At 46.4% G+C, this 72,089-nt stretch overlaps 1 protein-coding gene and 1 long non-coding RNA gene across 2 annotated transcripts; both read left to right on the top strand.

The window, feature by feature from the left end:
* The first annotated feature begins 24,435 nt into the window (after positions 1-24,435).
* On the top strand, positions 24,436-32,068 carry LOC144094630 (uncharacterized). Its single transcript, XR_013306530.1, has 3 exons — positions 24,436-24,605; positions 26,789-26,924; positions 31,955-32,068. It is a non-coding gene; the product is annotated as an uncharacterized LOC144094630 (long non-coding RNA).
* Positions 32,069-32,432: 364 nt separating this feature from the next.
* Positions 32,433-41,121, top strand: LOC144095184 (lactosylceramide 4-alpha-galactosyltransferase-like). The gene is made up of 5 exons (XM_077628971.1): positions 32,433-32,439; positions 33,636-33,871; positions 36,303-36,506; positions 38,079-38,294; positions 40,774-41,121. The coding sequence occupies exons 1-5, from the start codon at positions 32,433-32,435 to the stop codon at positions 41,005-41,007; spliced, it is 897 nt and encodes a 298-aa protein (XP_077485097.1). The 3' UTR covers positions 41,008-41,121.
* The last annotated feature ends 30,968 nt before the right edge of the window (positions 41,122-72,089 follow it).

Below are 72,089 nucleotides of genomic sequence, written 5' to 3'. Positions count from 1 at the left end.
CACCGATGGGTACCCGGCTGCACTGGGTATCATCAATGTAGAACAATTAACACCGTTATCCATTACTACTGGTTATTGCTGCTGGTCCCATTTTAAGAACAGGTAAATTGCGTTTAAAACAGGTCGCCAAAGAGCTTTGAGTTTCTCGACTGACACCTCTTTTGGGATCTTCCTTGAAAAGCTGATGCAGACATCCAGAGGCCGTTTATACGTAACTGCGACTTAGAGACTGTCCAATTTTCACTGGTTGCAGGTACTTTGACAATAATCAGGGAAACCAACTAGCCTAGAGAAGTTCTATTTTGAATACAATATCATATTGAGCAATTTTTGCAGTTTCTTTAAAACCATACCACAAGTGAACGGCAAGTGAGACAGAAAAAGAAATCCTATTTCAGAAAATCAGCAGAAGAAAAAATTATTCTCAGGCCGTCGAGCTCACGATTTCAACACGCGAACAGAGTAGCTAGCAGGATGGTAAAATGCGACGGACGGTAAAATAAAAGAAGCATCAGTTGTTTCCTTGAGATCACGTTTTGCGGACGTGCCCGCAGGTTTCCATCATTTAGCGTCGTGCGGACCCGCATTCGTTATTGCGTATCTGTTATTGCTTTTCAAAGCTGCGTCCTGAGCTTATTTTCATTCTTAATGTACGTTTATGGGATGTGCCTATACTTGCTTGCAATGTACCAATGTACCAAGCAATGTACCAAAATAAACCGGCACATTACACAGTAGATCCCAGGTAAAGGTGCGTTTTGGACACCAAATAATCAGTTGAACCCCTGCCGTGGTTGCTCCTTTTCGAGGAAGGACAAATGTGAACGCCCGTGTGCTATGCGATGTCATTCCACTTTAAGGAGCCACACAAGAACAAGGTTCCGGTCTAGTTGGCACTGCATACTGAAAGAAAACAGAGCATGCATCAAGGACACAGGCAGAAACAGCCATACACAAGCGCTGAGCGTCAGCGCTCATGTACGTCTATTTCTTGTTCCACGCGCAGTTTTCTTTCGGTAGAAATGACAGGAGGTCGAAATTAATCCGGAGCTGTCCACTACAGTGAGTGCTTCTCTACCTCCCATTTAATGTAACAGCATATTTAGGAGGGCCATGACAGCAAAAACTTTCCGGAGCAGACATCGGTTTCGATGTCGGTGTCGGCGCTGAAGCCTGCACCTTCCAAACATGGCAGGTGACAGAGGCGTTTAGGGGGAGCTCTCGCTCTCTACCTCACACCGCTCCTCCTGCAAACTGCTACAACACCGGCTTGAGCAAAATACCGGGGATAAAGAAACGCCGGCTATAACAAAACACCGTCTATAATGAAACACTGGCAATAATGAAGCGCTGGCTATAATGCGACACCTACGATAGTAACTAGGTAAGGACATTTCAGTGAAAGGTGATAGGGATACGGTTTTAAGGACAATAGAGACCAAGTGAAGTTACAAGTGCGGTAGTGATCGTAGTGATCGAGTTCGTGCTCACGGCTGCAAAACGATAGCACAAAGCAAGAAGATGCAAATAAGAATGCTCTCAATTCTTCCGATCAATCCGATTGATATCCCCCCAGTTTATTTTTTTCATTCCTTCCATCGCAGCGCTGTTGAAGTGTCCACAGCGAGTAAGCGAATGAGGCACTTCCTGGCTTCCTGAGCGTTTCCGCTTCTCATTACTTCTGCCCTCTTTCAATGCTCTGCGGTGGCAGGGCAGCGACGGACGGATAGCCCTAATTATTTGCTGATTGACAGTCCGGGTAGTTAAGCCCGCCTAAGTCCAACTCATTAGCACCAGACTGAACCTTTCTGGCTATTCTTTTGCTTTTATCTTCTTTTTAATCATTCCCTTCTCTTTTTCTCCTAAGAATTACACAAAAAATGTGGTGCTGCCACAGACCATCATGGTTAAGCACTACGAGTAACACAAGGAGAATTGTTTGTGGCATTTTAATGCGTAATCAAAACTACCGATACGCCCGCAGCATCTGAACTTGAGTGCATGCGTTCCTGGTCGACTTGGGTTTTCATGCTTTATCTGTGGAATAGGAATACGAGGCATACCTTTTAAATGGCACCGTTGCCGGCCAAAGCCAGGCGTTTGTGTTAATAATGCAAAACACATTTTTAACGGCCGTTTTGGTGCGAATGAAATCCTCTTTTTCATCGTTAATCAATAAGGTCTTTCTTTCAGACTTATCAGCTTTATTGATAATGCAAAGGCTCTCACGATTCCGCACAGTGGTTCAAAGCTTGACGAAGTCGCCATAGGAATTTATGGTGTCGAGCTGGACAACACGATTAACAGCTGGCTTCTCACAGCCAATGCAAAGCAAGAAAACTATGCTAAGGGCAGTCAGAAGCATTTGGGTGACTTCGATGTAACTTTAGTAAAGAAAAAAAATACGGTAGTTTTACGCTCGACTTTGTTTACAGCCTTCTAACTTTGCTACCTACGGCTACTGTTATTCAGCCCAGACTGCTGAGTGCCGTGGAAAAAAATAATTAACTTTTGATTTTTTCTAACCTCTTTTCCTAATTGAAGCTTCAGTCCTTGTCTTCGCACTAAACTTATTCATTCGTTCACTCCTTTTTTCTCTTTGGCCCCCATCAGTTCGAGGCGAGGAAATGTAAAACGCGTGGCTTTCAACACACGCCGTGGTGGAAGTCCGCAAATACATTTCGCTCACATAAAGCAACCCATGGTGCGTGGGCACGCAGAATAAACCGCTGGATATCACTGCGGACGCACAAAGGGTTGACACGCAAGAAGGCAGCGCTTCCGCTAATTGCTTTTGTTGACACTGCTTTCAGCCCATGAACTTGGTTTTGTACACGACCGCTGAAATTAAATGAGTGTGCCCGCGAAGGACAACTCGGGCGTGGGCGATTAGAAGCCCGCAGTCCCACTGTAGAGTGCAGTAGCAAGCGCACGGGTTCAATGGCTTGAACTGAAAGTAAAGAAAGCAACAAGGAAAACAAATTGGACGATGGCAAGTGGATCTTGTTAGAGAGAGAACAAAAGAAACTTTATTTCGTCACCGTGATCCGCATTGCTGTTTCGAGTCGGCTAAAGCCGCATATCAAATAGAAACACAGCTCGAAGGCGTTGAATCCTCGTGGATTCGTTAGTTCATTATGCTTTAAATGAATCTCATTATGGTACTAGAAGGCAGTGAAGGTACAGTCAGGCCGGAATGAAACACGAACAGTGCCTCTGAACAAACCAAAATATTTACCCGTGTACTTTCAACTGCAGTACGGAGCTAGCCTGATTCATATTTCTGAGTGAAGGGTCCACCAGAGTAATTTTTTATAAACGGTTTGTAAAGAAATATCTCGCTGCAAAGTACAAAAGTACGAAATATGCGTGCTCGAGTTTCATTCCGGCCTGACTGTCCATGGCACATTGAGTGCTGGTTTTACTGCTGGTATTAGGGCTACACTGCAAATGTACACTACCTGATGGGAAAGGCAGGTGTAGTGAAGTAAGAAACGCTTTTATAAGTTTATACTGCGCTGTAGTACGCTCGGAGAAGAGATTTTTTTAAGTGGTACAGTGTTGTGGGTTTTAGCTTAGAAGGCGTGCCATCAGTTGACCTCAGAATCAGTGCTGGGCTTTAAGCGCACAGATGCCGACGAAAATTCTCAAACAATTTGATTTTCTTCTAGAAGGTTCTGATGCATCGCAGGGCTTTGGTGACTGATTTTTATTCCTCTGTCAAGCCTATTTACATAATACATGTCATTCTTCTGAGATTACACTTCTTGTGTGCAGTTCATCAATGTGCGTAGCGTGGAGATTACTCTTCTTTAACGTTAAGGTTAGCTGCACTTAATGTGTGGATATGTTGTCCTTTGGCTACTATGTTTTTGAGCCTCAGTGAAGCCTTATTTACTAGTATGTGTCCGACTGATCTGTCAGATCTGACACAGTTGCAAACATAGCGCATACACAAAACGAAATGAAATGGCGATTACACAACTGTTAATGCGGAAACTCAGCGCTAGATGGCATGCGAAAATGATTAAACACAGAAATATGCATCCCGTGGGCGAACGTTAAATGCATTCTTAGGTCAAAAGGGCACTGATAGCAGTTGTGTGATTGAAAGCAGCCAGACAATTCCAGAGATTCTGCACTATTTAATCCCACGTCAGTGGAGTAGTACAGCTGTAATAATGTACTGCAACTGAGAGCATACAAACAGCATGAGCAGCTCAGAGCCAGTGGGTTATAGCAAAATCATAGCAGAAAAAATTAAACAAAAATTCTAAATGGCTGAAAGCAGAAATTTGTGTGGATTTGCTCCTGAACATGCAGTAAGAGTTATGGGGAGCTTGACATGCCAAAAAGTTCAACGCCAGCATATTGCACAACCACCGTACGACGACCAACAAAATCAATGCGACCCTTGATTTTAAGTGCAGTCCAGCCCATGTGACGGGCCATGGTGTGAATGTTTCCGTATTTTGAACGAAATACAGATTATTCTATGTGACGGAAATCTTCTTGCGCACCAGTATGTGCAATATGCGCACCGGTCGGCAATATACAAACGATATGCTAAAATGCAGACTGTTACAAATATACGTATACTGCCTGATGTCTGAGTTGGTCGTCTGCTTAAGCGACTAAAGGAACGGATGGAGGAGGTGACGCTGTCAGCATGATGGTTTCATCGTTCTCAGAAGCAAGAGTACGCTTCGAAATCTCACATCACCGAAATAAGTGAGTCGCGTAACACCAACGACGCAGCCTTAGCTTGCGCTCGCCTTGGCTACACATAGCCCATTCTTTTTTTTTTTACAATACTGTAAGCCCTTCACGGGCTGTTACAGGGTGGGAGGGAAACAAAACACAAAAAACGAGCATGGCTACAAGAAGCAGAACTGCAACTTTTTCCGAAAAATATGAGCTGAATTTGTGTCCTGAAATACGCGCTGATCCAGTTCGTTAAATGCTACTATGGTTTTTGGAAGGAATGAGTACTTAAATATGTCAACTCTAGTTGTGTATGGCATAATGGCGAATAGGCGGTTAGTACAGGAAGATAATCTGCCTGGGGGTTGAATGTACAGAATGTCTAAATTAAACATATTTTCACGAAGCATACAAAGAAACTTGAGACGAGCATTCTACGTGTGGTGAGTTTTGGAAGTTGAGCTTGGAGGCGTAATACAGTCACTGACTGTGTTTTGCAGTACGCAAAGATTATAAATCTTAAAGGTAACGTTTGCATTTTTGCAAGTTTATTCATCTGATACTGGCAATGTGGGTCCCATATTATGCTTGCATGTTCTAACTTTGGCTCTTATATGCTTGAAGCTTACCACCTGGTGTTGCATGTCTCAGTTTTCGTTTTAGGAAGCCAGGAACGTTAAATTCCTGACTGCATTCATTTATAGATTTTATAGCTTAACATGTGTGGGCTTCCGAAATCTCGGGGCCGCATACTTTTCGGGCGTGAGTTCAGAGGTACGTGGTTAGCTTAAATGCCACAGCAGTGATGGAAACGCTCGTAGCACCATCGTATACAGCACACAGTCAATATCCCCGGCCTCCACAGTAACAATATGCCTTCTGCGATTCGCTCAAGTGAAGCAAGTCACGGGAAAGTTCGTGATGCACGCTGCGCACACTTCAGCCAGACAGCATAGAAAACATACCAAATTTTGTGCTGCGCACTTCACCTAAGCTTCCTTCCGGTTCTTGTTGCAACCATATCAGCTGTTTGTTTATTTTATTCGACCGAGCACGGCGAGGCTTTTGGCAACGAAGAAACCGAAAAACGAACTGCCCTCAAGAGATAACAGGAGCTGGCACATTCGTAAGCGAACGGAGACAATTGGGTTATAGCAAGGGCAAGCACGACAACAAAAAAAAAGTTCTCTTGCGTTTCCCTTGCGTCTAATTGCGGAAGACATTCTCTAGAAGAGAAAGAAATACGAAAGACAAAGAAATGCAGCCGGGTCGCGTTCGACTTCGCGTTGTTTCTCGGTTGTGCTTAATTATGAAAGCGACAGGCCAGAAGTCTGGCCTGAAAAAGGCTTGCCAGAGTTGCGCAAGGGACCGCCAGTGCATAAACAGAAACAGCGCGTACCGACCTCCTTTTGATCTCAGTCGGCACCGTGCGGGCTCAGGGCCGACAAAACTGCAAGCAAGCGAACAGACAACAAACCTAAATAGTAGCTGAAAGCTTTCCCTTTACGCTTCTCCAGATGTATTACACTAACGTAGCAGTGGTCGCCATGCTAGACACCATGAGGACGGCAAAACGTGCGGTGATGGGTCAACCCATAAATATTTTTGATGTTCGGCGTAGCTTCGCTAGAACACAGTAATATTCACCAGGCCGCAAACAATAAAGAAGGCGAACAAGGATATGAAGCTAAAGAAGGAGAAGAACGTCGTCATAATTATTTAGGCAGGCCTTCTACAAGCAAACAAAAAGGAACGGTTGGGGAGGTCACTTAGTAGCCGGAGACGTGTCCGCCAACGGTATCGGTACAGCCACGATGTCTCAAAGCTCATTAAATGACATTGATTAATCGTAAGCTATTCGAGGACTGACGTGCTTCGTCACGTGCAAGCCACGTGTAGGACATAAACATCTCTGTTCGGATTATGAATCCTTCATAGAACTTTTCCCATGTTCTTTGAAGGAAAACGGTCCGTGGGGCGAGTTGGTGCATGATGAAATGAACGGTGCTGGAACGACAACGGCAGAAGAAAAGGACAACACATGCACACACTACTAACTGATTATTAGACAGAAAGGGTACGTATTTATAATCCTCAGCTCAAGCACGTGACACAGCCTATTATGGCTCCGAACCCAGCCAGTGACAGAAAATGAGCATGAAAGCAAGCCAGCGCACATGTCATCGTGGAACCCTTCTTATCCCCTGAGCATAAAGTAATGGCTTCTGATAAATGGTGTTCAATGACAAAGTAGAGAATTTTCTTAGCAAAACCAGTGTCTAGCATTCGTAGCAAAACTAGTCTTATACATTCGAAGAAAAAGCAGCGACGAAACTAAAAAAAAATAAAACAAAAACCCACCACAACAAACAACCAAACAAAACACACGCAATGCTGGACATGAAAGAAGAAAGCTCGAGTGGTACATGCCTTCATAAAAAAAATTGAAGATCAGAAATTTCATTTTTGTCGAAAGGCTGCAGAGGTGTCGCTAACACAATGGCTTCCCTGGGGTGCCTCCAAATGCTTGACTGGTAGCCTAGTGTAGCTCCCGCTACAAAAAAAAATAGTGTGGATTAGCCCAGCTAATCGAGGATATACAAAGCGAAAGCGAGATTGAGGTCTCCACTGACCCACGGAGCCGGTTGTGCGCCTTTCCTTTCGTGAAAATGCACGGCTTTTGCAAAGTTGCCAACGCCAATCAACTCTATGAACGCCGTCGGCTCACTTGTTTTGTTTGGTTTTTGAGGAAAGGAAATGGCACAGTATCTGTCTCATATATCGTTGGACACCTGAACCGCGCCGTAAGGGAAGGGATAAGGGAGAGAGTGAAAGAGGAAAGGAAGAAGAAGGTGCCGTAGTGGAGGGCTCCGGAATAATTTCGACCACCTGAGGATCTTTAACGTGCACTGACATCGCACAGCACACGGGCGCCTTAGATGAATAATAATAATTAATAATTGGTTTTGGGGGGAAAGGAAATGGCGCAGTATCTGTCTCATATATCGTTGGACACCTGAACCGCGTAGTAAGGGAAGGGATAAAGGAGGGAGTGAAAGAAGATAGGAAGAAGAGGTGCCGTAGTGGAGGGCTCCGGAATAATTTCGACCACCTGGGGATCTTTAACGTGCACTGACATCGCACACCACACGGGCGCCTTAGAGTTTTTCCTCCATAAAAACGCAGCCGCCGCGGTCGGGTTCGAACCCGGGAACTCCGGATCAGTAGTCGAGCGCCCTAACCACTGAGCCACCGCGGCGGGGCCCTTAGAGGAAAGCGAAAACTGAAAATTGGAAGTTGCATTTTGAGGAAAGGTGTGGCACTGCGCAGCGGCGGAACACCAGTGGCTCGGTGCTACTAGTGGCGAATGCGCAGTAGTGACTAGAGAACGAGAGAGAGAGAGAGAACGTGCGTGACGTCACTCGTGCTCCGACATACGCCGGCTCGCGCGAAGCGTGGTGTTGACTAGCGTAGTGAAGCTTTTCGCTTCAAAACTAGCTTTGTATACTACTACCCGAAGTGCGGTGTTACTTCGAAAGTCGCGCTTAGCGGTTCGATGTGAAGGCGGAAGGCGACTGGCAGCGGCTATTTATTTTGTCCTCTTTGCTCGTATAGATGCTCTGCACGTAATACGGGTGACTGGCATCTGAAAACGACCCGTGAGTTCAACTTAGGACCACACTCAAAAGGTATACCGCGTCTAAGGCTGTCATATCGAGAACGCTACATAGCGCGAGCGAATTGCTGGCGCTGATGCCGGCGCTGTTTGCCGCACGATCGATGAGCAAATATGCATAAAAAGCGGCGTGATCATATTTTAGTGCAGAAATGCAGGGCTTCCTAATTTGTTAGGCACCGAAAAAGTTATGCGGACACCGACCTTTCCGGCAACATCCTTCATTCTGTAACTGCTGACTTTCATGAAGTACGCAATCACCGGTGTTGACAAGGGCCTACCGGTACAGCAATTATTACGGGGCTTTTGGAGCTGCTCTCAGCAATTTGTCGGCTAAGCTTGACAGGCGTGACAGGGCGAGCCTCTGTCAACCACTCCCCAAGAGCGGCCCGGAAGCTGCTTGGAACACAATGGGCACACAATCCTTGAAGAGCCTTCCTTAGAGCGAATATGGCGATGCTCCGATTCAGCATCGCCACATCCGCGCTATAGAACACACTCTAAAAATAGTGTGCTCATTGTGTTCCAACCAGCTGCCGTTGCTCGCTGCCCCAGCCGAGGCGGCGCAGAGAATTTCACGTGACACGTGCGCCGCGAAGTAACGTGGGCGACGCCGCGTGCCCCGAAGTCGTGCGATTTTCGAGTCGCGCGTGAAATGGTGTTTTGTGTTTGTGGTTTAACGTTCCGAAGTGACACGTGAGTTATGAGTGACGCAATAGGGGAAGGCTTCGCATAAATTTCGATTACCTACGGTTCTATAACGTGCGCTGACATCGTACCGTGCACGGATGTTTTCGCATTTCGTCGGCTTCTAAATGCGGCCACCGCGGCGGGGATCGAACCCGCGACCTTGGTATCAACAGAAGAACGCCAAAGTCACTGAGCCATTGCGGCGGGTACACGTAAAGTGGTGAAATTTAGTAAAGTCTCAGCACTGACGGTAATGGCGTTTTCAAAATTCTAAAAACAGATATGGCTGCTGCTAATGGCCAGCTACAAATCTGTAATTGCAATCAGGCTCCTATCTATAATACGTAAGAAGTTAACCAATAGAATCTAAACAGCTTGCTAGTTAACATGATGCAATTATTTTTTTTACTACTTTACATCACCATGGGGGTTCCCCTAAGCATTGGACTAACGCCATTGCCATTTCGAGTTGCTGATCAATTCACTATAGCCTTAGTATTTGGTCCTCTAGACATTCTGATTAGCTCAAATGGTAGATTGCCCGGGGCCGCTTTGTGGTGGTGCCTGTTACGAAGCCTTGACCAGGAAGAATTTTTCTTTGACTACAAAGTTTCCGTGTAAGCTGTGCAGCTTATTTTTGCAGTCGTATGACGGTGGTTGGCCCCACCATACCTCTTTTACCTAAAAAAGCCTTTTTTTTAAATTAGCTTCCCGCTTCATTGAATCACCTGGCACTTCAGACACCGGGGCTTTCTCTGGGTGCGGCCTCGAACTCCAGCTGCTGCAATGCATACCACATACATTCTCCCCACAAACACCGCACTTTATTCATTGCGACATGGTTCCGTCATCGGCGGATCTGGTGTATATATTTCTGAAAACACAGGTGTGTGCGCGGGCTTGCAACAACGTGTACCTGCGGCCTCTCATTGGCTCGCATACTTCGTCGCGTATGTGACTCTAGTTGCATGATTTACCGCAGACAGTGTACGCAGCGTAAAGGCTGTGTCGTGCCGTGGATGTTCTCCTGCTCCGGAACTCTGTGTCGGCCGTTTTTCACGGGGCGATGTGGAGAGCAGCTGCTCGTCAGGTGAAAGTCCTTTCCTTCTCTAGCTGGCTTTGGGGCGGTCAAGCGACGAGCGCTGCTTAACACGTTCAGTGAATCGTCGGTCGCCGGTGGGTCACGTGGTGTGTTCATGCAGTACGGACACGGATGCTGAGTCACGCGAGGAAGCCGTTGGACAGCTCAGATTTTTCGAAGGGCCCTGCGAGAAAAACTCTCATGCCTGGACACTATTGCCACCTGCCGGTGGTTCCAAGAAGTTGGCTTCGCCTGCGGTCCACTGGTGGGTCACGCTGCTCCCAAGAAAATTGAAGGGCGGCCCACGGGGATTAGGCCTCCGAAACTCGCTGCCGCAGTGAACTTGTTAAGCTGCGATGGTCTTGAAAGCCACTTTTCTTCCTCTTGTATCGAATCCCGCCCCTGATGAGTCTTCGCTAATAATGTGTCTAACTAGTCTGATTTTGGAAGTTCACTACACAAGCGCGCATAAACACAATGTAGTTGGCCTGTTCAGACAGTAGGGAGTAGTTGCGTATTAATAAAAATTGTACATCAGGTAACGTGTGGTTATTTTCTATCGAAGACGTATACTGTACGCATAATTTACAAAGGTGTCAGGACAGTTTTCATGACACTTGTGTGCAGTGAATATTCCTTTCGAGGGCACAACATGTGATTATGCGTATTGGCATCGTGAATTCGAACTCCACATGCCGTCAGCAGAGGAGTATCAGGAAAATTTCCTATATGTAGCGCTTGTCTGTGTCTTCTTCCTTTGTACTCTCCCTTTGTTGGGCTGAATTTTCCAAGTTACTTAGTCGACGCAAATTGTGTTTGTGCAGGCACGCCGTGGCAGGTGAAGATTTCTTGTAGATTCCAGAAGCATGTCAAATCAACATTCTTCTATACACAAGCACTCTCCCGCCCTCGTTCAAAATTACACAGCGCAGAAAACGACGGCTCCACCTTAGCCAAACGCAGCTGTGGCAGAGCGCCCAAGCCAGCATGGCGTTGATGAGCGAATCATTAGCTAGATTATAGTGACTGCAGCTAGATGACGCTACTTCTTTAACATGGCAGCGCCCCCTGGGCATTAGCATGGAGGAAAAAAGAGTGCGCATTCAATCGTTTCGTCGGACCGGCGATGGTATAAGAAAGCTCCTAGAGGTCTGCTGCCCTAACTTCAAAGAGCATGGCACTACCGACGCTGTTGTCACGTGGTAAAGATTGTCCTGGACACTGGTCTGCTTTTACTGCCGGCAGAAAACCAAGCTTTCTTTTGCCTCCTCGTTCACGCATGGCTTCTGCAACTGGTTCTCGCAACTCGACAGCCCACTTGCCCACCCTGTCTGCTTGAGTGGGTTCCTTGAAAAACATACATTTCCTCTGAAGCGGGTGTGTCCGAGTCGTTCACCTCGTCCTGGTACAGGTGGCCGCCAGGTGCCTAATGAAATAATAAACAAAAATAAAATAAAGAATGGTGTCCTTGTCTGCGGAGTAATACGCAAAGCCCCATGCCGTAGAAGGGATTCATTAACGCTATCGCGTCATACATTTAAGTTGGAACTTGAGTATCCCACGAATATAGCTCTCTCCCGCAAACAATTCGAGTGCATGTTTTGCGAGGTGTCGAGGGATTATGACGCATTTTTTCGCGTTGCAAACTTTGGGAAACGAATGGATGGCAATGAAATTGTCAAATTTTGCAAGGACTTTCTAGGCGCCCGCGAAATCGCGAGATTAAGTAAAATAATACCGTAGCGGTGTAGAAACAACGCTGTATCCTACCGCTGTTATCATGTTCGTAGGCCGCCTGTTTGTGACGAGCAACTTTATTGCCGATTACACCCAACAATTCTAGGAAAAAGCGGAACGAAAAAGAGCTCATGAGCGACATTTGTAATGTATTGTAATATTTCACTACCTTAATCAATATATCAGCAAATCTCCTGTCGGCAGGCTTAGATTTTTTTTTGCTTTTAACGTTTTTGCTATCGTCAAAACCGTTCCCCATTCATTTTGCATGGCAGTATTAACTTATTAACTGCCAGATGGGAGCCATGGAAACGCTATAAACATAAGATTCTTCTACGTATCGAAGAATGGGCCATTGCCTCCAAAAAAGTTTTTCAATGTTCAAGACTTCTGTCCAAGACCGTTGGACATGAGAATGGCGGTTGTTAAAGAAACAGAAGCGGGACGTAATAGGTCATGATGCTGGGTTGCCGGCAGCGTGATGTCAGAGTGACTCAGGTCCGCTACAAGGCCGAATTTGCAAACACAAAATCTAGTCCCGCTTAAAAAACAAACAAACACAGAGGCCAATACACATATGACTGACTCAGATGTGTGCTATATAGTGCTATTCATGTTTGGTCCTTTTAGTGTATAGAAACTATTAATGAAAACGTGCGCTTTCTTTTTTTCTTCTTCCTTCCCTTGTGCACTGCATAAACATGTTCTGTGCGGCTTTGTTACGATAATGTATGTGTTTGGTGTATGTATTCTTCCGTTCACTGAATACTGCTTCCGCTGCGCCCAGAGGGAGCATGCATGGTCCCATCAAGAGTCCAATATCCTTCCTTAGTGCCGACTCTCGGGCAATGTCTTGTATTTCCCAAACAGTTGATTAGAAAGCACAGCGGACGCAGTTACCTTGAGTCGAAGTCGAAGTTCCGCAAACTGGAACTTCTTCATGCAGGCATGCAAGACGAATAGCGCGTGTATACACTTTGGCATTGTTTGCAGGAAATGTAAAGCACAAGCTTCCTGGGCTGTTGAGAACACGTGCACACTACAATCCAACCAATAAGGCTGCGCAGAGGGACTTCGAGCCCCCGCTCTACTGGCTCGAGGGAATTGTCGATCGGCAGCTGCGCTCAAGGTTACCGGATCGAATCCCGATTGCGGCGGTCGCATCTCGAGAATCCCAGATGATCTAAATTACTCCGGAGCCTCCCAATGCCTCCCTAATAACAATTCCCTCCAGCTACAACACCCACGGAGTTTCGGAACGTTACTCGAACCCCACATACCATATCATATTCCCCGCCTGCTCTGTGTTAGTAACGCGCATTTTACAAGCGACGTTCTTGGCAAGAGAGCAGCTCAATTACGAAAACAGCGGTTGTCTGCACCTGCTCGAAGCAGCACACGTGTTTCGTTTCCGCTATGTGATTAACAAATCTAAAGGAAGGTCAGGCAGCAAGTGAGAGCTCCAAGCAAACATTCAGCATTAGACTGGTCCGCAGCAAAACAGAACCTTGTGTTGAATGGTTCGGGCTCCTGTGCAGTGGGCTGTGGTATGGTTGTAGTGAACGACGCCATCAAGCAGTACAAGGACTTTACTGTGGCGTCGTAAGTTGTTTATGAACAAGCATTTTTTGTCTATATCTTCTTGAATGATTAAGATGATCAAGATTAGCGAGCAAGAAAAAAAATAACAAGGGTGGGGAACATTGCGCCTTCATTCCTCCCATGCGAGGAAGAAGATCTGCTTTGTGGGTATGCTACGTTGCACAGTGCGCACCGATAATGGTATCGAGCGCGTTTTTTTTTCTCAAGTCGAGCAGTTTCGGACAAATGTTTTGAAAATTGCAAAATTGTAAGATACTTTCATGGTAATATTGAAGGTAATGAACCATACTTCTGATAAGCAGCAAAATATTCCTTTTAAAGTGTTTCCATCGGTCGCATGTAGGAGTTAAGACTTCCATAAAATAACCAATGGGGAACGATTTTGACGATAGCAAAAACGTTGATAATAAAAATTCAAGACTGCCGTCCGGCGATCTCCAGATATATTGTTTGTTATAGTGAAATCTTGAATTATAAGGAAAAAATTGCGTACATAAGTAGTTTCCCACTCAAAAATATGTTTGTTCAGAGGTGCTGGGCATGGCTGAAAAGCGCTCCAACGATGAATTTTGAAAGAAAAAAAAAAACTAACACAGACCGCATTTAGTTAGTTTCTCGAACTTTCACTGTAGATGAGGGAGAAAAAATTGAGAGCTCATGGGAAAAAAAACAACAGGAATTACATTAACAGAACTAAGAAAAGGCATGCGAATTATAGAACAGCGGCTCTCTCCACTGTGTAAACAAGCATTGTTACAACCGTTTCACTCAGAAGTGCCGGGCGAGTTGGCGGAACAAGGAGGTGAAACAGCTCAACAGCACACGGTCAAGTAACGAAGAAAAGACACCATGCGTCGCCAACTTACTACCGCTAGTTTCATTCGAATTGGCACTCGTAAAATACATGACATCATTTCCAAAGAAAAAGAAGAAAAACCAACTGCGAGGTTCATTCTCTCAGTGATAATCACGCATACAAACTTGAACAGAACTCAAAACAAATTCTTTGCTGTCAATAAAAACGAATGGCACAATAACGCAATTGCTAGAGGTTTACTGATTTCGGTTGCTTCGAAGGTTCCCCTTATGAGACTTTCATTGCTCCTATTTGCAGCATTGTGATTTTCAAACATTGAGACGAAACTGGAGTCATCACATATGTTAGAAAGGGCAAAAAAAAAGATACGAAATAAAAGTAGTTAGCCCGCGCCACCGGTTGGCCCAACTGGCTTGCAGTCATGATACCTATAGATGTGGCCCGAAATGGTTCTTGTTTCTTTTCCTTTTTTGTTTGCAAAATGTTTCACGCATTTATACCAGCGGCTGTCGGAATAAAAGTACCATTTGTTATTCGGCGCTGAGTTGTGCCTTTTCTTCATACCTTGTCCGTACACAGTTCGATCATTTCACAGTGTACGCAGGAAACCTATTTTCAAGCGAATATGGCTGCACTTCATTTCCTTGGCTTGTTTCCTGCTATTCTACATTTTACTCATACTTGATCGGGTTTTTCCCCTGGCTACGACTATTTCTAGCATTTCGCGTTTCAATGTGAATATGTTGCGCTAAACTTTTTAAGCGATAGCTTAAGGACCTCGTCGGCTCGGCAAGTTGATATGCGCCGTAACGCTTGGGCCGGTGCCTCTGGTCTGGCAACATGTACTACATTGCGCCAGAGTTTCGTCGCTAAACGTGGCAGGCGCGGTGGCGCCCTCGGAGGCCTCGTGGGCACTCCGTGAACTAGAGGTGTGCTCCAAATTCAAACGACTAGACATGACACATCATGACTAATCAATTTCCATTCGTATGGGGAGCACGTGTGGTCATGCCAGGTCGTGCTTGACGTGCCCGGCGAGATCCTATAGTGATATCGTCCAACCAGGCTGGGCATAAACCTAGGTGTCAGGTAATATTTTGTGATGAATCCGCCGTGTATACATAATGCCCGCAAGCACTATTAGGGTACCTGAAATAAGTGAATATAAATCACGCATTTCGAAGGCTCGAAACACCGCTTTTCTAGTGATAATTTCGCCAAGAAGTATAAAGGAACGAATAGGTACCCCGTTTCCGGGGGCAAAAAGAAAACGATATCGTCGATAATACGTTATTCGACGCTCCAATTCCGTTCATGCCTGCTATCGCCGCGGCGGAGTGGTGCCGCGTGATCCTCGTACAAGGTCACATCAGCGGCAGCGCTTGCGCCCACCAGCAGTGGGGACATCGGTCATGACACGATGCTTAAAACAGCTTCGAGAAATTCCCCTGATGTTACAATCTGCGGAGACCCGCCATTTATCTCGAAAAAGTCGTGTTAAAATCTTACCGCAAATTTTATCGGACACACCCGGCATTATACGTACATGAAGTGCATGCCCACTGTTTGCCACGTGGACATGCTTACAGCGTCAACGACGAAAGCTATTCGGCACAATTCCCTCCCGCTTACATATCAAGCCCTATAGGAACCCTGATTGGACTGATTCGTGGCTGAGGGGAAATTCACTCTGCATCCCGAACCCGGAACAACTAAGCTAGTGCTGCAGATATCGCCGGGATTCATCGCTCCTTCTGCTAAGGGCCCAGCTGGATCGCAAGAGAACAGGTGGCCCACTATCGACGGTGCTCTTTTTGCGGCCCACACGCACGTAGTGTATTGCCTTCCAATTTTTTTAACAACAGCGTTGGACGGCGCAGGAAAGCGAAAAGCTGGAGAGAATTACAGCATGTTCATAAAACCTGCTGCTGAAGCAGCTGGCGGGCTGTGCAGTCATTCAAGAAAGCAATGTGAACACGCATATGGCGTATACTTTCGTGGTTTGCGGCGAGACGTTACTCTGTAACCAGTTTATGTCTATGTACTTCGGTAGACCCTTTATCTACTTAAATCTAGCCTGATTCATATGAGTCAGATGAATCAGTCTAGCTGCACACTGCAGCTGAAAGTAGAGAGGTAATTTCTTACTTTTTTCACAGGCGAATTTCACACTAGATTCCGGCCTGACTGCACGCGTGCTCGTAGTCAGAACTCTCTGTGGCGCATTAATTTGTTTTCGGCGCCGGCGCTGCCCGCAACCGGATATGTGTTGCCCGAGTGCAATTGGGCCAGCTAAAAGTGTGCCATTCAGTCTTAAGCAATACACCTGTGATGCTGAGAAATCAAATTTAATTTCCAACATCACATTCCATATACTTATACCGGTGGGTACATCTTACGGCGGCTTATCCACTTTTCTTGTGCAATGGTAGCCAGTTGTCATCCCTTTGCTTGTTTGTAGTTGATCGATTCCGGAGCCGACTACTTACGACAGTGCTATACAGAGACAAGTTGACGCGGCATTTCCGGTTTGCAATGGCATTCAGACTCAATGGGCTTCTGCAGTACTCCACGACCGCAGTGCTCCACGAATCGCAGGGGAGCAGCTGTCGTCAAGTTTCGATTTGATTCAGTTGAATATTAGAAGCACACAGCTGGAGTTTGTAAGGAAAAGGGCTACCGTGTGAAATACTGTTACAAACACCACCATCATCTTCTCGATCGTCATCAGCGCAGATAGGTCTCTGTTCTCATATATCTTTGGACACCTGAACCGCGCCGTAAGGGAAGGGATAAAGGAGGGAGTGAAAGAAGAAAGGAAGAATAGGTGCCGTAGTGGAGGGCTCCGGAATAATTTCGACCACCTGGGGATCTTTAATGTCAGCGCACGTTAAAGATCCCCAGGTGGTCGAAATTATTCCGGAGCCCTCCACTACGGCACCTATTCATCCTTTCTTCTTTCACTCCCTCCTTTATCCCTTCCCTTACGGCGCGGTTCAGGTGTCCAAAGATATATGAGACAGATACTGCGCCAATTCCTTTCCCCAAAAACCAATTATTATTATTATTTGCAGGTCCGGCCCGTGACCATTTCCTCTTCTCGAATTTGTCTACGATACCATTCCCTAATACACTCGAAAGAAGAAGGAGATAAAGCTCCGCCGTAACTCAGTTCTTAGAACACAGCACGCTAACGGCACAGGTCGCGGGTTCAGATCCTACTGCTGTTTTATTCTGCCCTATTCGCTGCGAAATTATCTGCTATTTAAAATGCTTAAGCACTTAATTTCACGCTCTGATCAGCACTACATTATAAAATTCACAGGCGATCATACAGTATGATGCGACAAATGTCCTCTAGCAGTATTGCTTCGGGGGTGGAGATGACTGGATGGGTAAGGCCATCTGGCGGGCAAAAGTGTGCGGTTGATGAGCTTCTGTTGGGTAGAGGTGGATTGGTTGGTTGTCGGTGGTAGCTTCTGCATGGTGAAGGTAGGAAGGACAGATATGAATGAGTAGTGGGTCAATGCCAGTTCTGTACACTTTACAGAGAAGTAAAAGTGTCCGATTAAAATTGCAATCACTTCCCCTGAAATGCAACTGATTTCAGTGTGTAATTATAGCCCATGTAAAGTAACTGAACAATTGCAGTGAACTAATCGATTACTCTTACGCTATTTGTCATCCTGTTTTATTAGCAGAACACAAATATTCACGACGGACAAGGATAAGCTAGCTGGTGCAGTCTGCTTAATCTACAGTATGTTGCTGTGCATTGGTTGGTAATTTCACCTGCAGTTGTTTTTCCAAGTTTTCTTCAACATTTTTCTCGCGTTTTCTTGTGAGCATATCAGCACGACATTGAACGGTAACTGGATGCACGCGCCAGAGAGAAATGAGTTGCTTTGACATGGCCATGAACACACGAAGAAGTTGGGCATCCCCTCCAAGTTAGGCAAAGGGCTGAGCATCGCTGATGATCGCGCTCTGATGGGACAGAGCCGAAGCTCACTAAACGTGGCATTCCGTTGTGCCGCCGTAGTGAATTTCAAAATGCGGAGCGCTGAACACAGGCCCGGACAAATGCAGGCTCCTCGATCTTGCATGTACGGACATCCTCCACAGCTCGACCTTGGAAGCTGTAACGCGAGGAAATTCCATGCTCATTTCAGGTTCTCGAAGCTGTACCAGTGGTTACAATTTGTTTTTAGAAAACAAATACAAATCTGTCGGATTACTAGTAATTGGTTGCCGGGAAAAATAAATGAATTGTAGAGAGCGTTGCATCTTCCATAAAGAGTAATCGCGCCATTACCTAGTTGGAACGAAATGTAAATTATTACAAGTATTCAATTGTAACGCGTACGCACAAGTCTGGCGGGGGCCTTCTGCAGGGTGGAGGTGGCTGCTTGGGAATAGGTGAAGCTTTTGGAGGATGAAGATGGGTGGTGGGCAAAAGTAGACAGGTAGTAGGCGGGGGCCTCCTGGATGGCGGTGGCATCACGCAACAGACGGACAGATTTTTCCAAAGTTAGGGTGGTAATGTTAAAATATTTAAAAAACAAAAAACAAAATATGCCCGTTTAGTTTTCTTCATGAAAGTATGCTGCCGGGCTTGTTGGTGCATGAACAGCGAAAGAAAGCCGACACATTTTGATCGATGTCTCATCCCGTGTTTTGGCTATGTTGCACCTTGTTCTTTTCAAACATATTTTCTTTGGCTTCTACAACTGTTGGCTCTTTTTATATTGTCTCTTCTTCTGCCTTAACAGTAAACATAACGTAACATCTTGTCAAATACAAAGTTTGGTGTTTATTCTTTACTTTTGTTATCCGCGAGTTATATATAAAAGCCTTGAATGTGGATTCGGCATGTCTCTTTTTTTTCTATTTACTGGCAGCAGTTTTTTGTTTTGTCGCTCTTTTGCTGTTGGTTCGCTCGATTTGCGTTTTTAATTCCTCCCATTTTACTATTGCGAAAAGATGCGCCGGAGTGGGAAGCTTTCTAGCTAATTTGAGAAAGGCAGGACTGCTAAACTGTGACGGCAAAAAAAAAGAAAAGAAATCCAAGTCAGCGACGTAAATGATGAGAGTAAATGTCGCCATGTTTCGCAACTACACAGGCAACAGTAGCGAGAATAGTATTCCATATAGTGACGTTACGATCTGTGAACTTTGAGCATACATTTGCTCAAAAACTTTGGTTGCCCTAATGATGGCATAAGGACAGTGCGTATGAACTGAATACATACGGTCGCATTCAGAAGGCATTTGAAAACAGGGACGGATGTATAGGTCATTCTTGGAGGAGGCCGTTCCATTAGAACCATTCACTTTTTGGACATTTTTGTGAGAAGGAAAAATGGGGTTTAGCATGTTTTTCTTATTGAAAGGTTTTCCGTGGGGGCATCCCTTTCTGTTTCAATTCGGCCCTGTTTGGAAGCCTTGAATGTCTTCTGCGTCCGTTCGTAGCCCACTATAAATATTTTTAGCCCTCCGTAACAGAGAAGCAGATATCTCTCATAATTTAAATGTTGTGAGTATGCCTCAAAGCTACAGCAAATATTTTCTCTACGGCGGCGATGACGAAGACGACAAGCATGTTGAAGAGAAGACAGATCTCGGGGGAGCAGCTCTGTGATAAACCGGAAACGGCTAGTAGGCGGTATTCTCGGTGAATCGCGGGCTGCAGGTCCGAGTGACGAGGCAACCACTCCCACCACCACTACTACTACTACCACCACACCCCCCCAACCACCACCACTACTACTACTGTTTTTTTAAATGGAAGCTTGAGTGCAGGGCAAATTTCGCATGTGCGTGTAAACAAGAGATCCATATTTCTGCGAGAACGTTTTTGCAGGCTATAGTTGGTGCATAACCGAAATGGGTTTACAGCGCAGACAGACAAACACAGGAACGAACGAAGGGACAGGACAGTGCGCTGACTAACAACTCAGGTACTTTATTTCATTTCATTTCATTTTAATACCTTAAAGACCCACTGGGGGTATTACATAAGGGGTGGGTACATACAGTCAAATGAACAAGTGTTATGTTGAAAAATGGTTGGTAACAGCTTCGGCGAATGTGGATGGGCATGAGATGGTAGCGATGTCATTGGAGAGGTCGTTCCAGTCTACAGAAACACGGTGAAAAAAAGAAGCGGCACAGGTAACAGTACGGGCACGGGGGCGAAACACTTGGAAAGGATGACGAATGTGGTGGGATATGCCGGCTGGCGGGGCAATGTAGGGAGCGCAGCGCAGCGAACTATGGAAAAATTTATGGTATAGGCAGAGGCTAGACATACGACGACGAAGTGAAAGGGGCGCTAAACTGGATTCCGCTTTTAAAGATGTTACACTGATATCGTACGAATAGGAGGAATGAATGAATCTGGCTGCTCTGTTTTGAAGTGACTCGAGCGCATTGATAAGGTAAACTTGATGAGGGTTCCAAACTGGCGATGCGTAATCTAACTTTGACCTGACAAGAGTTTTATATGCTAGTAATTTTACCTGTTGTGGGGCGTGGCGAAGATGACGTCGTAAGAATCCGAGAGTTTTATTAGCCGAGGAAATGACGCTAGTAACGTGTGTAGCCCATGATAAGTTGTTACACAGTGTGACGCCTAGGTATTTGTATGATGAAACGGACTGCAGGTGAACGTTAGCGACTACATATGGGAAATCAAGCGGGTTACGGCGGCGGTGGAAGGACAAACGTTTACATTTATGAGGGTTCAGTTCCATTAGCCAACGGTCGCACCATTCCTGTATGCGGTTTAGGTCATCTTGAAGGTATGTTGGGTCGGAGGCGTTAGTAACTGTGCGATAAACAACGCAGTCGTCCGCAAACATGCGAATATTAGAGCACACATTGGTCGGTAAGTCATTAATATAAATTAGGAATAGAAGCGGGCCTAGTACAGAACCTTGAGGGACGCCTGATGTTACTGGTAGCGGATTGGAATTTTGATTGTTAACAACGACAAACTGTGAACGATTAGTCAGGAATTCTTCTATCCATTTTACTATGTCGGGGGGCAAGTTCAAACGGGAAAGTTTTAGGATTAAGCGTTTATGAGGTACCTTGTCAAATGCTTTTGCAAAATCCAGGAAAATGGCGTCGGTCTGTAGGTTAGAATCGAGATTAGCATGTAAATCATGAATGAATAGGGCTAGCTGCGTTTCACAAGAAAAACCTTTCCGAAAACCGTGTTGAGACGAATGGAAAAAATTGTTCGAGTCGAGGAAGTTTATAATATGAGTATAGATGACGTGTTCCATTAGTTTGCAGGGCACACTAGTAAGGGAAATGGGTCGGTAATTTAACGGCGAATCTTTGTTACCTCATTTGTAGACTGGAACGACCTTTCCAGTTTTCCAATCGTCCGGTAGTTGTCCTGTTGAGAGTGACTGGGTAAAAAGTAAGCATAAGAACTCGGCACAAATATCATTAGTGTTCTTTAGAAGTTTCGAGTTAATATTGTCTACACCAGATGAAGAGGAGATTTCCATGTTTCTAATTAAGGACGCAATACCCAGTGAGGAAAATGCGACTACCGGCATAGCATGCTCAAAGAGTAAATTAGATGTATGAAGTTGCGTATCGGTTTCATTAGTAAAGACGGATGAGAACGCTGCGTTAAATAAAGTAGCGCACTCAGAGTCGGTCATAGCCATGCCTGATTCGTCTTTGAGGGTAATCGTGTGTTCATGATGAGGGTTAACGGCTTGCCAGAACTTCCTGGGGTTATCGCTGAGCATATTAGGAAGGTCTTGATGAAAAAAGTTGTGCTTGGCGTTATGGATAGCAGATTGATACGATTTTTCCGCAGCGCGGTACTTCGCCCATGCGCTTTGCGCTCCATGGGCTCTTGCTGAGCGGAACAGGCGTTTCTTTTTATTTTCCAACCTTTTAAGACTTTTAGTAAACCATGGTTTGTGTGGATTAGCGTGGAAAGTTATTTGGGGAATGAATTCATTGACTAGGGCATCAAGTTTATTCTTAAATGCTAGCCAGTTCTCATGAATACTTCGTGAATGAAAACTTGAGGAAAAACTTACGAAAAACAATGTCAGTTCGGCATTCATTATATCATAATTACCTTTGTTGTAAAGGCGGATTGTTTTATTGTATTTTGGGCGCCTAATTGCTTTAAGGTCGATGTTGACATGCATAGTTTTGTGATCACTAATCTCAAGGAGGTACGTAATGGGCTGAACGCTATCTGGGCAATTAGTCAGTAATAGGTCTAAAATGTTCGCACAGTTTTGTGTTACGCGCGTAGGTTTGGATATTACTTGAGTAAGGTTAAAATTGTAGCAGAAATCTAGAAATTCCCTTGCTTCGCCATTATTAGTTGTCGGTGCGGGCTGGTGCTGCCAATCAATATTAGGAAAATTAAAGTCGCCAAAGAGAGAAGATGTGTGCGTTAGGGTGCTTCGTGATAAGTTTACTTACGGAATTATTAAGCTGACAGGAAAAATCACGAGAGTTATGTGGAGCCCTATAACAGACACCGAGTAAAATCGTGTGTGGTACAGCGTGGCAGTGGAGCCATAAGATTTCCAGGTCGGACGAGTCGTCAATTATCGACATTGATAACTGCTGGCTCACCGCTATCAGTACTCCCCCTCCTCGTGAGTCCTGGCGGTCTTTCCGAAAGACTTGGAAGTCTGGCAAGTCAGTTAGTACTTCGCTATCTGCGATGGCACTGTTCAACCAGGTTTCGGTTAGTATCAGTAGATTGCTGCTAGATGACAAGACAATATTGGAAATAAGTTCGCGCTTGGAAAGGAAACTACGTATGTTGGTGAACACAACGGACAGGGGAATATTTTTGGGGCGGGTTTTTAGTTGTTTGCGAAGAGATGATTGCTAATCTGATTGTGGTGTAGCAATTGTTATTTCTTTCACAGTTTGCGAGATCTCATCAAAAATGTAGCGCCTGGGACCGATATGCAAGGTTTTGTAGCGTAGGGCAAATTTGTCGGAATTAGCTTTAGCAAAGGTGACTAGCTGCTTGCGGGCGCTACGAACTCTGTGGGAGAAGTCTTCGCCGACACTGAATTTCGTTCCTTTAAATTTGCGGCCGTTAGAGAGTATTGTGTCTTTTATTTTGTACGAATTAAATTTGACTATTATTGGTCGAGAGCGGTTGGGTTCATGGCGGCCGAGTCGGTGGGCACGTTCTACTTCCTCAGGATGAATGGTTAAGCTCAAGTGTTGAGCGCAGTGACGAATGACCTCTCCCCCAGAGTCCGCAAACGTTTCGGAGGGGTTAGAATCCGGAATTCCATAAAATATGAGGTTGTTACGGCGAGATCTATTTTCACTATCGTCAATGCGGGTCTCAAGGGTTTCAATCTGACGAGATAGCCGAGTATTTTCAGATTTTATAATTTCTAACTCAGATTTTATGGCTGTCATGGCTTCCAAATGTGTCTCAAGATCGGTCATGCGCTTACTTAAACCAGCTATAGCACCGTCAGTGGATATAAGCTGGTTTTTGAGACCTTGCACTTCGGAGATTAGTTGAGTTTGACCGGCGGATAACTTTTTTAGTTCTGCGAATACAGCCACGAGATTGTTAGGTCCTGGGTTAGTTTCAATATCGCCTGCCAAGATCAGCAAGCAGCGAACAACATGAGCGCATTCAAGCACAAGAAAAATGCAGCATTGCGGGCTCGGCAGCTGCACTAGGAAATAATTGCTACTTCTTTTAGCATACAAGGAATGCAGATAACTAACCTGCATGATGTAGACAAACGGATTAGTGGTGTGCACGCTTGCACAGCCACCGAGCCTTATTAGTCGCTTATATGCAGCAGCTGCTCATATCAACAAAACATAATGGCAGGATAACGTAGGAAGAAACCAAAACAACTGATATCCCGTCATCGCACAAAGTGAAGGCATGCAACTAGTTCTCTTACAACGCGATATATTTAGGTTGTTTGTTTCCGATAGCAAAGTTGAGGGGTTGCTGAAACACGAGCTACCGGACTTGGCAATCTCATCAGCTTCGATAATCTCTCTTCCTCGCTGCGTGGTACATCTGCGCAGCACCACTGTATTATCTAGCCTAGGAGCACAATTACTACGTTTCTTAATGTGTTCAATCATTTTACTGCCAGAATTATTTCTGACAACTTTTGCGTGCTCTCATAACCTCCCGTTTAGGCCCCTCCCTGTTTGACCAATATAACGCTTACCACAGGTCAGCGGTGCGGAGTATACGACGTTCTTCGAACATCCTACGAAGCGCTTTCGGTGGCTTTTTGAACCGGGTACGTACAAGTCTTCCGCATTCATCCTCCTGCAAATTCTGTACAGTTTTTCAGGTGCAGAAAAGAGCACCTTGAGCCCGGCCCTGGCCCCAATCTTGTTAAGGTTGTGCGAAATCTCGTGGATATACGACATAACTGCCACCTTCATTTGATCCGTTTTATCGGGCCGCCTGCTTACAGGCAGTGTTGTAGGCGTTACCGAAAAAAATTCACTAAATACGTTACTCGTTACGCTAAGAAAAAAGGAACGCGTTACCGCCCTACGTTACCTATAAGGAAAAGTAACGCGTTACCATTACCGTCACCGAAAAAAAGTAGCGCACGTTACTTTGCCGTCACTTCATGGCTATAAATTTTAATTAGTGCGTCTTCGCTGCAAGAACTCAAGATAAAAATTTTATAAAGCCCAAATTTCACACAAACCTTCCAGCCCAAACAACCATTTTGCGCGATAGTTTGCTCAAATGTGCAGGAGCTTAGCAATGTTATAGTGGTCTAAAGTTGCCTATAGAGTTACATGTGTTGGATTCTGTGTGGCACATGGTGAAGCCATCTTAATGTGTCATTAAGCACAAAATGGCACTTCATCATCAATTTTAACTTCACAAAAAAAACATCGCTGAGCTAATTCTGAAAAATTTAATGTTCCAAAATGCTCGGCATGCTTCCACTTTTTAGAGAATTGTGTGTGTGAGTTTTTTGGGAAGGGGAGGTAGGCGAATAATAATAATAATTGGTTTTTGGGGGAAAGGAAATGGCGCAGTATCTGTCTCATATATCGTTGGACACCTGAACCGCGCCGTAAGGGAAGGGGTAAAGGAGGGAGTGAAAGAAGAAAGGAAGAATAGGTGCCGTAGTGGAGGGCTCCGGAATAATTTCGACCACCTGGGGATCTTCAACGTGCACTGACATCGCACAGCACACGGGCGCCTCAGCGTTTTTCCTCCATAAAAACGCAGCCGCCGCGGTCGGGTTCGAACCCGGGAACTCCGGATCAGTAGTCGAGCGCCCTAACCACTGAGCCACCGCGGCGGGGAGGTAGGCGAAGGCGAGTGTGTGAATGCGTGTTCGTGCACGTGTTTCGTGCTCTATGGCTATTGTGTCTTTTTTTTTAGTTGGGTGCGTCGTGAAGGGCCGGTGTTTTATGGCATGCGTGCGAGCCACAACAAAGGTCGTCGACAGTACCTGTTTATTTATTGGCAACATCACTTTTGCGTGTTCTGCGCTTTTTTTTTAGAAAAAGGGAACGGAGTGGGTGACAACGGGAACAAAAAGTAACTAGTAACGTGACACCTTACGTTACCGAAAAATGTTAACGTAAGTACGTTACCCGTTACAGGTCCCAAATAGTAACGCATACGTTACTAAGTTACCGAAAAAAGTAACGCGTTACCGGTAACGCCGTTACTTGTAACGCGTTACCGCCAACACTGCTTGCAAGTTTGTTCCGCAGGTCTTCGGCAACTGACGTCAATAAGGATGGCTTGTAGATTGCTCTTAAGAGGCGCTGAACCTGACCCTTGAAGCTGCGTCCTACGGAATGGGGGAGGACTTGTTCAGAGCGCTCGATAGCCACGATTTTACGATCCCTCTTTTTACCAACCTAGGAGTGTGCCGAGCTGTAAGGAAGCAAAGGTTTGTTGCCCCTGTGTTCGAAGACCCAACAGACACGTCTACTTGAAAAATGAAGTCCTAGACCTAAAAACCTAATGAAATCTCCTTCCGGTAGTTTTTTAAAGCTAAATTTAATGCCCCAGGGCATCAATGATGGGTGAAGATGTGATGAAAGATGTAGTAGTGATTAAATGAATGAAAAAAAGGCTAGCTGATTTGATGAAGTCCAGTATTCTTCTGGTAGTTCGTGCGTCAGCTCTAAAAGGGCTAGGCACTCTGAAAACGTGTTTAGATGCTTGGTCACACATGCAGAAAACGATTCCTTGTCACACCCCACCAAGACAAGAAAGTCATCAATGAATCTGTTCATCACCCCCCCCCCCCTCCCCCCTCCTTGATATCAGTTATTTTGATTTCTTCCTACGTTATCCTGCCATTCTGTTTCTTTGATATGAGCAGCTGCTGTATACAAGCCATTCCAGTTCCTTCCCGCGTTGGTCTGCCTGCGCTGTAAACCCATTCCATATTTCTGTCCCTTGCTCTTTGTATGCTCCGCTACGATTCGGCAGGAAGCCATCTGCGACAGAGCGAGGGTCGGACGCACGGCCGCTCAAGGCGCGGCTGAGAAGCTGCGGCCACGCAGAAGCGCAGCTTTTTCCGGCGCTGTGTTCCCGGAAGAGGACTCATGCAGGACTGCCACAAACGGTGAGAGTCGCGGTCCGTTTGTGATCTTTGCGATGCTAGTCTGTTCGGCGCCGCGTAGGATGGCGTATTGTGTCAGGTGGAGCGGAGAGCGCCACAGCCTTCTAACCGTGCTTAGCATTGGCTAGCGAGAAGTGGCAGGTATGGTATATACGCCCTCCAAATTTTTGAAGCGAACAGCTTCACTGCGCTAGGTGAAGCAGTCGTCGGGTAGGCTGGATAATGACCTTAAACGACCTTCATCCCAACTACGCTAGCCGTTTATGACCATATGTGGTATAGGTATGGCGTCAAACCCTTGACCCATGACCTTTAGCCGACCTTTGACCTCTGACGTTTTAATGGCCTTTGGACTAACCTTTGACCGTAAGAACATTCGATGGGGGTGTCGTAATACCATGTGATTCCACGTCATAGCCACGTGGTCGTGTGGGTATATATAGAACGGCTGTCGCAAGCGTGTAGCGGTGCGGCCACGCCCGAGCCTCAGAAGCTTAGCAGGCGTCCTCGCTTTTCGCATATTTCCAGGGTTAGCCAAGTTAGGCCGCTGCCAATTTTTTAACAACTTCACGCGAGTGTCGTCTGTCCGGCGCTACGGCGCCGAGGCTAAGCATAGCGAAACTCGGGAGAGGGGACCAGCATGCGTGCCGATCATGCAACTGTAGCTAGCGTCGTCCGCTTGTCTGTTCTGCCTCGTGCTAAGCAACCCCTGCGAAACAAGGTTATGGCTTAGTTCTGGCAGCATTTGTTTCGTGTCGCATCCGCTGCGTGTTTGTGGCTCTGGACTGGTGCAAACGCGTGACGTTCCCAGCTCGACGCTATCGTTCCCCGGCTGCATTTGCGGGTGGCGACTCGAGAAACTCTGTTTCAACGAAGTTGATGCGCCAATAGCGAGGGTCCTCTTCAATCAGTTTTTCATAACAATTGCAACTGATTTCTTAAGCATGATATAGACTGTTTCTCGAAAATTTGTGCTCCTTTCAATGTCACCCATGCTATATACAGCAGATAAAAACCACCGGTAGCAACTACTTGGGCTTTTGACGCATAAATCCGATGATGGGCAGGGGTTGCTTCACGCTAATAAGGACAGCCTACAGCAGACGACGCTTACTCCAACAACAGGAATTGTGGGCATTCCCTTGCCCTCATATGCTTTCTCAAGCCTTCTTCGCCAAAATTCTGTAGGTGTCTGAATTAATAGTGAGAATCGCAATCAGTCAATATTTTATTCCTTCACATTATTGCTGAAAGAAGGCAACGAAAAAATCCCCCTAAAACGGCGGCTTTCTGCTGCAGTCCGTGCTTGGAAGTGGCCAGTAAGGGATGATGATGAATCAACATTTATTAAGCCGGAAATAAATCGACGGTGCACGCAGGCTCCAGACGGTGTGGTTCCCTAGTTACAGGACCCATATGTTTCCAGCATCTCCTGGCCCCTGTCCGTCAGTGCGAGCTGAATCGGTAGGGCGGGGCTGGATAACAAGGTCTCCCATCGCTCAAGAGGTTGGGAATTGGGTTGTTGGCAGGAAGGGTAGGAGGGGGCCTTGAGTTTTGTGCACTCTGCCAGGACGTGCGGCAGGGTGCCCTTTCCTCGTTTGCAAAAGGGGCAGAGCGTATCGTGTTCCGCAGGGTATGTACATGCGCTACAACAGCACGGGATGCGCAAGCGATTCCGCCTGCGCTCGACGCAGGATCGTCTGTTGTTGCCTGGTGAGTTTGGGGTGCGGCTCTGGCAGTCTGTACCTTTCCTCGTGGTACATCCGGGCAATGTCCCGAAACAACTTGTAGCATCATAGCATAGTTGGCGAGTTGGTATTGTATCTTAAGCAACGAAACAGCGCAACTAAAACGAAGGACCACAAAAGGATACATGGACACGCGCTGACTTACAACTGACTGTTTTACTCGGAAAACCACATATAAATATTCTCTAATCACTGCGTCACATCCTCACGTCATCATCACAAACTACTAACATATAAAGAAAGGTAATAACAATTGCTGAATCTAAAGGAACTATAGGCTCCCACGTTGTTTAATAATAATAATAATAATTGGTTATTGGGGAAAGGAAATGGCGCAGTATCTGTCTCATATATCGTTGGACACCTGAACCGCGCCGTAAGGGAAGGGATAAGGGAGGGAGTGAAAGAAGAAAGGAAGAAGGAGGTGCCGTAGTGGAAGGCTCCGGAATAATTTAGACCACCTGGGGATCTTTAACGCGCACTGACATCGCACAGCACACGGGCGCCTTAGCGTTTTTCCTCCATAAAAACGCAGCCGCCGCGGTCGGGTTCGAACCCGGGAACTCCGGATCAGTAGTCGAGCGCCCTAACCACTGAGCCACCGCGGCGGGTCCACGTTGTTTCAACAGCCATATCTCACGCATAGACAAGGCCATGGAAGTGCTGCTCACACAGGAGTCACCTTCTGGGAAGATATGATAAGCCTCTACTACTTCCCGTACTAGTTGCTCTTTATGATGATACAGCACAACAGTGTTGTGATAGTGCGGAGTGCACAGGCAAGATTTGCAATGCGCAACCAACTTGGACGAACAAGAGCTTCCCAAAGATCTAGCGTGTTCAAACAGCCGTTCATTAGGCACCTGACTGCTTAGCCCACGTTTAAGTGGCCACACGAAAACGGAATCCTGTACACCACTCCAACTCTGCACTCCACAAATTGAGTGCAGTGACGAAATCCACGCCCTTCTGTGGCGTTACCATTTTCTTTTTTGCATTTCACTCACGCTAAGGCACCCGTGTGCTGTGCGACGTCAGATTACGTTAAAGATCCCCAGGTGGTCGAAATTATTCCGGAGCCCTCCACTACGCACACCTTTCTTTATTTCTTCTTTCACTCCCTCCTTTAACCCTTCCCATACGGCGCGGTTCAGGTGTCCAACGATATATGAAACAGATACTGCGCCATTTCCTTTCCCCAAAAACCAATTATTATTATTATTATTTCACTCACGCCGGAACCTTGCTCAATTTATTTGGCGCCGAAAACAAAATCTTTCCACCAAACTTCTCCGCTATCTTCTTCCATCTGTGGGATAGCCGATGGACATATGGGACTACCGCCCCTTTGTCCTTCTTACTGCCAGTGCCATCTTACTGCCAGTGCCATCTTCCGCTCCTATTTTTTCTTTCTTTGTTTTCATTTTCAGGAGTACCCTGTTGCACGTATACACTAGTACATTTTCCGGAAAACCTGCCGCTCTGCAACGAGACCATTGTGCGTCAAAGCTTGAACCAACCTCATGCAAGCACGACTTCTCAATAGTCAGTCAAAACAATCAGTTGTAAGTCAGCGCTTGTCCGTGTATCTCCTTTTCTGGTCCTTCGTTTTAGTTGCGCTGTTTCGTTCCTTAAGATGTCCCGAAAGGTGGTGACCGTGTGCGGTAGCTCTTCCGGTTCGTGGTCGGCCCGGATTGACCGTCTCCCGGCGCAACGGCGACTTCAGCCACAGTTTTACAGGTGTTCGACGCAATGTAAGAGTTGTATTGCATCCCATCGTCAGTAAGACAAGGAAGATCACCTTTGATAGTGAACACAAATGAGGCCTGACAAAGCGTACCTGAAATTATACTTTACACAGCCGCCGCTGTGGCTCAGTGGTTAGGGCGCTCGTATACTGAGCCGGAATACCCGGGTTTGAACCCGACCACGACGGCTGCGTTTCGACGGAGGCGAAACGCAAAAGGCGCCCGTGTGCTGTGCGATGTCAGTGCACGTTAATGATCCCCAGGTGGCGGAAATTATTCCGGAGCCCTCCACTGCGGCGCCTCTTTCTTCCTTTCTTCTTTCACTCCATCCTTTATCCCTTCCCTTACCGCGCGGTTCAGGTGTCCGCCGATATGTGAGACAGATACTGCGCCATTTCCTTTGCCCAAAAACCAATTTTCATTTTCATTTAACAGCCACATATTACGCGAGAAGTTTCACCAAGTGCGCCGCCGCGGTGACTCAGTTGTTATGGCGCTCGGCTGCTGACCCGAAAGACGCGGGTTCGATCCCGGCCGTGGCGGTCGAATTTCGATCGAGGCGAAATTCTAGAGGTCCGTGTTCTGTGCGATGTCAGTACACGTTAAAGAACCCCGAGTGGTCGAGATTTCCGGAGCTTTTCACTGCGGCGTCCTTCTTAGTCTGAGTCGTTTTTGTAAGTAAAACCCCATGAAACCGATCTAAAATGAAACCAGTTTTATCAAGCCAAACTACGAAGGGGCACTGTGGCACGTCGTGTTTCTCTGATTTAGCAGCTTGGAACCACGGAAAGAAGGGCTTACCAAAAAGTTGAACCTCGAGCAACCTGCTCGAGAGAGAGAGAAACAGAAGAACGTAAAGGCAGAGAGGCTAACCATGCGATGCTCAGTAGGCTACCCTACACATGGGGAGGAGAATACAAGGAAAAAAATGGCAAGAGCTACAACGAATTATGTTTTTCAATATCGATCGACCACTCTGACAAGGGGACAGAGGGCGCACACTTAAATATTAAATTTTGTACTATGGAACGGAACCCAGAGTCCTTTATTAACTGCAAGAGCAACCGAGCCCAGCGCAGACGATGCGAAGCGCGGGCCAGAGTCAACAATTTCAAACTGACCACGTAACCCAGAGCAGCCAATTTGCTTAGCGGCGGCGAAAAGAAAACCAAGGAGACCAACGGAGTACTGTCGCCACCAGAAAGGTGGCCCTCGCGTCTCTTTGTGATTAAGGAGTCGACAGAATGAACCCGCCTCCCACGGCTTACCCTATCGAAAAACATGACGGAAGACAATAGCCATCGAAAGCAAGCAGCATAGAGGATATTTTTTTTATTTTCTGTACATTTTCCTGTATGTACATTCACTTTGTAGCCGTTCGGGGCTCAAAAACTATTCGATATAAAGATTAATTTGATTTAACGCAGTTCGAAGCACTCGGGTTCGACCTCATAGCAGACGCGGTCCAAATTCCGTGCTTATCGACGGCTTCGTTATCCTGCGCTGTATGACACCTTATCTCGCTCTTTCCATGCAGGCTGGTGAGGCTTATTGCTGGGTTGACGCTAGTGTTCGGCCTACTCATGTGCTACCAGGCTGTGGGCTGGCTCCATTGGACAGCAGAGACGTCCCGCACCGAGAAAACTGCGGGCAAGTTCTCTGCAGCTCAGTTTATTTGCTGCTGCTGCTTTTTCTCGGTCTAAGCTCAGCGATTCAGTGGTCAACCAACAAGTGTTCAGGACAGTTATACAAAAATACATTGGAGATCTGAAATCGGAGAGAACTTACCATAGAGGCAATGAGAAGACAAACAAAAAGAGGAAGAAAGCTACAGGTTTTCGCATCGTTCTCTCAGTGTTTGCATCTGTTTGACAGCTGTTTCTGCGTGCCTGTCTATGCTATGGCTCACTCACGTCATGAAGAGCTACAGACGCTGGAACACGGGGTTTGAGCTCTGCTGAGCCATTCAGAAGAGCGAGCATTCACAAACACACATTTGCTCTGCGTATGCAGCCATGTGGAGTAATGTAGAGTGCCTTTTTTTAAAGCAGCAAATACGCTGTACAAGCCATGTCCAAAATTCATAGGGGCACCTAATTACAGTACGTGTGTTAAGTGCGTTAGCATGGGAAGTTGTCTTTGTGGACCCCAACACGTCTGTCTGCACACAACCAGACATCACATCGGATCATATACCTGATGGTACGACGTTTCTACGAAGGTGTCAAGAGATGTCGACACGCACGCATCGAAGATACATCTAAACGTATAGTTGTCACTTCTGGTATGGTTACGTCATAACCTCCAGCCAATGATAATTCTGCGGTCTGGTGCATCAATTCTTTCCAGCCAATGGGCGATTTTTTTTTACCGACGACGCACTTTTTCCCGATGAGGCTTGTAATGCTATAGCATTAATTTTAGTGCGACATTTTATTGCGCCCTTAGTGACCACACCGACGCGTCTCATCGCTCCACGACAGCGCTGCATTGTCTTATCGCTGATGACAGTGTAAGCATGCAGGAGGAAAGGAAAGAAAGTTTTATGTCGCTAACAGCCAGGAGCAGTGAACAAGTTCATCCTCCGCTGGTCAGCGCGTACCGTTATGAATAAATCGAGCAGCGGCGCGACAGCATTCGAGATTTGCTGTGGGCCCCAACTCATTGAATAGGGGAATATGCTGAACGGTGCTATAAGACTCAGCATGTATCATCGATAATAATTGTCACATTCGAGATATTAGTGGTGTGTTCCTGAAAGCAAAGTAAAAGGAAAATCTTGGACGCACTTTGAGTACAGGGATTCGTGGTGTATCATTGTTGTGCTAGCATGGTCTGTCCTGCATATAGCAGACATTAATCGGGTCGCATGACTTCGAAAAATGTTTTTCATTGGTTTCCATATACATTCATAGCAATGAAATATATTGAAGTTGTCATATAGTCTGTTTACGGCTCTATTGCGCTATCATTTTCCTAAAAAATCTTCAAATATTTCCCCCCTTTTTCTGCGCGGGGATGCGAAAAAGCGAAACTGAATCCTCCCATTCGCGTCGGCTGATGAAGGAAGTCTGGGCTGATTGCTAGTTCGAAATAGCTCCATCGCTAGTGCGGAATTGCTTGGTCGCTAGATTGGAATTGCTGAAACGCTAGTTAGGAATTGCTTGACCGCTAGTTGAGTACTGTTTGATCTCAAGCTCGGAACTGCTTCTGTACAGGTGGACTTGCGCCTCGTGAGAAGTCCGGATTCTCCCGAATCTTCTTCCTCGAAACCGGAGGTCGCGGAGCACTCACGGCCCGCATCGCTTGTGCGGTCGAGTCTGCGGCGAGGCTGCACCCACGCTGGACTGTGCATCTCTTGTCCGCAGTCAGTAGTAGCACGAATAGCATCACTTCCGGCTCTTTCGTCGAAGTGTTGCGGTCCATCCCGAATGTTGTCCTCAGCGACATCAAGGTAAGCATCTGTAATACCTGAGAACATGTGAATGTTTGGAGAATGGTGCAGTTCGTCGTACTCACGAGAGATAGTACCAGGGTCTGTAATTCAATGGCCAGACATTGCGTTATCTTTCACTCTATTCTTTGCCAACCCACAAGTTCAAATGGTCTATCGGTACAATCGGTTTCATTGAAGCCCGTCAACGTTGACGCTTCTGGTTCACTTAGTCTATCAAATCGCCGCACATTAGTACACGAAATTTGATAGGGAATACTACGTTAGCCTGTAAATGGCGATTGCTCTGCGAATGTGAAGCATACGTTTTGCTTTTCTTTAAGCGTTTTCTGTTAGACGAATAATATTCGTTATGACAGTAAAACCAACCTGTAAGAGATCGATGAGGTGCAAGGTCATTAAGATCGGTCGCCCGATCTTGGCATCTCGCCGCTGCAGCCTCCCTTTGAACCCACCCTGCGCGACAGGCGGCGGTTGAGCGCGCTGAAAAGAAGTGCCCCTCTTAGGCTCGAGCACCCTGGTAGCGGCGGCCGCGCGCTTTGTTTTCGCCCTACAGGGCTGTTTCGCACCGGACGTCCCCCTCGTCTTGATCGACACCAGACGCGAAGCGACCTTGCGACGAACGTCTTGTTCGGAAGATTTTGAAAAATGTCAGTCTTGTCAAGGAAGGGGGCAATAAAAATTACGAATTATTGAAAGCGACGGCCAGGCTTGAGATAACCCCACCAACCGGGTATCGATGAGGTGTCAGCTAGCCGGTAAGCCCGGGGGAACCTAAGCCGCCTTGGTGTTCCTGTATATGCCCACAAGAACACTAATCCGCCTGGGAAACTTGGGGCCGAGCTGGCAGTTGCTCACAGCGGGAGCGACCTTCTGGAACCCGATGACAGCTCTAATTGCGTGATGGCGCCAAGGTTGACGGGCTTCAATGAAACCGATTGCACGTGCTGGTAGGATTGTGTTTGTTTTTGCTTTTCTTTTTCTGTAGGAGAGTGTTTTGGTAATACTGAAAAAGCTGCAGGGAGGGACACGCAAACCCGTGGACCAATGGTTTTGGTGCCTTCTGAGAAAGGTGTTTATTTTTAGTGACTTTAATGCCCATTTTTGTCTTGTTTACTTTAGGTAGAGGGCTATATACCTTACGGAAATTGGAGGGCCGGCCATACACTAGTTTAACCAATCATGTTAATTGTTTGACGTGTTTGGATGCTACCGAATATGGGCCGGGCCTTTAGGTCTTTAAAACCAGGCCCCGGAGCTGGCAAAAAAGATTCTGGGCTACGGTCGGATGTAATGCATCTTCGGCTATGCCGAGTAGGGGCCTCCCCTAGTGTTAGCCAGTTCCAACGTCTTGTTGTTTACCCTTTTTTTCGATTAAATTCTCTTGTGCATCAACTTGTCTGCAATGTAAGTTTTTGTACATAAAGGTCAAGTCGTACTCCCTGCATCTTAATCCGTCGCAAAACCGTCTCTGACGGAGCACCCCTGGTGCCAAGGAGCCTTCAGCCAGCCAAATCATCCAACCGTCTCCGGCGGTGGGCACTCCTGGTGCGAAGAAGATAAAGATCCCATTAGGCCAGCGCATACTTTAGTTAACTAAAGTTTGATTCGACGCTGTAAATAATTATTGCTCGCGAATGTGAATTGAGCGTTTCCCTCCATCACCCGCCGCGCTGGCTCAGTGGTTAGCGCGCTCGGCTACTCATCCGCAGTTCCCGTGTTCGAACCCAACCGCGGCGGCTGCGTTTTAATGGAGGCAAAACGCTAAGTCGCCCGTGTGCTGTGCGATGTCAGTGCACGTTAAAAATCCCCAGGTGGTCGAAATTATTCCGGAGCCCTACACTACGGCACCTCTTTCTTCCTTTCCTCTTTCACTTCCTCCTTTATCCCTTCCCTTACGGCGCGGTTCAGGTGTCCAATGATATATGAGAGAGATACTGCGCCATTTTCTTTCCCCAAAAACCAATTATTATTAAACCAATTTCCCTCCATAGTGCTTGCGCCTTTCCAACACAACGGCAATCACCAAAGGAAGCACAATCACCTTTTCGCGCGGTGTGCGGACCGGGGGTAAAGGAGTTGCTAAAGAGAACAAGACGTTAAGGGAAAAAGACAACGGACAGAATTATTGACAAGGACGAAAAAACGGGACACTAGGCTTGAAGTATTGTTAAGTTACTGGCATGGCAATCTGGGGCAAAGAACAATTTGAGTCCAGTGTATTCGTTTTTGTTGTAGTGTAGCACACAGTTGGTTCAACGTACGAGGAAAATACGTTAGATGTGGAAGCAAATACAGCCTATGCAGGAAACTTGGACTCGATCCAAAGTGATGTTTATTATAAGCACTGTTCAGCGCTGCGCAGTACTTCTAGCATTTCCCTTTGAGAATCCGCCATTCCATGCTCTTCTATGCACCCTGTCATGGGCAGCCCAAGGAGGAGTTTGAGGGGACGCCTTTGCAACCGTGGTACGAGTCGGGAGCCCTGGGCAAGAGCTCTCATCCCGTCGAACATTTGGCGGATGCGCTGAGGCTGGCGGTACTCTACAAGCGTGGCGGCATCTACATCGACATCGACATCATCATGATGCGGCCGCTGGACTCTCTGCCCCCGTGTGTCTGTCAGTCGCCAGTGGTGAGTCCGTCGGCACTTGCTCCAGCCGCTTCCTACCTGAGCTGCGTACACCTGAGGCTTCTGCCTGCGAGTTAATCAAGCTGGGGCGTGGACATTTCTTCGGGTGGGCATGTGTCCACAAGAACCAAAGCAGTGAATTCAGTGAACCAGTCTAAGCTTGTAGACAATTGAGGGAATGTGAGGAAGCGGTTTTGCGTTATATTGTGCACCGAAATTCAAATTGCGAGCAGGAAAATGCAGCTTGAAGGATAATAGAACAAAACTTTAGGGTCTATTAAAGCGGCTCTGAAAGGGGCTCTCAATAGAGTTGTGGTGCATGGGATGTTACTCGAGGCCGCTTCACGAATATCATCCTGCAATAATTTTCTGGATGCATTCGTTAGAAGCTGAACTACCTGTAGGTAAAATATTAATTTTGGTGTCTTCACGCCTTTCTTTCTTCGGTCGTCACATTTTGCACGCTCAAAGGTGGGCGCTCATCCGTCAGTTCCACCCACTCGGCCCCACCACCGGGAGAAGAAAAAAAAACGATGAGAAAATAGAGGTGGACTGCGTGGCGGTGTCGTAGACGTAGATGATGGAGGGAAGGATCATGTCACAGTGGAATATGGTCTGAAGACACATACCTATATGGACAGCATGTCGCCCAATGTGCGGTTAAACCATTCCATCAAGACGTTTAAATTAATTAGTTTAATCGGTGCCTACGACAGTGGATAGGTTGAGCACCATTCGGTGGTCAGGTTTCCACTCGCCACGGGGAGCAGGTTTTGACAACGTCACAAGGACACGTGGCCTCTCTCGACCAATCCAATGAGCACCCTTCGTGACGTCAGACGCCTAATTTTTCTCCTGACATGAACTCTAATGCTATCGCATTAAAAAAGTACACAAAGCAGTTCAGTTGCAAGTCAGCGCATTGCTATTAGTGTCTCTGAGTCAGCCCCGTTTCTCGCTTTTCTGTTTGCACCGTTATCTCGAAGGTACGGAGTAGAACCATTGCGATACAAACTATGCGGCTCCACACGATATGTATTTGCGTAAAACGGTGCATTTGGGGTGTACTGCAGAAAAATAAATGAGCTCCCCCTTCAAAGCGAAGAAATAGCTGCATTGCTCCATCTTTTGAAAAATATTTAATAATGCAGATTGCTGCATTGCACGCACAATTCGCCTTTTTTCACAAAGTGTGGCGCCTGCTGGGCAGATGAAAACACTCACTTGGCAGATGTAGGTGCGATCCGGTTCCACGGGGAGCGAGCTGCGCCTGCGCAGGGGCATGTGCTTGAGAGCTGCCGCCATCTGTCGCATGCGCTTGTCACTAACATGAACTGCGCGCGTGCGCAGTAGGAGCTGGCGATTTTGTTTTCCACCAATGGAGCTGGACGAGAAGCGGCGCGCATGCGCAAAACGACTGTGAAAAAGCCTGATTTAAAGAGCAGTAATTGGGGTAACGGGTGCGGCATTCCATCGGCACGGAGAGGCACTATTTAACGTGTTCCCTCGCATATGTGTGGTGACAACGCGGCCTATTTTTTAATTGAGGAACGAACTGATTTCCTCACGTGGCAGGAAGGTGGGGATATGGTCAGCAACGGCTTCATGGCCTTCCACCGCGGCGACCCGTTCCTGGTCAAGCTCATGAAGCGTGCGGCTGTGGAATACCGCCCAGAAGAATGGGCCTCCATCGGTCCTGTCCTGCTGCGGCGAGTGGCGCTGGCTCACTGTGGGAGACTACACGTCAAGGAGCTCGTCGGACGTCGATGTGGCGGCGACGCCGGCTTCACGGTGAGCTCTTCTGCCTCGTAATCCAAGTTCATGTAGAGTGTCATGAAGAACCTGAGGAAAATGCGAGTGATAACTACTGACAGACGAACGTACTCTAATGTCCTTGTTAAGCATCCCCTCTCCTCTTCTCGTTTTGAACCGCTATTAGCGCCGCTTTTCTTTATATAGGCCCTGACTAGTGTACCACTGCTCTCTGGAATGCGGGTTCCAGTGCGCGAGCAAACGAGCGGCGATGCGCTTTGTGCGGCCTATATGTAGCCAAACTTGCTTTCGTTACCTAAGCGCGAATAATGATAGCGAAATTTTGCTAATCCTGTTCGCGTCCGTTTCCGAGTGGCTAGAGGTGGTGGTCTCAATTCCCCTAAATTTCACAATTTTTTAAAAGTGCAAGTCGCAGGGCTTTATTAGCATTAATGAAAACCATTTGCCTTACAACGGCAGCCGACGATCTGAAAGGGCCTTGGAATTCCCCCAGAAGAATTTTCCGTTTCGTCATCTCTCAAAGTGTGGATGAATGGTGAATGAACTATTGGTTTACCAGCATCCCCCGTTGTGCCTGTAGTGACGACAGACCTCGCGTTTGCGTTAACGATCCCCAGGTGGTCGAAGCTATTCTGGAGCCCTCGACTACGGCACCTCTTTCTTCCTTTTTTCTTTCACTCCCTCCTCTATCCCTTACCTTACGGCGCGGTTCAGGTGTCCAACGATATTGAGACGGATACTGCGCCATTTCCTTTCCCCAAAAACCAATCCATATTCATTCAGTAACTTTAAACCCTGCAGCGTTTCTTGTCAGACACCAAATCGGTTTCAAAGCGAAAGCTTTACTGGCCGCAAACTTGGATTTCGCCGTAGCAGTGCTCCGAGGAGGCACATGACGTCACAACAAGCGTCTCGCCGCGGATATTTCTCTCTCTCACTTCCTAGTTACTACTGCGCATGCGCCACTAGTAGCACCGAGCCGTAGGTGTCCCGCTGCGCAGCCGTTCCTCAAAATCCAACTTTCAATTTTCAGTTTTCTCTTTCTTCCTTCCTAGTTGCCTATGTGCCACAAAACTCAACACAACACAACACAACTCTTTCTTCCTCCCCTCCCTCCTTTATCCTTTCCTTTACGACGCGGTTCGGGTGTCCACCGAGATTTGTGAGACGGTTGCTGTGCCATTTCCTTTCCTCAAAAACCAAACAAAACAAGTGAGCCGACGGCGTTCATAGAGCTCACTGGCGTTGATAACTTTGCAAACGTTGTTCGTTTTCACGAAAGGAAAGACCCACAACCGGCTCCGTGGGTCAGTGGAGACCTCAGTCTCGCTTTGATGTACTTGGCGCTGGTGTCAAACTGCAAAAGCCTGCTTTGATTGCGTTGCGCACACTGGATATACAGCGCGCCCTCCCTGCCACCTTGGGGGGGTGACACGCAGTTAATGGTTGATCGCGAGAGATTGATAAAATGAACGCGGAATCTTTGCTATTGCAGCAGTGCCGCATGTCAGCCACAACGCTGTCAGCGCTAATGCATTCAGACCACATATCTCTCTCACCACCACCCCATGTATCAAAGCACGAATGAGGCGTCCGCATATCCAGGGAGCCAGTTATGCGCCCTTCCTTTCCTCAAAGCCATCGCCGTCTAGAACATTGCTAAGGCCAACGCCAATGAACACAGTGAACGCCGACATCTTCCGCTTTGTATCTCCTGGATTAGCTGAGCTAATCCACATTATTTGTTTTTTCTGGAGACGTGAGACCACATCTCACTGACAAACATTCCTTTACGTAGAATGCAATTTCTCCGCCGCCATTTGGAGTCGAACGCTTCGAGGGTTGCATTTTTTCTGTTGATAGTTACAATGTATCTTTTCTGTCAGTCTGCTGGTGCTGAGGTAGGTAGCAAAGCTTGAGCATACGGATCAATATCACTATAATGAAAGCATCTCGCACGTAATACCTGTCTGCCATTGGCTCGAGTCTGTTACTTATACGCAGCCGTGACGAGGCCTCTTAGACCATACCAATTTTAGAAATCCGCGGTGCTCCGATTGGTGCAAAAATCTTAGCATAATATGACGCCATCTGCGGGTTTCGGACAAACTTCTCAGTTTTCCCAAGCCCCATTGTGGCGGAGAAACACCTTGGAAGAAGCCTCCAATAGCTTACTGCTAAGCTCATAGGCCGCGCAACCATCTGGTAACCTCCAGAAATTGGTCGCAAGTAATGTCAGGATTTAGATTGAGTTTAGGAGCTGGTGTCATTACAATACTTTGGCATCGGCATAGTTAAGGCGTCGTCCAATCAGGTGCCGTTCTAACGTGACAATAGCTGTGAGAACAGCTGTGTGTGAGAGAACTCTGCCCGTAATTCACTGGTGCGAGCTGTTACTTCCACAGGTGCCATGAAACAGTGCAGCGACATTGTTCAGAGCTTTCGCGCAACCACCAGACGGACCAGCTTTCCTCACCCCGCTAATACTTTCGTGCAGGTGGTACCTTACTGGACGTTTCTACCGGTTCCCTATGACCAGTGGCAGGTGTTCTTCGCCGCCAACACAAGTGAGGAGGCGTGGCTTATGTGCACCGCTAGCTACGTGATGCACGTCTACAACAAGATGAGTTCGAGGGTGCCTGCAGAGCCCGGGAGCGCCTACAGGCAGGCGGCGCAGGCCTACTGCCCAGAGAGCCTTCGACTGTCTCTGAATCTCAGCGGCAACTTCTAACGGTCGTCGGACAAATAGCCGTTTCAGACATGCAGCGACCGTTTCGCATAGGTTTATGTGTACGTCCTTGCACAACTACGCAACAAACAAAAAAGGGGATGGAGGAAAAGCAGAAGACCCTGTCCTCAGTGCGCTAACCGGAACAATTTTCTGCCCCGCCCCCCCGCCCCTTTGTTTTTTTTTTAACCATGTGTGCGGCCACATTAGTGTGGACTGCGCTTCGCCGCCTTCTTCGAATACAGCGGCTGAGCTTCTGTCAACGTATACAAGCGGTCTCTTGTATCCAGCGGTCGTAAAAGTTTTTAATATTCAGCGATATTTGTCACATCTGCATTTACTGTAACTTCACGCGCTGAACATATTTTTATATCGCGGCTTCTCAGTTTCAAGCGCACTAATATTTTAACTCGCGGCGGTAGTTTAATTACTAGCGCCGTATTGGTTCGCCTTCTTAAAGGTCAGGCACATATGCTGGCCGCACATTGTGCAGCGGCATCAAAGCAGCGACGCACGCACCGCGCTCAGTACCGCTCTGCTTTAGAAAGCTGCCTTCAAAGACCTGACTCAGTCCTGTACATAGTTCTTATTGTGTAAAAAGTTTTTGGTATATTACGTCTTCCCCCTATCCTCTAGAGGTCCGTGTACTGTGCGATGTCAGTACACGTTAAAGAACAACAGGTGGTTGAAATTTCCGGAGCCCTTCACTACGAGGTTCCTCATCGCCTGAGTCGCTCTGGGATGTTAAACCCCATAAACCTAGACCTTTGTCCCTTCCCTTACGGCGCTGTTCAGGTGTCCGCCGTGACGTGAGAAAGATACTACGCCATTTCCTTTCCTCAACAGCTAATTTAGTTCAATTCATTTAGACAAATAATATCAATAAAAACGTATGTTGAACGTAGAGCGAGATTCAGGGACAATACACTGGGAAAATAAAGGAACGAAGCTGCCTATACGCGAATCGAAGTTGAGGAAATGAAACTGAAGAAATTTGTTGTTACAGAATATTTTAATAAGTTCAGTTTGAGCAATATACAAAAAGCGATTAGCTCAGCTAATCCAGGATATACAAAGCGAAAGCTGTATTTCATTGGCGCTGACGACGTTCTAGACGCCGATGATTTTTAGGAAAGGAAGGGTGCATAACGGGCTCCCTGTGTCAGTGGACGTAGTAGTAGTAGTAGTAAGTGGTTTTATTAAAATAATAAAAAAAGGAACGAAAAGATTTTTGCTAACCCTGACATCTGCCATCGATATTAAAGCACCTGAGCTGGGGCAGCGAAAATAAAGAATAGCATAATAATAATAATTGGTTTTGGGGGGAAAGGAAATGGCGTAGTATCTGTCTCATATATCGTTGGACACCTGAACCGCGCCGTAAGGAAAGGGATAAATGAGGGAGTGAAAGAAGGAAGAGAGCTGCCGTAGTGGAGGGCTCCGGAATAATTTCGACCACCTGGGGATCTTTAACGTGCACTGACATCGCACAGCACACGGGCGCCTTAGCGTTTTTCCGGCGCAGACTGCAGACGGGTATTTTTCCAAATTTACACATAATAAACAAGATGTTTCCGACACAATACAGAGCCACATGCCCGTGGTGCGGGGCGGTACCAACGCTGTACCACATGACATGGGAGTGTGAGCGAAACATAAAATTCCACCAACACAAACACACAAGTGCGGAGCAATGGGAGAGCCGGCTCGTCAGCAGCGAGCTCACGGTCCAAAGGACCCTGTGTCAGCACGCTTACGAGGCAGCGCGGCTCAGCGGAGCCCTGGAATGAGGGCCCGACCTTGCGAAGACGGGATCCGGGATCGCCTGATATGAAGACGACGCGGAACCTGCTGCCGCCGAACTACGCAAATGTTCAATAAGTTTTTCACTCATTCACTCACTCCATAAAAACGCAGCCGCCGCGGTCGGGTTCGAACCCGGGAACTCCGGATCAGTAGTCGAGCGCCCTAACCACTGAGCCACCGCGGCGGGGCAAAAGAATAGCAGCAGGCAGAATGGAGAAATCAACTTAAAGCGGTGGGGGGAAGGAAGAGAGGATTGGGGGAGAGGTAATATACACAAACTGTTTACACAATCAGATATGTCAGTGGACGCCTCAATCGCGCTTTTAGGTAGGTGGCGGTGTTGAGAGATGTGGGCTGCATGCATTAGCGCTGACAACGATGAGGCAGGCACGCGGCACTGCAGCAATAGGCCGCAGCGTTCATTGGGTGACCAACCTCTTGCGATCAACCATTAATTTAACAGCCACCGGCCAGGGTCGCAGAGTGGGTGTGCTGCTTATCCAGTGCGCGGAACTCACTCGACGTTCGAGACTCTAATCCGCGTGTCTACTTGCCCAATGCACCACAGCTTTCGCTCTCTAACCAGATTCTGCAGTAGTTAAACCGCAGCTAATTTTTGGCATTGTACTTTCATTTCGCATGGTACTATATTATTGCATAACGTTACCACACCATTTTCTTTCCTTTTCATTGTATCAAGCTATAACCACGAACATACTTTCTTGCTCCCCCCACGCCCATGTAAAGCCCTAGCGAGGGTCCTTAAGGGGCAATACATGATGATGATGATTTGTGGGATGGCGGTACCGTTGGCACTGATGGCACAAACTCACAAACATCGCTAACATCGCAGCTTTTGCTCGGGGTTAACCCGTCGGAATAGCGCTAACGCTTAGCCACTTAGCATTATCTGCTAGCCCAATAAGGCGGTAACAACGCTCCGACAAGCACTTTACGCGCTCGAAGCTGCTAACGAAAAAAAAATTACAGGATTGTACTTGTCTGCTGAAGAGCAGAAATACAAAAACCTTTCCCTGTCCTCTTTTTCCCTTCATTTTTCGTTTTATTTCATTTTCTGGAATTTTTCCTTTTGTTTTGTACTTTATTTTACTTTTGTTTTTTTTTCTTAATAATAATAAACATTGGTTTTTGGGGAAAGGAAATGGCGCAGTATCTGTCTCATATATCGGCGGACACCCAAACCGCGCAGTAAGGAAAGGAATAAAGAAGGGAATGAAAGAAGAAAGGAAGAAAGGTGCCGTAGTGGAGGGCTCCGGAATAATTTCGACCACCTGGGGATCTTTCACGTGCACTGAAATCGCACAGCACACGGCCGCCTTAGCGTTTTGCCTCCATAAAAACGCAGCCGCCGCGGTTGGGTTCGCACCCGGGAACTCCGGATCAGTAGCCGAGCGCATATTTTATGTCTTTGAAATTTGTTTTTAATTTCTGTTTTTATATCATTACATATACGTTGATTAACAACTGTTGCCTACTCAACATTTACATTTTTGTTTCATTTACGGCACAACTTACGATTGACAGTTGGTGCGGACAACTTCCCTCTGCAACTTCCGGCTACAATTTCAGTCTACAACTGCCGTCAACGCCACTCATGAGTCAAGAAAGGCTTTTGACTTAAAAGGGCTATGCAAACCGGCGTCGACTTATGGGCTTCACACCGCCAGGGTGTGTCAGCCATGGCCTCGCGATTTCCAGAAACGGGAACCGTCTCCACCAAAAAAGTCGCTTCCGCCGCATTGCTGCGCTTATATATCAAGGAAAGAAAGAAAGAAAAGATACACTTAGACGACTGATTGAAGAACATTTCTGGGACACTATTTCTTCATTTTAACTATAACCTGAAATTTGCTGTCACAGCTAACAGGTCGTGTGCGATTAAAAAAGAAAAATAAAGCATTTCGCAATCATTTCACATGCACATACCACTTTTTTTCTCCCTTCTAACGTCTGCAGTTGTAGCCGTCGCTGTCGCATACAGTTCATGGTCACTGCGCTTTCCGGTGATCAGAATATCAGCTCAAGAAATGTCACTGGTGCTGCGCCCATTCGGCTGTCTTGAGAAGCAGCGCCCACAGAGTGTTGCTCGCGATAGCCAGTAGTTCCCTCCACAAAAGGCTCAAAACTGCCAGCGCACAGCTGGTTCAGCTACCTCAGCACGCTGGCGATGCGCTCGCGCAGTTCCTCGTGATCGACAGAAGAGGAAAGGTACTGCTTGGTCGCACCTGAGGAATCTATTTTGACGAGAACCCTGTGGATCACATCCAGCCGCTCAGCGCTGGGCGTGAAGAAGGCTTGCTTCACATTTTCGTTGTCGGGATGGGTCTCCAGAGCTTCAAGCAAAGTGGCAATCTCACGACAATGACGAAGTTCGGTAGTGCGGTAGTGGAGGGCTCCGGAATAATTTCGACCACCTGGGGATCTTTAACGTGCACTTACATCGCACAGCACATGGGCGCCTTAGCGTTTTACCTCCATAAAAACGCAGCCGCCGCGGTTGGGTTCCAACCCGGGAACTCCGGATCAGTAGTCGAGCGCCCTAACCATTGAGCCACAGCGGCGGGTTCGGAGGAGCGTGGCCACTTCAGCTCCAAGCAGCGCGCAGGGCATTGAATCACATCGACCGGCTTCACCGCTCATCGGACGGCGGCTCGCTGCTGCAGCGTATGCGCTCGCACCCGCGCTCACGAATGGGCGCGGCGCTGCTCGAGTATGAGCAGTTGACACAAGGCCCACCCCCTACGGCTCCTGCGCACCCTGGCCTGCTGCCTCGGTGATACAGCGAGAGATCGTCGGCATTGCGGGAAAGCGGAGCTGTGCAGCAGCTGGCCAGAGCCGTTATACACGAGGAGCTCCAGGACCATCTCCTCGTGTACACCGACGGCTCAGTGGCCCGCGACAGCTGCTCCCTTGCTGCGGCGACCACCATCCCCGCCCTGCGACTGCACAGCCAGCAACACGCAGCCTTCCTGGGCTCCTCCACCACGGCGGAGTTGATGGGGAACCTGCTCGGGCTGGACCTGCTGCTCACCCTCGGCCCACCGCCGCCCAGGAGTGCTATGCTGTGCGACTCCCGCCCCGCCATCAGCCGCCTGCAATCTAAAGGCCGTGGTACCCCACTAGTGCGGGAAATTCGCTCGCGCATCGAGCGCCTCGCGCAGAGAGGTTGTGCCGTGCGTGCACAGTGGGTGCCCAGTCACTGCGGCATCGCCGGCAACGAAGAAGCTGACGACCTCGCGACCGCTGCACACCAACTATACGATCTGCCCCTTGCGCTGGAGGACGTGCGTGCGGCCATCCACGACCATCTCCGAAAGCAGCACCCCGACCTACGCATCGCGGGAGGTGAGCGCATCGACAGTGTCACCGGCTGTCGCGCACTTACACGGTCACAACGTGCAGTGATATTGCGCGCGCGCATTGGCTGCGTGTGGCCTGGGGAACGACGAGTGCGTCACGGGATCGCGACGAGTGATGTGTGTGACGGATGCGGTGCAGTGGAAACACTAGAACACCTGCTCCTTCACTGTGCTGCGTTCGCCGATGCTCGTCGCGATATGCTCGCGGCCTATAGGGCGCAAGGCATACTACCAGACTCCATCAAGACGCTATTGTGGCCGCAGGGCAGTGCGCGCACTCGTGCGCGAACTTTTGTGAGCCTCTGTGCATTCCTCGAACACACGGGCTTGACGTCCCGTCTGTTCTCCGTCGGGTAGTTAAACGCAGTGACCGAACGCTCCGCGAGTTCTACCTTGAACGATTAATAACTGGACGCCTCACTCCTGTTGTAACCATCACAGTGTTGTGCGCGTGTGTGATTTAATTCCTCTAAAATGAGCTAATCACGCGCACACCCCGGACATTTTTCTTATTGTGTAAATATTTTGTACATATTACTTCTCCCCCTATCCTCTGTTCCTGTCCCCTCACCTCTATCATTTCATTTCTCCATTCTGCCTGTTATCCTTTATTTCCGCTGCCCCAGCTCAGGTGCTTCAGTATCGATAGCAGATGCCGGGGCTCGCAAAAATCTTTTCCTTCCTTTTTACTATTATTTTTAATAAAACCACTACCGCCACCAAAAATTTCAAAATTGGTTTTGAGGTGAGAAAAGCCACAGTAACTACCTCACAATCCTTTCTCGGGCAGCTGTCCGCACTGTGCGGAGAAGTCTTCGGACATCTGCCACATGGTGTGGGCCTGCCCCTCCAACCCTGCTATCCCTCCTCAACCCAACCCCACCCGGGAGGACTAGGAGGCGACCCTGCTCGGCAGCTCGGACCTACAGGCCCAAAAAGCCCTGGATGAGCACGCCCGGTCAGCGGCCGACGCCACTGGGGTCCCGTACTGGGGACCTCCCCCTAGTGTTTGTGAGTGCCGGCCCCTTAAAAGTCGATCCAATCATATCTCCCTGCGCCTTTTTTTTTGGGGGGGGCAATAAAAGTTTTTCATCACCACCACTAAGCCACCGCGGTGGGTGTTTTTGATGAAGGATAAACGCAATAGGTTCCCGTGTACTGTGCGATGTCATTTGACGTTAAAAATCCCCAGGTGGTCGAAATTATACTAGAGACCTCCAATACGGCACCTCTTTCTTCATTTCTTCTTTTACTCCCACCTTTCTTTCTTCCTATACGGTGCGGTTCCAGTGTCCACCAACAAATGTGAGACCATTAATGCTTGATATCCATTCCTCAAAAACTAATTGATTTTTTTTTTTCATCCTAACCAGCTGTGCAGCAAAGTGGCCATTACAAGCGTGCGCCAACAGTGAAACCGCCTTCTGAATGCCGTGAAGGAATGCTTGATTGCACAGAGTTATTTTGTTTCAATACCAAGTAACTATATTCATGAATAAGTCCTCTATTACTCCGTCATTCGCAGTTAGGGTGATGCGATCAGCGGACAAGCTGACAAGACACCGTGTAGTGTGAGAGAAACCACAACAAACTGCTGAAACTTGCACAGTGATGGGCATTAGCAAAATTTGAACTAGAACGCTTATGACAGAAGCCTCCTATAGAACACTATAGGAGCTCCGTCCTGGAAGTAGGTTTTTCTCTTGGGCCCTGACCCGCCGCAGTGGCTCAGTTGTTAGGGCACTCGGCTACTGATCCGGAGATCCCGGTTTCGAACCCGACCACGGCGGCTGCGTTTTTATGGAGGCAGAAAATTCAATTTAATTCAATTTGGACCGTCCCACACGGCATCGACGTAGCAAAATAATGTTTTCGTGCCGATTTATCTCCTAAAAATCATCCGCCACGATATCGTTCATATTTCTAAGCTTCTGTCAAGATGCGACAACAGAGTGTCACCTCGCCTGTCCAAGGTGGTATGTCTGGCAACAGTGCTCACTAGCGCAGTGCTTTTGCAAAATACTTTCTTGCCGTGTCAGAATTCTCTTGTTTTTGGCGCACTTTTTCAGCCAAGTGTAACACAAAGAGCAATGACACCGCGTTTCAGCACCAAACTCCTCATAGAGCTGGTTAGGGCGCATTCTTCCTTTAAAGGGACACTACAGTTGTGTACTTATTCAAGCTACGTTGATAGGTTAGCGTCGGGTGATAGGTAATGCGTAATAGTTACTCAAAACAGACCGTTGATAAGCCAGAAAATTCAAAAAAATGATGTTTGGAGAAAGCAAATGGAGCAGTGTCTGTCTCGCATATTGGCTGACACCTGAACTGCGCCGTAAAGGAAGGGATAACGGAGGGAGTGCAAAAAGAATGGAATGCATTCAAAATGACATTCAAGATTTTCATTGAATTGCAATTTTCATCAATACCATCGCTCAATAAACAGCTACAGCCATCCAGGGAGAGAAATAATCAGACGGCCACCTTCCACCTTATGCGTGACCAAGAAACCTGTATGGTTAACACAAAATTTTTATAAAAGCACAGTAGATTTTCAGTCCAGTGCAGACTCACAGCCTGCTGTACTGCGAATAAAATTTGCACCCGAAAACGGCAGCCTTTTTGAAATGAAACATTCTTCGCGCGTCATTTAGCTATACTTTTATTGTGTGTGTGTGTGCCAGCGAAGTACGTATGTTGCTTTAGGGTTCGGAAATGAAAAGATCCACGCAACACTAGGGACAATTTAACTTCAGGTTTATTTATTGTAGAAATTACAGCAGTAAGAGTTTTGTGCGCGATGTTTTGAGCATTCATGGAAGCTGCGACCACAGTTTGTTCTTTTGAGACAGTGCCGTTACAGTTTACGCAAGACCAGGTCGAAGCAATTCTTTTGCTTGCACGTCAACGTTTCCTGGGAGTGTCCCCTTGCGTTTACGATGGCAATGTCCGTGCGCCGGAGCAATCACTGATGCTGCGCCCACTGGGCAGACTTCAGGAGCACACCCCACAGCGCCTCTTGCTCTGGATGGTCGGCCGTTCCGTTGACAAAATCCTCAAAATTGCATGGTGCGAGAGCATCCAACTTCGTCAGCACGCTGATAAGCCGACCGCGGAGTTCTTCATGGTCGATGGAAGGGCACAAGAACTGTGCAGCCCCGCCCGATGGGTCTGCGGATACGATTACCCAACGGATGAGCTCTAGCCTATCGGCGCTGGGTGTGAAGAACACTTGCTTCACGTCGTCATCGGTGGGGCGAGTCTCGAGTGCTTCCAGCAAAGCTGAAATGTCACGGCAATGGCGAAGCTCGGTTGGGTCGTTTCCACTGGCCATGGCGACCGCTGCTGACGGGTCTCATCGGCTGTGGTGAACAGGCTGGCCTGCGTCCTTTTCTTTGTCGCACAGTAGGCGCTTTAAACGCGTGCCGTCTTTGTTCTTCACTAAAAACCTGTCAAAATGATTGCCGAAGACTATGCAGTGTGGGACTGGTGAGAGTGCACAGCAACAAAAAATGAGGGTTTTGAAGCACTCGCGCGGAATCCATAAGTTAGAAATTTCGGTGCCATTTATGCCGGGGTTTTATTAGAGCGCTACGCAAGTTGCACTGTATCGCTTACTGCACTGAAATAAATCTGGGCTAGGTACTATGCGGCTTGTTGTTCCCACTGTCAGCGTTTTGACGCATCAAGTTGCGGTCGCACGCGAATTAGGTGAACCCTGGGGGCCCCATCTCTAGGGAACTACGACCGTAAAGGCGTACCTGCCACTGCCCCCTCTAGTGCACCCGCTGCGGACGAAATCTATCCGAGAAATTTTGGGTACAAAGTATTCGTTGATGGCGCCGTTAAACCCATAGGAATAAATCACCTGAATGCGCTGCAGAATTATAGCTGAGTGCTACTGACAAAAGAAGTCATATTTCTTTTCTTTATGATCTTCATCGCCACCACAATCATCACCCGTCTAAGTGCCTGTATGCCCACTTCAGGACAAATTCCTGTCCCATATCGCTCGAAATAGACCTGTTAGGTGCCAGCTGGGGCCATCTTATCCTCGCAAACTTGCTAATTTCATCCGCCCCCCTGGCTTTCCTCCGCACCCTGCAACGTCTTCTCTTAGAATTCATTCTGTTCCCTTTTAAGAACTCCGGTTATCTTGCCTTCGGTTTAAATTCCCCTGCTTGGCCAATTTTTTTCCTTTTGTTTCGTACGCGGTACGCGGTGCATACTAGGCTACGCGGTAAAAAGTTGCTAATCATGAAATGAAAGGTGCGCTGTCTCATTTCTCTGTGGACTTTCGACCGCGCCGTTAGGGAAGTGGGTAGGTGGGCCTGGAAGAGAATAGAGTAAGATGTCGTAGTGGAGGGCTTTGAAATAATTTCGACCACCTGGGGATCTTCAACCTGCGTCAGCACAAGAGCGCCTCTGTGTTTCGCCCTAACCACTGAGACAGGTGATCGAAATTATTCCGGTCGAAATTACCACAAAAACAGGAAGACAAGTCCTCGAAGATCTCGGCATCCCACTTGTATACAGCACCGATGGACATGGCGAAGCAAACAACTAAAGGCCACCCCCCTTCCGGGGACACACCTGGCATGTCAAGATTAATATCAGAGGACCATAGCCACAGCAATATAGACCTATTAAATTGTGATATAACACCTTAAACAAGCATATCGCGTCTCATTCGGTGTGGAAGGAAAACATTTGCTTTCAGTTTTGGAACTCTAGCCAGCCGCCGTAAACACCAGGTGTAGACAGCCACGCAAGCCCTGCAGTCCTTCACAGTATTATACTATCTGTCTAATCGAAGCCTCGCTCGTCGCAATCTGCTCCGATGAGCCTTCCACAGAGTGCGCCTCAGAACAGCTCATGCGCGTACATTGAGCATGCTCCAGTTACTTCAAATGAAGGCGACCTGGGTAGCTTTCCCCTGTGGCGAGGTCTTGGCGAGGCCTTGGAATTCCATGAAAGAAGCGCTCGTCACGGTGGATTATAGGTCACCCCTAAACCGTATTTGCAAGCGTTTTAGCTGCGAGTCACGTTTTCAGGTGACTGGCCGGCATGTCAACAAGGCCGAGAACGCCGCATCCTCTAAGCATTCTCGAGGCTGTGAACCAAATCCTTCGAACCATAGCCCTCTCACGCGCTTGACTGGCTCAGCCCCCGGCTCTAAACACCGTGTCGCTGCTTTCAACAACGATAGCCGCTCCATAATTATGTGCAATCAGAACAACACGGCACACAAGTGAAACAGTTAGACTTCAAGCAGAGCAGCTTGTGTTCGCTGAAAAATTTTGATGCGCAGGCGCAACAATTATGGGACATAATTTCTTCTTTCAAATTGAAAAAAGCAGCACTAGCATTGATGAACTGTGTTTGTTAGCCTTATTTCGTGGATATTCTATCAAAGTGATGGAAACAGCGGAAGATTGAAAGAACAGATTTACATTATTTTTGGTATGCAGTTAGCTTGTCAACTGGGATTTACGAAGAGTGATTGCGGGAGGTATTCGCTCACTGCCCTGTTCCGTGGGTTGTAGACTTATTCTTGATTCAGTTCATTCATGAGGGACTATGCATGGTGTACGTAACAGCGCAGATTGGGAATGCTTCACAGAATTTCATTTTGTGGTGACAGCAAGAGCGTCTTGCGTGCACGGAAGGCTCTGAAACCATGCAAATTCGAGCAACAACCAATAGGTGCCTAAATTCCCAATCGGAGCAACAGGAAGGTGGTGAATAGCATTAAGAAGCATGCTAGCAGAGTGTAGTTCATACGAATAAGAACGCATTGAAGAATGCAGTATAAGATTTAATCACTCAGATGTCTTCTCCGGAAAAAAATCGAGAAAACAATATTCTAAAACAAGACCATGATTTTTTTTTTGCTGAGAGCCCGAGATTATCAGAGAGGACAAAAATATCTCTGGAGACTACAAAAAAAAATCTTTGAATAAAATTCGTAAAACAAAGTCCATCTCAAGATTGTGGCGCCATATTGTCTATGTGCTCGCTCACGCATTACCTGGCTCACCAGTGCGAGCGGCCGTAAGTCCATTTACTAGTGTCACCTGCAGGTGACGAATCGGGAAGTTTGAGCCTTAACATTTTTAGTTTCTCTCCTAATGAGATTTCTTTCGTCTATTTTTATACTGCCGTTGAAGAATATGTCGACATATAGTCGCCCATCTAAAATATGGCTCTTTCTTCGTTATTCTGTAGACGCATTTTTTTCAGCACCCTGAAAATATACATATACGCTTCCAAAGCTACTCCCTTCTGCTAGGACCACTCATGCTATTGTGTTTCGATCTGCTTTTTGTTGTTTCTGGTTGGCGTCATTTGCAAGGAGCTAATGCGCGTAGAGTGTAAAAGGAGACAAATTTTCTCCTATCTGCAAACTACGTAGAACTCATTTGGTTTGGCAGGGGTGCTTTGTCCTATTTAGTCACGGTGCTCACATGAGGGGGCCGAAGCTGTTTTGCTTTTTTCGGTATCCTGTCGTGGAAACAAAGAAGCAAAATAATTAACGGAGCAGCTAATATTGACACCCCTGAAAATATTCGATTCCGCTACGTCATGTGAAGAAGTGAAAGCGTATTCAGGATCTTCATATTTAAGGCAGAAGAGGGGCAATTCTTGGAGAAGGAAAGATAGAATGGTGCAAAATCCAAGAACGTTTCTTAGTAGAGGAGCCTAATATTCCTACTCAGGAGTTTTCTCTTAGATGGGGTTGTCACTTTTTTCGTATACTTTATACATTTTTTTCTTCTCATCTTTCCTAATTCGTCCACTGTGTCGCTTTTAGCACTGGCTAATTTTTTGCTTCCCTTTCTGAGTGCCCTGAACAGCCCTCATTGTTTTTCTTATTCGCCGTCTCAAAGAAGATTAGATTTTTATTCATTCCGTAAGTATATATATATATATATATATATATATATATATATATATATATATATATATATATATATATATATATATATATATATATATATATATACACACTTCGCAAAAGCCTTCCCGGATCCAGAAATATGCAATGCAGAAGGGAGACACACGAACGAAAACAGTGATTTATTCACGACGTTTCGGCCGGGGCCCCGCCTTCGACAGGTAATGCACAAAGCATCCGTGCTTGGTCCTTAAATGCTTGTTCTACGAAAAGACATGTGACCAGCCATTAATATCTAATGACAACGTAATAAAATGCCCGTGACGTCCTAAGTGACGCACAGTGACAAGGCTTACAGGTTTTCGGAGTTGACACGTGCTCCTCGCAAGTAAATATAGCATACAAAATTTACGCTGGGGCATGCAGAAAGCAATAATCAACATGCATTGCGGCGTTAAAGGCATGGCACAGAAACACGTGGCCAGTCACTTCGTCATCTGATAAACAATGACATTAAACACAAAAGAGTACACTGGGCATAGGTGATACGTTACACAAGTATTCTACGAATTGACACGTGTTGGGCTCAAGTCATGCACCTTCAAGATGGAAAAAAAAGCAGCAAAGGAGGAAGACAAGCTTGTACAAACATGCTAAACAGTACTGCATGGATAGCGTAGAAAATCAGGCACAACAAACGGCAGTGATCAACACATGTTGCGTTCGTAGTATCATTATACAATGTAGTTGATGTAGTGATGTTGGTCACACCGGTCGTCGAAAAAATGCTCTGCGTTAAATGCATGAGCATCAGAAGCCTTAAAGACGATCACGTTTACGTGAACGAAATTAACGCTACTTTGAGAGAAAAGACACTTTCCTATGATTTTCATTGAAACCAGAGGTTAGGGCTTTGAATTTAAAAATTAAGAAGGATTCTCAAACCTCTCCGCCATAGCGATATTTGAAGTCAGATTCAAGTATTGTGGCTGTAATGTTATCAAACGAGTGGCTGCAAGCCGCGACGTGTCTTGAGAGCGAGAGATTAGGAAAGGTATTGGCATGTGATCGATGGTTATTGAATCGCAACCTGAAGGGCAGTTCAGTCTGTCCGATGTACTGCAGCTTACACGCACCGCAATCGAGCAGATAGACAACATTGCTGCTGTCGCAAGTGAAATTCCCTTTGTGAGCACTTTATGCGCCTTCGTCGTCGTCGCCTCTCTGGCTGGGACTTCATTCTCTTTCACCTGTAAATTCCCATCGTCATCGCTTGGCGCTGTTCGCTGGGAGCACGTCTCCGGCAGCAGGTGAGAATAAACATGTTCCGTGAAGTCTTCTCTTACACGTGGTGCAGGTGAGCCTTGGATGTCCCGCAGCCTCTTTCCCCGCTTCTACCTGGAGCTGCGTTCCGGTCGCCGCTTGTGGACTTCAAGCGTCATGACCCAAGAGGAGAACGTCGACGGCCCGGATTCCTCCCGTTCGCCCTCTGATGCTCCCGCAACTTGGACCGTGTGCAGCAGTCAACGCAACCCTCAGATGTTTGCTGGCCTCCGCGGCGACGACGTCGACGACTGGCTTGACCACTACGACCGCGTGAGTTCGTTCAACCGCCGGGACGACTCCCTTTGTTCTAGAAGAGTAACGCATTGGTTCTAGAAGAGTATCTGAGTTCTACTTATTTCAGATAAGCAGACAAAAAGAGATACTAACTGGCCTCTTAACGTGTCATAGTAAGCTAACAATCCTGTTGTCCAGACCAACTCTCTGTGCCCGAATCTCTGCTCAGGCAGTGCAGAGCGCAAGACGCGAGCAGCTCCGCCATCCAATTCCTGAAAAATGGCGCCCGTCGTACTAATCGCTCAGGAAAGGAGAATTGGGAAGTTGGAGGCGAAAAAGAAGAAGAGAGATCTGATGAGGTGGCTGCAAAAAATTGCGACGTTGTACAAATGGCACGAAAATCGACATGGCTACAAGCCACCAACAGCAAACAGAGAAGGGCGTAAACAGACCAGAAAACAATCACTACAGAGGAACAAAGGCCTTTCCCGCGTCGATCGGTGGTCGGCCCATTTGCAGCAGCAGTCGTCTCGCAGAATGCGACCTCTCCTCTGCTCCCTTCACTGTCTTTCCCTCTTTTTTGTTCTCCGGAACAATTTGTTCTTTGTCAAGTCTATAGCGACGCAAACAGGAACAGAATGGCGGTTGAGCGAATCACTTTGTTGGGAGCGAGAAAACCGGAAAGCGACAGTGCAAAACGCAAGCTATGAATGCATGCGTACATAGGAAAAAAATGCCATGGAAGCGTTCACAGGTGCACAGGATGAGCGATACATGAAGTTACTTGTATACGTGCTTACTGTTCCCGCTGTTAAAGGAAAAAGAACAACTGAAAGCTGCAGTTCAGAATTTTGTGCCGTGGGATAGCCAGAGAAAGGCCATCACAAGAGATGAAATCTAGTTTAACATAATGGGCTGTATGCAGGCTCTTCAGTAGCCTCATTAAACGATCCCAAAACATGTTTTTAAGACACGAGAGTCAGCGCTGAGTAGGAGGCTGCGAGTATCCCAAGCCAAACTGCAAGCGCAAAATGTGTGCTAGCCGAACTTGGCCTGGGTAATGGACGTCATTCCCTGAGGAGAAACATGAGAAAATACGGAGGATAGAATTTTAGCTGAAAAAAAAAAACTGCTCAACTTACTTTCACAGCTTTCATTATTTCGCTGTGTTGTTCATTCAGTGAAAATCTCTACGCTTAAGGAGCCCATTTTTCACACCGAGGCACTTGTCATGGTTGATGACAAGGGGTTTCAGGACGTCTTTTAAATTAGCCCCCTCTTTAAAAAACCATATGAGACCATGTAAAGCTTACGTAAAAACATGGCTACCATGCTGCTTGCCACTTGATTTTTTTTTATGTCCGGAGCCAAAAAGAGCCTTTAAAAATGTCGCAGGCATTTGAAAATTTTTGCAGTTATATTGTTCACGGCGTAAAGAACGCAAATTCACTCGTTTTTTATCACCTGTTAGATCGTACTTTTCTCATATGAAGGCAAATCTGCTCCTTTCAGTTGTCTTCGGAATTGAACTGTACTGAAAAGTACCACAAAGAAGCAGTACACTGCGCATATATTCAGTTACTGTACGAGGAAGCCCCACGGCAGTAAATTATCACCGCGAATAAATGTCACCTTCGCTCTTTCGCATTCTGGAACAAAGAAAGATCGTTTATACAGAACCAGAATTCGCTATTAGTACTTTATATTATACAAGCAAAGCGGAGTAAACGTGCAGGCAGTGGCAGGTGGAGCGTGCAGCTTGCGTTCATCTCTGTAAATTAAATTGATTTGAACAAAGGAGCCAATGGCTGAATGTACTCTGTTCTATAGGAAGCGGATGACCCAATTAAAGACCACCATTCTTGATGGTATAATGGCGCCGCTGTGGGTCCCTGTCCATTCACTAGAAACGTGTCGACCACACGGAGACACAGGGGATGGCGGGCGAACAAATGCAGTCCAGTGAGTCAGCGGAATATGCGAGTGCCAAATTGAACGCTCGGTGGCATAGACTAGCAGAGCGTATTTCGCGCAGTGCAGGATGAGCGAAGATAAGGTTCATGCACAGAAGCGCCGCTTTTAATTAAGGGACTCTGGCGCAATAGACCCGAGAGTTAATTACGCCTGGAGTTCCCGGAACATCAACATCGATTGTAGGCGGTGTCTGCTGTAAGTCAAGCTTGCCAAATGAGACCGCGGTAATGTTAGTGGCTTACAGAAGGAAGTGATGTAGTGCAAATTTGGTTCTGCCTGACTACGTGAAGCTTGAGATTTTAGGCATAATAGCCAAAAGAAGATAGAGGAAAAGTGCGGAGTGATTGAACATCACAAAAAACTTGCAGAAATCACTACGCTTGTTTTGAAGGAATAGAGCAATCCTCAAGATACTCACGACGCAACGCACTATGACACAATGACGAAATTTACTGATTTTGAGTGAATTTAATTCATCTCTATCTTCGGCATTTTTGTTTTGACTGTTTCCCAGGTGTTAAGCTGTCGGGCGGCTTCCCGCATCTATTGTCGGCATCGACGCTTTCTTTCAAAGAATTCCTCTTTTGTGGGTGATGGCCGCTTGCGAGGTCTATCTCATCAAGACTCATCAAGAATCATCCATACAAGACTCATCAACATGGGTACGGCAGCGGCGCACAGACCGGCGACCTGTACGCTCCGCTCCAATGGGTCCAGCGGCGGCGAGGGCGCGGCGCCGCACCGACTGGCGGCGTGCGAGCGCATATCACTCTCGGTGAGGGAGCGCCTTTAGACGAATGCATAATAGCGAAATCGCTGTGAAGTAACCAAATACTGAGTCGTATTAAAAATTAAGGCAGCAAATGGCGCCTAATTTAATCGCACACAAAAATAAGCGCGCATAAACGTCACAGAATGCCAAGGACGTAAGGTTTTCATTGACAGCAAATGCTTTGTTTTTCTTTTTAACAATTTCGGTGCCTGTTCTTTTCAGCAGCGAAATTCAGTACCGTAATTCATGTAAAAGAGATAAAACAATCGGCTTTAGTGCTCACACACTGACATTGCGCAGTAACTTTCCAAAGCACACAGGCGTTTTTGTGCTAAAGTACAATGACTGTGGTCGGGATTTGATGTCACATGCTTGGGCACAGCAGCCGAATGTCAAAGCTTTTGATTGCCTCAGCGGGTATGGCACAGAAAAAGGGGGAGGCAACTTACCAAGAGACAAATCCGATAGGCTAGCCCGCGCGATACCTGACTAAAAGGACGAATGTGATGGCAAAAAAAGCAATAATGAAAAAAATGACTTTAATTTCAATTTACCCGCCGCGGTGGCTCAGTGGTTAGGGCGCTCGACTACTGATCCGGAGTACCCGGGTTCGAACCCGACCGCCGCGGCTGCGTTTTTTATGGAGGAAAAACGCTAAGGCGCCCGTGTGCTGTGCGATGTCAGTGCACGATAAAGATCCCCAGGTGGTCGAAATTATTCCAGAGCCCTCCACTACGGCACCTCTTTCTTCCTTTCTTCTTTCACTCCCTCCTTTATCCCTTCCCTTACGGCGCGGTTCAGGTGTCCAACGATATATGAGACAGATACTGCGCCATTTCCTTTCCCCAAAAACCTATTATATATTACATAATTTCATAATGAAACCATCAATTTTTAGACCTGCAGGATTCCGTGACAAAGAAGCTGTGTCTCAAAACATCTGGAAGAAGTGCATAATATCCGGCGCATAATATCCTGGTAGGAAGAGACTACATATCTACTTTTGGTGCAGAAAAGATAGAAATAAACAAAGATATGAGAAAGTCGGCCTTTTAAACGCAGCTTTAGCTTTGAAAGGTGAAAGGAAAGCCCTAAAGAAGTGTGCCGTCTGCAGAACCCGGCATGCATGTTTCTTTTGCACGCAGCAAAATGAAAAACAGTTACCGATAGAACCAGCGCGGAAAACTGCAGTTACAATAATTTTTTTAACTCTAATCTGTTATACTGAAGATTTTTTAAACTATAATCTGTAGTACCGCAAAAGGTACAACGTCTTATTCGACGTCCAAAAATACTGATACCGCGATACCTGACTAAGCTGACAAAAAAAGTTGAAGAGAAAAGCTGACAAGAAGAAGGCACTGCACTATACACGCCAAAAAATTAACTGCCGGCCAAACTTACACAATGAACGTAGGCTTATATTCCATCAAAGAGTTGGCGATGCTGCCTCAGAGAACGTCACTACTGTCAGCAATAATGACAGCTGGAAACAGACAAGTTGTAAAGGCGAAGAACAACACACTGTCAAAAGCACAAAAAATCAAGGATGCACGCGCGCTAAACCTTGCGAACGTACTCCTCACACTGATTATAATATTCTGGTTTGTCGTTCTGGTAATATTAAAGGCTTAGTGTCTGGCTGCATTGGGACTGCAAGTTGAAGTGAAATGAAGACAACGCAGCGAAGATAAGAAGAGGAACAGGAAGAGAGTTTAGGAAAAATAAAGCAGTAAAAACGGCAAAGAATATACAGCGAACGGTAACCTTCAAAAACCACACATTCTGCAGGAACCTCTTAGGGAGAGAAATAGAAATGTAAGCTTTGAAGAAAGCTATAATTTTTAATAAATAATATAGTGCAAATGCTCATGTTTTCAGCCTAAGATCACTATACCTCGCGTTAGATGAAATTAGATTCATGGTCGCTAAGCCTAGGATAACGTATGGCTTGATTCGTGGGTCACATGGGCAGGACATTAAGTTTCCCTACTTGGAATATTTGATCTGTTCTGCGTATGTGCCACTAAAAACATTGACAGTGCCAATCAAGCTAACGTGACTATCTTCCTCTGCTCTCTGGAGCTGCGTCAATTTCAAGTGACGTGGTATGCGCCAAAAAACGCGGTAGGGCACTCCATTGTTGACACTGACGAGGCAACTGTTTGATCACGTGAAGACTTGCAGAACTGAGCAGAAGGAAAGTTGGCTGCCTATACGCATGGCTGAGAAGTGCATTACGAAGAATTAAAGCGATTGACACCTGTCTTCGGCAGTGTTTCCTTAAACAGATTCGGTTTCTGGACAATATTAAAAATATTCTCTTTAATCGACTGGCACTTAAGCTACCATAGTTTCATGCCAATTAGCAGCTTAATAGTCGAAGGTACTGATGCTTTAGAAGGGTGTGTAATTAGCGGACACTTTTACTACTGTAAATCAGTCGTTCATGGTTGCTGAAATTAGCAGTGTGAATTCGCCTTAAGATGCATTTTATGGTTTATGGGCGTTTAACGTCCCAAAGCGACTCAAGCTATGAGGGACGCCGCGGTGAAGGGCCCCGGAAATTTCGACCCCCTGGAGTTCTTTAACATGCACTGACATCGCACAGTACACGGGCGTATAAAATTTCGCCTCCATCGAAATTCAACCGCCGCGAAGATGCATTTTGCGAAAGTACAATGTTATCACATAACTGTGACGATGTTGTTGCTGACGCAATAATAGCAGCACACTTTAGTGGAAACTTGATTACGAACGTTTTTGCAAACGACGCCAGAGTTCTTAAAATGCGCCCGGACAAAATCTATTTTCTTTTAGCTTATCCACAGATTTTTTGTGTTGCGACTCCATATGCTGCAGATTTCTGCTGCTGTTACAACGACAAAGGTGCTTCTGTTGTGACTACAAAGGGACTGTCGCCCCGACGCAGCTTGTTTTTTGTTCAAAAGAAGGGTGTAGAGTGCTGCCACAAATGATGCTACGTCAAAGTTTTTTCGCTAAACAGCTTGCTGGCTAAAAAATATTACAAATATTTCTATTTTGACATCGAAATTTTCTCAAGCGTCTGTTGTAACACCCAACATTGCACAAGAACTACTTCTGTTCACGACACTGCAGCGGTGGCCTAGTGGTTTGAGCATCCACCTCGCATGCGGGAGGTGCGGGGTTAGATCCCCAGTGCCACCGGGTACCCACCGGTGGTAGAATGGGTACACGTTTTCTCCTGGTCTGGTGCTCGGCTTCTTTAGTGCGAAATGCTTGCGAAACGGGTCTTTTGACCCAACCTTGAGAAGACAAGAAATGGCTTGTGCCATGGCGCTCTTTGGCCTCAGAAGCCCTTGCGCCATAAAAATTCACAATCATTATCATCGCTTCTGTTCACAAAGCCACTATGCGCACGAAGCCAAGAAAAAAATTCGCAAATATTCGACTTTGCGGAGCACATCTGTACATCGGGAGAAACAAGCATTAAAAGAGAGTAAATATGTGTCGCAGAGAGGAGGCCGTTTAATTCGTATTATGCTCTGTTAGACAGTTCGTATACTCAGACTTGATTAGCACATCAGGCACCTTCTGTCTTATAGACTCCGAAGGACATGATTTATGCTGTGGTAATGTCTTTCTGTCGCAAATGACTTTGTCACAATGTGATAAAGAAAGCCGTGTCGTACCGTCATCCAACAAATTCCCGAATCCTCCTGATGAAATCTCGATAAGTGCAAGGAGGGGCATCATCGGCCGAACAAAGCCACAAAAGCGCCAGTACCTTTTTCAATAAACTCATTGCGCAACAAAGTAAAGACGAGTACGAAAGTTATTGGGAAAAAAAGTAAACTAAAGAATGCTATCGGAGCGGGAAGAAAAGGGAATCGAGAGGATCAGGCATCCTAATGCCGACTAGAACATTTTTCACGCGAACAAGCTCCTATAAGACACTTGTCGTCAGAAGAACAGGAAACATCTCTATACAGGGCAGAAGGAAATGTCCGCCGGAATATAAGAGTGAGACACAAATAACGTACATGCCAAAAATATTAAATCTCAACCAGAAAAACAACACGCAGAACTTCGAAGAATGAGAAAATAATCAGCGAAGTACTGCGCTCCAGAGACCTCGTGGAGATTACGAGACAAGATCGTTACAATGACAAATCTACGTGCGCCTTCGCAGGTCATCGAAGCTTGCGGAGTGCGGAGTCGACGCGTTGCTGATGCAAAAGCGGCCACGAGAAAGTACCATAAAGACGGCGGTATCACCACAGGGAGGTGGGTTCTTTCCTCATTCGTTTCGATCTGCTCTGTCCTGCCGCTTCACTGCTGATGAAATAGTCTGCCTTTAAAGAGCTAGCAAAGCCTACGTCATCGCTCAGTACAACTGAATGCAAATGGTCACAATGGAGGCTATAGAACATAACTAGGAAGAAAATATGCGGCTTGCATTTGCACTCAAACAGCGGTTCGTCTCTTTACGTGTCTTTGCATACTAAACAGTGCAGCCGGAAGCGGCACACAAGACTGCGTTAAGAATAAAACGCATAGGAGGAGCACTCGATGCCTGCACCTGCCAAACTGTACATTCGCGGTGCTACATGAACCGCTGGTCAAAAACCGCGATGGAGTCGACGACTTTGAGATTTTCGTGAAAATTTTCGTGCTTGAAAGCTCCAGAAAGTGGCGAGCACCTCCCATCTCACCTTTCGCAGCAAATGTTGTGGTAACCTTAAATCTCTGGACCCGTTCGGGCGGTGGAATGCGTTCGATTTTGCAGTAAATTGCGATGCAGCAGGTTCGCATCTGATCTTTCCAAATCTTTCTCCGTAATCTTTGCACACAAAAACGAAAAGATTTAGGGGCGACCAGTTGAATTTATGCGGAGGTAATGAGATATTGTTCTTTCATTCACCAATCTATACCAGTTCTAATTATATTTCTGTTCTGATCATATTCCAATTCTGATTTCAATGTCTTTCACTCACCTGTCTACTCCAATTAGGATTTTATTCCAATTCTGTTTAATTACAAATCTCATTCTATTCTTCTTCTATTTCTCTTTTTATGCATTGCTTTTATTTGAATTTGGTGAGTCGTTCTCACTCCAGCCTCTCCCTCCTTTCGCCTCCAAGGAGAGAGAGGAATTTTTCTCTCCACCCGCCGGCTGCTGTGGTTGTCAACTGGAGGCTTCACAGAGGCGCCGACGCCTGCCAGTTCATGGCCCTGTAACACTATCGCATTTATGGCTACGAGACGATGGAAAATTGTAGCGATAATATGGATTAATATATATTATCCAGGGTTGCTAGGATGAATAATAGTATAGGCATTATGAATGACGAAACTATTAAGAATTGCAGAGGTAGAGGCACAAAATGCGTTCGCTTCACGCGCATCTCGAACATTCATGAGGTTTGGTGACGAATTGCAGAGTGTGTTTTGCGGAATATGACACCACACTCAGTTTCTGATCAGTGTTTTCAGGGCGACAAAACCTATCTACTCTCTTCACGTATGATGAACACAGCGGGCGCAGTTGCATTTGTGCCAGAGGTAGGACATATTTTTCTGCTTCGTGGCCTGTCGAAACGACAAAGCTAAGAGACCATCACTAGCTCACAACTTTAACCTAATGAAATTAACAACAATCTCAATAAACAACTATGCATACTACTCCATTACTTACTCATGGGATATCTACATCACTAAATATCTGAATTCCTCTTTTCACGCAGGTTTTTGTGCAACGCGGTGATAAGAACATTTTAACTCATATTCTGCCAATTGGTTTTTCTTAGCGGCATGATGCACACGAAAAACAACTTGGACCTTCTATTTTAGTGCTGTGCCGCATAATTCCTACCTGGCGCCTCTATGCTGTGGCTCATGCTTCTCCTCCCGGCTTTAAGAGGCGGCCCAATAAACGCGAGTACTCTGTGGAGCACCTCAGCGCCATTCAATGATTAGTACATCTGGTAGTGTGGATTAATAGAAAATAGAGACAAAAATGCGTAAACAAAAGAAAATAAAAGAAAGATGGCGTTCGCGAAAGATGATCTGAACTGTCGAGCCCGAAAATACGCATCCCCGTACTCAAAGCATCATCTCATGTTCTTTTAATTTTGTTTTTGTCCCCCGTCGGTGGTTCTAGATTTTTGGTTTATGTCCTTGGCGAGCGCTTGAGAGCATCCCGACTGTTGTTGCAGTTCGGCTGTCTCGGATCAGATCTCTGCGGATAGCTTGTCAAACAGGAGAAAGACAGTTCTGTTTTCTCGCTGATGTACCGCACCCCATAAAAACTCAGTACCAGCCTTGAAAGCTTGGACACTGCGGCAGCACCTAAGAATGATCGACGCTTGCCTGGCACAAGTCTGAGGGACGGGGCAGCTAAGATGCAGCTAGAAAATGCAGCATGGAGCTATGTAAATAGCATTTCCGTTATATACGAATTTCTCTAGCGTGTTACTCTGAGCATTTCCTAACTGATATTTGATAAATGATTTTAACTTTTGCCAAACTAGCTCGCTGTACTGAATACCGAAAAAAAAACAATTACGGGCGATTTATCGTGGTTAGGTCAAATGCAAATTAGTTGCGCTACCACTTAGGTTTTCACCTTTGTTTGGGTTCGAGGCCCAGTTTTCAAGATCAAGCAGGCATCGACGAAATCGGCTAGTCAGAGCCTTAGTGCTAGCGCACTAAAACTAGATGAGACTCCGCCTTAAGGGTTTGACGCGATACCTTTACTGGGTTACTACAAAACTGTGCGGAATTGGTCATTCTCTACTTCACATTAATAGATCGCTGGGAGTACTCATACTATTCGTGTCGCAGTGGTGCAGTGGTTAAGCGATGTGCCGCTGCCTAGCGATGGCGGGCGCTGCCACCGGTGGGGCTTGTGATACACAGGTTGCTCTTGCGGAGCAACCTCTCGCGAGCAGTCATTAATGGAACTGCCACCTGCGACGGTGGGCAGTTTGTTCACAATCCTTTGGGCAGGTTGTGATGAAGTCACAAGGTCAAGTGACCTAGGTGCTGCACCTGCCACCGAGGGGGACACCTAGAAAGGCAGGCAGAGAGCTTCAAAATTACTATCCCGTGTCGCCAGACAGACAGTGGCGAAATTGGTGAGTAGAGGTGTTATTGCTATCCCGCACAATAAGCGAAGCAACGAAACTTTCTGGTGCAGCAAGCGTGCAGTATGGAAGGCGGAAAACATGTTTCTCTCCATGAAGTACATTCGGCCTAGCGACGGTTAGTAGGCAACAAACGAAGGAAAATGTCACAGCGACATAGCAATCACGGTCGCCCCTCTTCCTGGAATCACTACTGGAATATTTTGTTAGAAATATTAGACGAGATGGTGTTCTTGAATAATAAAATAATAATAATATTAATAATAATAATAATAATAATAATAATAATAATAATAATAATAATAATAATAATAATAATAATAATAATAATAATAATAATAATAATAATAATAATAATAATAATAATAATAATAATAATTGGTTTTGGGGGAAAGGAAATGGCGCAGTATCTGTCTCATATATCGTTGGACACCTGAACCGCGCCGTAAGGGAAGGGTAAAGGAAGGAGTGAAAAAAGAAAGGAAGAGAGAGGTGCCGTAGTGGAGGGCTCCGGAATAATTTCGACCACCTGGGGATTTTTAACGTGCACTGACATCGCACAGCACACGGGCGCCTTAGCGTTTTTCCTCCATAAAAACGCAGCCGCCGCGGTCGGGTTCGAACCCGGGAACTCCGGATCAGTAGTCGAGCGCCCTAACCACTGAGCCACCGCGGCGGGGGCTGAGTAATAAATGTCCTAACTCAATACACGAGAAACTAAAATTACAAGACTGTGTATACCCTTGAAAAAGTATGGTTTTTAAAAAGCGTTTTGCCCTCTGTAGTTTCGACTAAGCAGTGTAGGTAACCTGCAGTGCCCAGAGGGCGCTGCAATTGCAGTACAGAGCTAGAGCGCCGAAAAATGGCTCCCGCCAGCCGTCTGAGCCGCTACAAATACAAGACCACATTCCGAGGTCGACGTAGCCGAGTTAGCTGACACACACCACGTGAGGCTTAAAGAGAGGGTAGAAGCTCATGCCGGCTCAGCTCCGGCAGGTGGCGCGGAAATGCAGAATGGGTGCACATAATATTGCTTGCGCCTTTCGCTAGAATATGTGCCACGCACTCCAATGGACACAGTAAACTTCATCACACGTTTCCTATATTCTGTAGAAATCGGAGGTATTCACATGTCTCAGGTAAAACTCTGAAAAATCAATTTAGAATAATTAAAAGGATAGCATAGAGCGAAAGATGCTTGTGGTGACTCTAGATGGCAGCAACTAGTAAACACCATCGTTATTCCTCCAGTGTGAACAAGCATTTTAGCCACTTCGCTGACCCTGCGTGCAACACCCTGTAATGAGTATTTGAAAAGGAATCAATCACCAAGAGCTCTCATCGTTAAAAACCGGAATGAGAATGAGAAAGGGCAGCGTTTTCTATACGATGTGCCTGAGTCCTAAAAACGCTTCCGTACAAGCATTTTAAGAGGCGTTTAATAAAAATAATTTCTCTCCTCATTTAAATTCAAAAATTTATTGCAAGCAAGCTGACTGCTCCAAGAACTGCGCGGTTCAGTAATCAAAGAACTGTCTTATGCTGACTTGGAAGTATTGCTGCAGGAATTCATGAAATAAACATTTTAGTTCCAAGCCTCCAGTGTTAACGTGTGCCCACTTCCTTCATATGTTCTGCAGTTCAATGACCTGCTCGGATCATTGACCTTTTCGAAGCTTGTGCCAACTGAATTAATCATCTTGAAATCTTTTCGCCGGTCAAGCAGTCATCTACGTCAAACGTGAGCCCCTGAGGCACGTTTGTCCTTCCTTTTGTCTTTCCACAAACTGATTTGCGAGCGCTTTTTTTTTCTCGCTTCGAGCACACCAAGAGCTTTAAATTATTTCTGCCTACGCGAGCTCTCAAAATGCTGACTGGAACTGATATTAATTACAATGCCTTTTCCACCAGGCTTTTAGGCCATGTGTGACGCCGCAAAGTAAATAAAAAGGAAACCTGTTTCCTTGATCTTCCTTTGGCTGGCTCCTATGAAAGGCAGTGCCTAGATGACAGCACACGCATACACGTTTAACAAAAATATAAAAAAAGATATTTCGAGATGTGGTGAAAAACTCATCTATCATACGACTACTTTTCATATGGTTGGCTTTTATGATAAAATGACTCATTTAATGCCATTTTTTTCTTTTTTCGCTGCCTTTACCATTTACAAAAATCAGCATTGTGCGGGGGTGTACCGCGCGCATTGACAACGAGTTCCACGGAACCTCTAAAATATCTTATTAGGTAATTATAAATAATTGACTACAAGTTATACAATTTATATATAATTATTATATTACATATAATTTATATATAATGTTATATAATTTGCATGTTATATGGCTCCCGGAATCTGGCTCAGCAAAAAAAAAAGAAAAATCAAAGTCAAAAGCTCCCGAATTTCAATTATCTCTTCTACTCGCGTGGATAGGTTAACGACAGCCACCTAATTGCGCATAAGGCAGGGCATATTTTTGTATTTTAGCTTAAGGAGCTTCGTTCTCATTCTGAGCGTTTTTAGGAAAAAAGAAGGAAAGGCATAGGCGGAGCGGTTGTGCTCACAAAGCGGCTAATCAATTATAGAATCAGGGAAAAAAAAGAAACAAAGTAGGTGTCTTTAGATTTTTGCTTATTTTATATACGAAACTCCCTGTGCAACCACGAACACGAATGCATTCCTTCCTGCGCCCGCCACCGTACCTGAGTCGCTAGGGAATTTGGCTGCTGAGCCGATGGTCGCGGGTTCGAACGTGGCCGTGAGTGAAGAATTCAATTCGAAGCTAAAGGCAAAGAGGTAGTTAGGTGGCTTGCGTATATGGGACGTTTATAAGAGAGCTTGTCCTGTATTGTCCTCTCTTACAAACATCCCGTGTGCGCAACTCTTCTTTCTATCGTTATGAACCAACTTGCCCAACAACGCATCCCGCTGAAACTCAAGAAGGCCTGTGTCCGTGGTTGTCGAAATGAAGCGATGTGTCCCCATGAGTTTTCTTATCAGTTCACAGGCTCACGCTTTGTATACTTCGCGAAACTTGCCAGCATGCATGTGCCCACGCAAGAATAATGTCCGAAGGAGATCTTATTTTCCGCACTGCGACTTTGGTCTATAGACCCTATTCTTGCCCATAAACCCAACACTGCGCCGCAGAAGGGATAGTTTTGTGTCGGTCGTCACAGCTTTGAATGCGTAATTAGGTGTTTACAGTTTCATCCGGAAAATGCTAAGGCATATTATTCCTGAACTGGACTTGACCTTACCACATGCCCACAAAAGGCTTGTGTCTATGGCGAACGAATTCCACTGGTTAATACAGGATATCTCGCCTCAAAGAAGCAAAACTGCCAGGGGACTTACTTTCGAAACACTGCTCAGAAACGCGTCACTTTAGGCAGACACGATAAGAAAGAAGCTGAGCGGCCAGTGAAAGAATTTGAATCAGCCCGCGAAATAATTGCTCTAGTGTGTCGTCACTCTTTTTTTGCAACCACATCATTGTCTTACTTTCGTCGTGGTCTTTTCTCGGTATATTGAGCGTGGATAAGCTGGTGCTTGCTGGAGTGCCGAGAAGAGATCCATGAGTTTTTCAACACGTTTCAATTCACAGTAGGTGTTTCTTTCGCTTCAGTCAATCTTTAAAACCGCACTGTCACGTGCCTCCTCCTGTTGTAGTTATTTGCTGAAAGGTAGACTTATGGGGTGAATAGTCTTTCTATAGTTCCGAGTTGTTTATTGAGTGGAGTGCGCTAAAGGTGGGCATAGCGGTGATTACGATATTTACGATGGTTCTGAAGCCACGTGAAAAATGAGTTAATATCTTGTTGCCGTTGTCGACTCTAGCAGTAGATGACGAAGTTGGAAATTTACCCAAGCACGGAGTATTTTCTAATCATCTACACAGTAGAAGCACACGAACAAGATATCTGTTGCCCCTAACGGAAAACCGAACATGGCACCATGCTCTCTTAGCACTGCATTTAAGTGCGGTCCCTGAAAGCTCGTTTTATTTCCGCACCCCAAAGCGGGAGCCCTTTGTCTTCAGAACTACCTCTCTTCCTACAGGATACAAAGGTGCTGCGCAAATTTTGACACAGCTGAAAACATTTTCAGGCCAAGGACGGAATGCTCATGAACCTCGCACAAAGTGAAAGCCACCAAACTCAATTAACCTTTGCTTTTGAAAGAAATAGAGGAGGGCCTGCGGCAAAGGGTTGTGATTATAGCGTTCATTGTAAAAATTCTATGCGTTTTATTACCAAACCAAACGTCATCTAATAGCCAGTGTTGTAGCGACACCATACCATGTTTTCATTTCTGCGAGACGTAAATGACGATTTTACAAGCAGCGCATCCACATCCACTGAAAAAATCTGTCCCACGAACACTCGTAGACGTTGTAAGCAACTCCATTAAAGTCGTATTAAGTTAATGCGATAGAAGCGGCCCCAGAAGCTTCAGTACAGAGAATAACAGAAGAGAAAGAAAGTGCGGATGCAAACCGGTCCAAATATCTCACATGTTCAGGCACAACCTGTTGGATATTATCCCTAGGTTGGGGTTGAAAGCATGAGTTTTCGGTGATCACCTGTCGTGACACTGTTTAGAACATGTTAAGTTCCTCACGCATGCATAGCTTTTAAAGCGACATGTGCATAGCGCTGGAGGCTGTAATACAGATAAAACCATGTCCCCTACTTCTAGAACGTAGCGTACGAGATCTTAAAACCTCGAAATTTTCAGTGCTGGAAGGGCCCTTTTTTGTTCATAAAATGGAAACTATCTCGCGTACAGCCCAAAGCTACACGCAGTGTCTTTCCTGACTTCAAACCTCTTTTCGCGTTCAGAACCTGCTAAAATCTTCTGAATTTCGATGCTATATCATCGACAGACTGAGCATCAGGCTTTCTCGCAGCGGATTTCTAAATTAACTGTCTCAGAAATATGTCCGTAAGATGAAAGGTTCCTACGCTGAGCTAAGGGGTCGCATCCGACTGCGAAGTTAGAATTTATTTTGGACAAGAATATTTTTATTTTAAGCCACCGAAGAATTATTCTAGCGTCCCTTTCAGTTAACTTGGCGGCGATGCAAAGTTCTGGAAAACCTGAGTAGACCTATCTTTTAAGTGCACGTAAAAGTTATATGAAAAAATACCCGGAAGTACTTGAAATCGCTTTAGATCTTTGTATATATAGGTTTTAGTATCTGGAAATTTTTTAGATTCTCCTAAGTGTCATCAATTCATCGACAGAAAATTAAATCTATTGTCTTTGCTGATGAATATTTCATTTGTGTTTACGAACTGAAAGAAAGCTTTTATGTGCTGTAATTGAATTCCCGCTAGCGAAAGAGAAGCTACAGCTAACCAAATTGAATGACCTGAAGTAGAGTTTTGCCTAAGTGCTCTTCTTAAATAGCCTTTGATTCGATTTTAAATACGAAGGTTACTTTTATCACATCCTACCACGAACAATTCCGTCTCGACCACATAAGTACACAAGACTGAAAGGCCGTTTAGCGCTGCAGTCGGTGGTCCACCGAGAGAATGATGCAAATTGAGTAGATACGAACAGTATGCTTCGAATGTAGATCAGGCTTGTTTGTTTGTAACCGATTCTAGCGACTTTTCGACCCACAGTCTTTGTGGGCGTAACTGTTCTCATGTTGCAAGGTGCCCGTGCACTCCCCGTTTCGCACAAAAGCAGGCGTTATTTCATGATTGCACATTAATGCATCACATAAACGGCAATGAACTATGAGCCAACGTTGGCCGCTGCGTTCAGTGCTATAACCTTACTAATAACTTCCGGTCTTGGTTCTTTCTTTTTTCCTGGAATAAAACGTTCTTAACAGCCTAACAGCTCAACAGCGAGTGTAACAGCCTAGTGTAAGAAGCCACGATCGCATGGGAAGAAACCTGTAATAAAATCTATATATATCCAGCGATGCAATTTCCAACTGTGGATAACATGACGTACTGGATACTTAAAAAGAGAGCAACACTAGATTTTCCTCTAGCAATAAGGTATAAAAGCTATGGTTAACCATTCACAGTGCATTAACAGTTTAGTTTTAAAAAAGCATGCAGATTCCTGCCCGGAAAACAATCATTATTAAATGCACTCCTACGCTCACTCCTACAGAGACGCTCCTAGACTGAATTATGATTTGTGTGTACGAAGGGCTGCTGCCAATGCTTTTCTACTTAATCGGCGAATAAATAATGCAACTAAAAATGCCCGGTATGATCGCAATACGCCGTGCAATGCCTTCACTCGAGGGGCTGGCAACCACCGAACCACATTCGTTTATGGCGTCGCTGATGTTTTCGGTTTGCAGAGAATATCGCTCATCACCCGGCAGCATCTCGCGAGACTAGCCAATAGCAGAAGGCTTTGCGGGTGCATAACTTCAGATCTATGTATTTTGCGCGCTAAGTTTTTCTTTTCCTTCCGTGGTTTCAGCGAAGCTGTCGACATTGTCCATGCTGCCGACGTTGGCTTCGCCATGAGCAGAATAGAGGAACCGCTGCCATGAGCCATGCATTGCCGCAATTTTGTGAAACCCTGGCAGGAGTAGTGCTAAAAGAAAGTTTGTTGTGGCGTGCCTCCATCTTACAAGTTTGAGCACCGCAAAATGTAATTTAGCGCCGCTACTCTTTCTCCCTTAGAAATGCAATCTATTACAAAAGTAGGATTTTAATCATCGTTTTTATCGTGGTTTATGGCGTTTAGTATTAAAACCTGGGTACTGGCTTAGTTATACTTCCCTTATAAAGCGACATGAGAGCTCTGAAGCGGCAGCAACCGATATACACTGAAAGTGGGTCTGCTCTATCGCCAAGTCTTGTCGCTTCGTGCGGGTGTGCCAAAGGCGGCAGGCCACAGCCATTGCAGTGGTGCATCGTGTCACGAGGAACATCGCCTCGTGTGGTCACCTCTTTAGGGCGGTAACAACGTGCACACGAGTAGAGAAGTTACATTAGCCATTGCCCTGAGACGACAGCCACAAAGGGATGCGGTGATCAAGTGCACATCGTGCCGATTATGTACAATATTTATCAAGACATTCAAAGAATACATAAGTCGATTAATTTCACACATAAGAATTCATTTCAGTCGGGAAACAGAGTGGGAATGACTATGCCATCATCCGATCCAGTTTTCATCGCCGCGACCAAGTCCTGGAGGTCTGCGCGTAATAACCTCGTGCGATGTTAGCGGGGAGTTTTAACTACGGGGTCGGTGTTGATCTGGGGCGCGTTGAAAGGTGCGACAGCCTGCAATCTCGTCCGGCAGCCGGAGCTGAGCGTATGCGAGGAGCGTTTTCCAAATTCAACATGTCTAAGAAAGACAGGAGCCAGCCGGACACTGCAATAGAGGATAACACAGTGTACGCCTAACTTTCCACAGTGTACGCCTAACATTCGATTGCGTGTAAGGCAATAACAAATTTATAGTATCAGATGCAGATAAAGAGACTCTGCAGTAGAACTAGAAACAGGGTAATCATGCAGGAACTCCCAACAAAAGCGGGACACCAAAAGAAGTGCACAGGACAGCCCTG

Source organism: Amblyomma americanum, chromosome 6, assembly GCF_052857255.1.
Source record: "Amblyomma americanum isolate KBUSLIRL-KWMA chromosome 6, ASM5285725v1, whole genome shotgun sequence".
Taxonomy (NCBI): domain Eukaryota; kingdom Metazoa; phylum Arthropoda; class Arachnida; order Ixodida; family Ixodidae; genus Amblyomma; species Amblyomma americanum.
Note: the sequence above shows the minus strand (reverse complement) of the source record. Positions and strands in the feature narration are given on the sequence as shown.

What these genes read in the sequence shown, in the direction of transcription:
- LOC144095184 (XM_077628971.1), top strand. An exon ending in GTGTCTGTCAGTCGCCAGTG is followed by an intron (nt 36,507 to 38,078) that starts GTGAGTCCGTCG and finishes CTCACGTGGCAG; the next exon opens with GAAGGTGGGGATATGGTCAG. An exon ending in GCGGCGACGCCGGCTTCACG is followed by an intron (nt 38,295 to 40,773) that starts GTGAGCTCTTCT and finishes ACTTTCGTGCAG; the next exon opens with GTGGTACCTTACTGGACGTT.